At 45.4% G+C, this 72,089-nt stretch overlaps 1 protein-coding gene across 1 annotated transcript; it reads right to left on the bottom strand.

Annotated features, from left to right (window-relative positions):
* Nucleotides 1–62,285: 62,285 nt before the first annotated feature.
* LOC128842664 (protein FAM162B-like) lies at nucleotides 62,286–71,718 on the bottom strand. Its single transcript, XM_054038764.1, has 4 exons — nucleotides 71,379–71,718; nucleotides 67,959–68,064; nucleotides 65,126–65,234; nucleotides 62,286–64,071 (listed from the first exon to the last, which is right to left on the bottom strand). The coding sequence occupies exons 1-4, from the start codon at nucleotides 71,542–71,544 to the stop codon at nucleotides 63,964–63,966; spliced, it is 489 nt and encodes a 162-aa protein (XP_053894739.1). The 5' UTR covers nucleotides 71,545–71,718; the 3' UTR covers nucleotides 62,286–63,963.
* Nucleotides 71,719–72,089: the final 371 nt, after the last annotated feature.

Genomic DNA, 72,089 nt, shown 5'->3' with positions numbered 1-72,089 from the left:
GAGCATCAACCTCTCTTAAAAACCTGGCCATCAGGGTCACAGTGGGAACTGCTGGGAGCTGAGCTCTTTGGAGAATCTAGGCCTTATTTGGGTACTAAAAAGGCAGCTGACCTCCTTTGAAAATCTGGCTCAGTAAGGAGTGCAAAGCTCTTGGAAGTCTGGCCCCTTCATGACACCATCAGTATTAAGGAATAAAGGAAATCAAAATCTCCCCCCTGGGAATTTCATCCAGACCTAGTCTAGTGACTTAGAGTGAAATTATTTGATATTTATGCAGATCCTTGGATTTTCCTCCTGATCCCTGTGCATTGGTAATTTGCATTTCTATGAAGAGGGCACCCCAGGCAGGAAATGTGTCATGTACAACTCAAATAAAACCATCTTACACACTAAGTGCACTTAGCCTTTAATTAGCTACAGCAGAATACAAAGTTTTAAATTATGCATGTTAAACACATTGGTGGTAGGAGGAATGCAGATGTTCACTGGCATTATATGATCAGTGATTTAGAAGGTCAAATACCTTCTCATGCTTTATCAGCCATGACGCCTCTGGCCCAAATGCTGCCCACCTCCCCTCCCCCACCGTGTGATGGGAGAGACCCTAAATGCAGCACAATTGCTGTGGTTCTGCCATGAGGTAGGTGCTGCACATGGGGAGGCCGGGCAGGGAGACAGCAGACACTTCTGCGCTCCATGGGACTCTGTTTCATGTTGGGTCTCTCCACAGTGGCTTTGAGGGAGGTTTGGGGCATGACAAGAAGATGTTGGAGCAAAGGGACCTATAGGCTGCCGTAAGGGTTGCACAAGGAACCCAGGTGCCACTTCATTCCATGAGCTATTATAGTTTCAATGGATCAACTGCACAGATGCTCGGACCCAAGTCGGTACAAGGCGGATTGGCAAAGGGCGGTGGTGGGGGGGGGATAGAATTCCTGATCTTTTCCCTCTTGTGTATCTGCTGTGCATAGCTTGTTTCCCGGGGCTTTGCAAGGGGCGGCGGGGGGGGAGGGGCAGCCTTTGGCCTTTAATTTGCTTCATTTTCTTAATTAACTTTTCAGGAAAAATACCGAAAACAAACACGTTCAAATGCAATGAGCAAGGCATGTAAATGACAACAATCCTTGTTACTGAGAGCAGGACAAAGGGAGGCAAATCAGTCTTGCCCTAAGTCACTAACATACTGGAGGTAACACGTACAAAGGTTTTCCACAGTACACCAGCCAAAGATCTGCTCCTCTCCAATAGTCTGTGTGCTGGAGATTAATGAAATCTTCCAGTGAACAGCAAGAACGGGGTACTGCCTTGTGACCAAATGCACCCCTGTATTCACAACCTACACTCTGCGTACCAAATATGCCTTCTGAGGGATCATTTGGAAACTAATAACTCACTGGTCAATAATATCATGGTGAAATGTGTGTAGCAACATTCTATGTAAAGTAGGAACATAAGCTGAAATTATGACTGAAATGTGTTTATCAGACGTCCCCTGGGGAGGGGGAAAACCTGTTTCTCAAATACAAAAGACAAGCTAACGCCCCATGCCATGTGTCAAAGTTGATTGGCAATCAGCTGGTAAGTGGCCATTTTTGGCAACAAAGAGGGGCAGAAACAGATCAATTTGCATTTTAACACCCAACCACCTGGAACCTCTTTCACCTCGAGCCTCCATGTCTTTGTCCTCATAGTGGAAAGAAACTTTATCTAGGGGGAACCCTCAGGAAAATGCATTTCAAAAGGGACAGGGCTATAAAAACAAGCGGCAAAGGACACCCCAGGTATTCTGTCTTTCTATTTCTCCTTCTTTCTTTCACCTAAGAAAACAAAGGAACCAACCCTTTGACTTGGTGGGAGAGGGGAGGCATCTTGACCTGAGAATTTGGTCAGAAATGTAGCTAGGAATATATAAGGATTTGACCTTGAACCAAGTCTAGTTTAAGTTTTAGCTACTAGAAACCATGTTAACTTTATTTCTCGTGTAGCCATTTCTGACTTTAATGCCTTTTACTTGTACTCACTTAAAATCTCTTTGTAGTTAAATAAACTTGTTTTATTCTTTAATCAAAATTAATCCTGTGTTGTGTTTAAACTGAACTGTTTGGTAACTCCAATTAAAGCAGCAAACTATTGTGCACTGACCCCTGAGAGGGGCTACATACCTCTAAGATCTGGACTGTACAGGAGAGGGATGGATAGTGCAGAACATACATTTTGGGGGGAAATCCAGGACTGGGAGTGTGTTGGGGTCACCCTGTGAGTGATAACCAAGGCTGGTGGAAGCCAGAATGTGACTGGAGTGTGCTGGACCCGGGCTGCAACAATACAGGCTGTTTGCGAGGGGACCGGGGGTAGCTACAGCAGCAAAGCAGGGTGAGGCACCCAGGGTTGCAAGGCAGGTGGTGACAGAGCCTTGCACTAGTCTGGATTGTGCCCTGGAATGTGACACTTGTCTGTTAGTAGGAGAATGCATATTCCTGAGAAAATGGAGAGCCCGTTTATTCCGGATGGTTGAGAGCATTGTCAAATACAGCTTTGGTGGAGAAAATACCGGTCAGTGCATTCCGCAGCACAGGATGGGCACGAGCTCAGAGCTGGTGAGAATGGAAGCAGTGAATGGTTACCTCAATTGGCTCCCTTACACCAGGGCTGCATTTGGTCCACATCTCTGAAGGACCCTGTGCCTACCGGGATCCTTTTGCAGGATTTAGCCTTTAGAGAGTAAATGGCCTTGAGAAACCTGACATGAAATCCACATGAAATGTCACCCTAAAAATAAATCATTCACAGCTACCAACCAGCAGCAGCACCTGTAATAACACATGCCTCTTCATCAAGGATCCACATTCCTAAAACGCTTCAGAATAACGTTGTTCTTTGGCTGCGTATTTTCCGGGTCTATAATGTTGCATCATTTTGAAGACCATATATTATCTACAACCTCTTAGCCGTCAGCTGCCACTTGCAACACATATGCTAAAGCACAGCCACACGACACTGTTTCTTACTACAACAGAGAAAGAGGGAACTTTTTTTACGCATGACATTTTACAAATTTTTTTTAGAGCCATGAATAGACAGAGGCGGTTATTGTACTGACCATAAATCACCAAGCAAAGAACAGTCCATAGCACAAAATGAGGGCATCCCATTGGGAAGGAAGTGTCTGTGTGAAAGGTTTGTGTATGACAGCCTTACTCTGCCTTTGTGAGAGATTGTCCCTTACACCAAAATCACAACAACATTTAGGTTACTGCCAGTCCCAAAGGGCCAGTCACTTACCCCAGGTCAATTGAACCTCAGATCTCACACTAAAGAGAACGCGTGCAGCCAATCCTGTAATAAACTAACTAGAGATTTATTAACTAAGAAAAGAAATGAGAATTATGTACAGCGTAAAGCAGGCAAACATACCCACAAATGAGTTACAGTCTTGGGTTCCAGAAGGTAATAGAAGTTGCTGTGATCTGCAAGCTCTGTATGGCCTATAGGGCAAACCCAGGCCAAGCACCGGGGAACTCTTGCTTAGAAATCTTCACCCCCTCAGAGTTCAAGCAGCACAGAGAGAACTTCTTGACAAGGATTTTTATTCCCTTCCCCCCAGAGTTCAAGCTGATGGGACGGGTGCTTGTACACGTCTCCTTTTTGGGGGTGGGAGGGTGCGGGGGGTTGGGAACAATCAACAAAGTCTTTTGTCGACTGATGTTCCACAATGGTTGTCCAGTGTCTAGGGCCTTCTTTTGTTGGAAAGGAGATGACCCCTCTTGTGGTAAACTAGGATTTCTCACTTGGTAATGCTGCTCTCCTGACTGGGTTTCAGAGCAAATACTTTTATAATTCCTGAGCAAACACTTAAATATTACCGCATGACGTGGGATACAGATATCGTAAGTGAGATTAATGCAGGCAGCAACTCTCAAGCATTTCATAAAGTCTAATCACTAAACACATTTTTATAAATCAAATCCCTAGTTTAACAAATACTAACACACACTTGCATCTGAAGAAGTGAGGTTCTTACCCATGAAAGCTTATGCTCCCAATACTTCTGTTAGTCTCAAAGGTGCCACAGGACCCTCTGTTGCTTTTTACAGATTCAGACTAACACGGCTACCCCTCTGATACTTAACTAACACACAGGTGAACCAGACTGGTTTCTAGCCATGCATTTGTCAGTGTTCAGTGAGGCCTGGGGCCCCGGCCTGAGCTGGCACTTGTTCTGCCAGCATCACAATAAGTATAGATAAGTATAATAAATAAAGCAAAGAGAAATAGCCTGCTCCATATTGCAAAAGCAAGTTTCCTATTGCACTAATGGAATTCACTGCTACCACACGAAGCGTGAATTCATACTCACGGGGGATATTTGTATAGCTTGCTGAGTCAGAGAAAAACATCTCCCGGAGTTACGATGCAATGAACTCATCAATGCCCTGTAGCTGGCTGCTTTCTTAATCAGGGGGCCTTGTGTAGATATATTTCCCAACTCCAGTTCTGTTCCGATCACATTTTAATCCTCTTCGTCAAATGCTGAAAACATTTATGCCTGTTGTACTACATTATGAATTTATATTTCTACAAGGAAATGAGTTATGACATTACACCAGGCATGATAATTGAACCTAAGGGCCCATCCTGTTGTAGCTGCTACTCTAGTGTGCCATCGTACCAATACTTCTGTTAGTCTTAAAGGTGCCACAGGACCCTCTGTTGCTTTTTATTTTTTTGGGTTAGAGTAACCTCCAGATGGCATTAGAAATATTAAAAATAAAAAGGCATCTGAGTTTATAGATTGAGTACGCACCAAGGGAGACTTCTCATTCTGAATCCACTTTGCTTTACACTGCATTGTGTGTAATTATTTTAAATAAATGGATACCAAGAGCATTAGTGAGATAGAGGTTTCCTCTCCGCATCACTATAACAACTTTTTAATCGGTAGAATATCAGTGGGAGAACTCAGAGTGAGGTGCTACTCAATATGAGTAAGGATGGCAGAAATGGATTCTGCAGTTTTATTCTGGACCTTATTAGGCAAAATTTGCTTCTTTTATTTATTTGTTTGTTTGTGGAAATTTAAGCTATGTAAAACTTTCAATTTCTCACCAAAACTGTTAGCATTTAATCTGAAACGATCCTGTATTCAATGCTAAAACATGTATCGAAGGGTGGCTGCACTGACCTTCAAGCTTGAGAGAAAATCATTTCATTTTAGAACTTGTCAATAAGCAATAGGCGGAAGCCTGGCACTTTTAGTCGCATCTCTCAAACATTTTCCCTTAACAACTTATTGGCCTTCTTGCAAGAGGGCATTCAATGAAACACCAGCTCTGCTCACCACATTTAGCAGAAAAATAGAATTGCTGCTAACTCATTTCTGGAGCCAAAATATTATCTCAACTATCAACAACAGATTACAGAACATCAAATGATCTGTGTTCTCCTGCTTGATGAGATGAAAGGTGAAAACAAGGGTCTGACAACACTGTTTAAAGACACAGTATCCCAACCATGCTATGAAGCTGTAGTGCATGGTTTCTTCAAGAAAGAGTTAATACAAGCAGAGAGCAGCAACAGATAGTGATATTAGGAACCTGCAAATCTGCCTAACAGAAGATTAGATAACATTGATCAAGTCATTTGCAGTGAATATTTAATGCAGTCACTCACCACTTACAGTTGTGAAAGCAAGATAAGGACTAGAGCCCACTGAAGTAGAAATGGGCCCAATGAATTTCCTGAGAACATTTTACAGTAAAGCAATTTTCTAATAGCATATTGCCTCATGGATAAGGGAAATCCTGAAGTTACAACCACTTCAGTAATATAGACCTGGTGATTTCACAGTAGGAAAGTTACAAATTAAGACTTTTTGGGAGCTAGGTAATAAATTAAGAAAAAAAGCCTTCAAAGACAATCTAAAACGTTAAGGACATATCCCTAACATGAGCTAAGGAAGAAAATGAAATGATCATGTTTCAAGAATTGGGACAGTTAATTTAGCAGCTACAAAACTAACAGAAGGAAAACAATTGCAAATATGTTACCTCATTTTATTTAGTAACATGCACTCATTTTATGCTAGAATCATTATCTGAATTCTCACTAGTACTTGGCTTTGAAATATTTCAATCTTGTTAAATACTCTGAAGCTGCAGAGCTTGCAGATATCCCTGTCACAGGGAAGGAACTTGCAGATGGCCACAAACCCTGAACAGATGGTGTGCTGGATGGTTTCTGAATACTGACGGGCCTTGCAGAGTAAAAAGGAATTTTTATCAGCCCACCGACAAGTACTGCAGGCACAATTAATTTCCAGATATCAGCCCTCCAATGTACATATAGTGAAGTCCTTGTTAAAAAAAAAAACCCCGTGTCATAGTTTAGTACAGCTGGACAGTAGAGGGCTTTGGCCTCCATCCTATAAGAGAAACCAAAAAGTGAGGAACCTCCTTGCCTGGAATGGGACCTCTTACCGAGCTATTTCTCTCCGTTTGCTGTCCCTAGCCCAGCATGGTGGAGTCAGTCACATGAAGCCAGCTCTGTGAGGAAAATCACAGAATGGGAACTCCAGCACGATGGCTCCCAACCCATAGAGACCAGCTGAATGAGGAGAAGCGGCTCTGGGTCTGTGTGGCTTGGTGGGGCCTCGGCCTCCCTCCACACCAGCTGAAACGCCTCCTCAGGGGTGGGTCATTTCTCCTCAGTCACTAGATCCCAGCTGGCAGAAGAGTCTTCTCAGGTCAGAGGCCTATTGCAAGCAAGTCCAAGATTTCCCCCCAAATCCCTGGCCCCATCAACCTGCAAGGCAACAAGGGATTTTCTAGGGAGGGTCCCAGTGTCCTGTGGCCGGGAGGCTGGTATCCTGTCTGATTCCCACCCCTCCCAGGAGGAAAATTGGAGGTCCTTCAGGGAAGCTCCCCCCTTCCCCCCACAATGACCATGGAAGAAGCCTATCCACACCTAATGGACTTTCATGTGAACTTTTAAACTAGAGTACGGGCAATGGCCTCTGCTATGACTCATCAAAGCATGCATGGACATGTGACTTGCTCATGTGACTCCAAACTCCATCTTGTGCCTGTAATTTTCCACAAACTGAGACACTGAATTTCCCTCCACAGGGCAGAAGCTATAAAAGGCCACAGCCTTTTTCCTGCTCTAATCTCTGGACTATAAACTTATACTAATGGGAGCATTCTAACCAAGGGACTGAGGACCTTCTAATTATTTGGGAGCAACCAGAGACTTAACCAGTTAGCAGTTTACGCCATCACTGCTTTAAGCCTGATCCAAGAACCTTGCAATTATTGTATGTATTTGATTCCTTTAACCAACTCTAACTGTCTTTCTCTTTCTACCTTTAGATATTAGATACATTAGCGTGATTATTGTATAAGATTATTGGCCTGGGTATTTGGCTGGTCCTTTGGGATCAGAAGAACCCTTTGGTTGGTGAAATTGGTTTTAAATAACCACTCATCTTTAAGTCTAGTGTTTTTGGTGGTGATACGAGGACTGGGATACCTAAGGAGATTGCTTTTCTGACTTCTTGTTAGCCAGTGTAGTGAAACAGAAGTTTACTTTTGTTGCAGGTCTGGTATATCTTATGGGACAATAAGCACCAGTTTTGGGGTGTTTCTATCCTATTTCCCAATAGTTTGTCCTGAATTTGATATCCTCAGTTGTGACCCACTGAGGCACGGTAGCAGCCCCCCTCTAGGGAGAAAGATGGAGGGTCGGGCTCTACATTGCCTTACACCTGCTGGAGACATTCACAGTTGTGCAAAGTGCAACCCTTCTGAGGTGGCAGTGTTTGCCATCCACTTTGCACAAGGATTAGTAACTTATCTCCTTAGTGCCAATTCACTATTGCCCAGCAAGTAGCAGGCCAGTGGAGAACTGGCACTGAGCTTTTACCCTACAGTGAGGTCATTAACTCAGAAATAATTTTGTTTCTGGCCTGGGTATATTAAGGAGTGAATCAGCCAAATGATCATTTTATTTTAAGTGGCTATTAGAAAAGCCTTTGCATATGTTCATAAAGGTATCATTTCCTTACTTAATTCCCTCTTACGTATTCATAAGCTCTCCGAATGCTGAAGGTAGGAAATCTACAGCATTAATTCCTTCCCCAAAGTAGTACATTACAGATGGGGATTTATGGACATTGAAACTGTTTTTCATAACATCCCTCCCACGCCCCGCTTACTTTCAATAAAATAAAATAAATGCACTAGTATTCAAAAGTGCCTTTTCTTTTATATCAGTGGTATCATCAAGCAGCACATGTACCACACTAACATTAATTTGATTAGAGCTCCCGAAGAAACAAAGGTAAATTAGACTCATGAAATGTTAGTGAAGACATGATGTCCGGATACATAGAACAGTGGAAAGTACTTAGCATACTGTTAGCCATGGAAAGGAGATAGATTTTAACAGAATATACCATCTGGAAATCTGCTACATTTATTATCTTTCAGTAGAAGAAATAGATCTATTATTATGATGTTTTGCCATCCCAACTTTAAATGGCTATTTATTCTGTGCAAAGTCACATGTAATGCTCTGCCATTATATAACATGCACGTATTGCTTTTATCCAAATCACTGTGCTCCACATTATCTTGAGCAAATAAACCATTTTCTCATAGCACTAGGCATCATTGTGTCCTTTTGTGTTGCTGAAAATAGAATTACATTGAAAATCAAATCTTGATTTTTAAAAGGGAGACCATTTTTAAAAAAACAAGTCAAATTTTCTTCAACTTTGGAAAAGTTACCAAGTGGTAGATATACAAAATTTCATTTTTCCTTTTGCCACTCTGTTGCTTTTCCAAACCAAGAAGATTTAAAAAGTTAAAGTGGGGAAAGGAAAAAAGAGAAAGGAAAAAGCAGTGGTGGGAGTCCTACCTGTCATTCATTATAATATATTCAGGGGCAAAAAAGGAGGAGGAAAAAACAAAGAAATTAAAATTTCAATTGAAAATTAAATTAAAATGTTTGTTTCATTTCATACTGGAATTTTCCAATAAAAATAATTGAGAAACATCAGCAAAAATTAAATTTCATTTTCAAGAACACTCAATTTTTTCAGTAGAAAAAGTTTTCAGCCAAAAAAATCCAGCCAGCTGTGTTTATACGCCAATGTTGTAAAAAATATATTCTTTATTGATATTTCAGGACAAATACCAAAAACAAATTAACAAATGCGATGAGTAAGACATTTAAATGAATACAACAGTCACTATTTCGGAGATCAAGACAAAGGAATGCAAACAGACAACTGCTGCTTTGTGCTTTTAGCTTCTTTGTGGTTTGGTTTAAATTTTGACTGAGGAAAGAGCAAGCACAAAATCAACAGCCCAGTGTGTGCCAGCAATGAATGTCATCTGAAGATGCTGATTGAGTGATGACATCATGTCTGAGCACTCCCCTTCATTCAGGCTGTGGTGGTCTCCTTTACTCTCCCTGCCCTGCCTACAACGTTGATCAAAAACAAGGCAAAATGAATTCATGAGAAACATCAAAATCTCAAATGGTTCCATCTTGCAGTGTTCTGTATGAACCCATTTTCCATTTCCCCCAATTCTCGTATTGACGGTTCTAATCAAAATTCTATGCAAATCATATCAAAACTTTTCATTTAACCATAAAACCCTGTTTTCTTACTGAAAACCAGTCTTTTGTTAAATGAAAAGTTTCAGTAGTGATTTTGGAAACAAGTTTGATAAAATTTTATACAAATTTTGATTTTAAAAATTAGACAATTTGCAAAAAGAGAGGAGAATTATTGATCATATTGACAATTTTTCCTGGAAAGTTTCTTATTGAGAACAAAAAAGTTAACGATTTCAACCCACTCTACTTATTGGCTTTGACCTTGCCCTTGTCCACACTGCACTCCACATTTGCATGGTGGAAGCCTCTGAAGTGTATTATTTTTGCAAGTCTAGTCATATATCACTCCTTGTCTCAAAAATAATGTTGTGAGTGCCTTCAAGATCTCCTGTAAGAACATATACCTCAAACTAACCAGACCTTTGCAAAGAGAATCCCGAGTGTCTTCACAGACTGATTCAGCAAGAACACCCATCTCATCCTGCATTTCTTAACAACACACACCACAATGTGGGCACCGAACTGACTGGGTATTTTCTGAGCTAGGACAATACAGCCATAAAATAATGGCAGGTTGAGCCAAGTCCTCCTCTCCTTATGTGGGTGGGGGATGGAGGGGAGAGGGAGAGACAAACACCTGTTAAAATCAGTGGGAATTTCTTATGGTTAGAGCTTGTATTTTAAAAAGTAATAAAAGAAACCCCTAATCTAACCTCTGTACTGACTTCCTAACTCACATATCAAATACAGATATGAATGGAATCCTTTCAGGTTATATCTAATTGTATTGCTAAACCAACAGTGTGACAGCATTTAGATTGTTTTCCGGTATCTTGTATGGCTTTCTCCTCAAAACAATACAAAAAGAGACCCAGAACAACAGGCACACATCTCTCTGCCAGATGCTTCTCTATGCACATCTAATTAAGCTCATGAATATTAAAATATTCTGTACGACTGGTCAATATCTTAATTAGATAAATGAGCTCACAGTGGGGAGACAATCAGATCAAACAGGCTTCATGGTAAGTGATAAGTGATAGAACAAATAACTTACATTTCAATGCCTGTTTTAAGATTCCCTGATCACGTTAGCACTGTCTAATATTTTAGAGAACAACAGTGGCGTCTCCCACTGCATATGATGTGTTATCTAAACCCTTTGAACTGTTAAGAATTTCTCTCTAATACCTTTTCAGAGCAAACGCTTTTTGAAATTCTAAGTAACTAGAATTGGCTATTCCCATTCCAAAACAACTCAGCACTTGCAGATCAGAGAAGCTAAACAAACATTTCCTCTCTGTCTCAGCAAACGGTATGTGAAAATCTTTTTAGTAGCAATCTAATTCACCACATAACCACTGTTTGCTCATTACCTTTCAGCACTTTAGATTTTATTTTCATGAGGCAAGTGGCCATTCCTTGATATGGGGCTGGGATGATTTAGTTGGTGCTGGTCCTGCTTTGAGCAGGGGATTGGGACTAGATGATCTCCTGAGGTCTCTTCCAACTCCAATATCCTATGATACTATGACCCCAGTTTTATGGCTCGTTACAATAATTTGTCACACACCACACTGCCTCCTACCCTTTGCCCACTTCATTTCAAGTGACCGCCTCCAACATGTTACCCCTTCTACTGAACAATGTGTCCCAACTTGGATTTAGCTCAGACAGCCTGCTTCCTTCCCGAGCCCTGAAGAAGAGCTCTGTGTAGCTTGAAAGGTTGTACCTTCCACCAACAGAAACTGATCCAATAAAACATATTACCTCATCTACCCTGTCTCTCTCTTATCCTGGGACCAACACTGTAAACATGTTAGAACATGTGCTGAAATCAGACAAAGCCCTGTGGAACTATGGTGTTACACTACCAGCGTGTATTACCTTTTTTGCTAGTGAGATAACTCAGAATATCTTTATACTACCACCACTTACTACTACAACTATCTTGGCACCTCTACTGCTAAACTACCTTTATTTGCCTACACTAGGAATGGTTAGCTATGCTGGCAAACCTTCCGAGGGTAGATACAAAACTTATAGTGGCAAAGTAACTCTTTTGCTGGTATACCTTAGAGCAATTCTCCAAATGAAATAAAGCTATACCAGCAACACACTTTTTGCTGGTACAACGGTGTCTACACTGGGGTTTTTGTCAGCAGAGCTATGTCAGTCAGGGGTAAGATTTTTTTCACACTCCAAACAGACATAGCTATGCAGGCAAAATGCTAATGTATAGACCAGATCTAAAGTATCCTCAGAAAACAGTGGCCAAACCACCAGCTCAGTGCAGCTCTCAGGAAGTCCTGGACAGTTTTGCCAGTCTCTACACTGGGACCAGCCTGGGGCCCCATAGTTGTATATGAAAGTTCTTTTTATAGATTAATTCACCATAAGGTCCCAAGAATCAGGACTTACCAAACCGTGTAATTGACAAATGTACAATGGTACAAAAAGCAACCTCCCCCTCCTCCCATCCTATATTTTCTGATCTTTATTAGTCACCAGTTGATTTACAGCTGAAGTTTAAGGAGCATATTTTAACCTAGGTTAGCCATCAAGACACTCTGGGCTCAGCCTAACTTAGAGACCGCCTCCCATCTCATGTGGTGCCATGACTCCCCAACTCTGCCCCAGTCTTTCTTCTGCCTCGTTCCCTTTCATCCCCCACAAATAGACAAGATCTCCCTATCTGCTGGCCCTTCTGAACAGTTCTGGGTAGCCACACTCATCCATAACCGGGGAAGTGAATGCTGAAAAGCCAGCATCCCTGCCGGGGCGGAGTTCAGTTCTGTGATGCAATGTCAGTGCGGGGAGGGTGAGGGGTGGGGGCGAAGGGGCTATGCTGGGGGTGAGATGTGTCTCTCAGGGCAGAGGAGTAGAGGGTCTAATGTTAGATGGCTTCACTTTTCATTTCCTTGCTTTGGAGTTTGTTATTTTAGCATTTATATTGCGGTAGTGCCCACAGGCCAACCGCGTCAGAGCTCCATTGTGTTTTGGCTAGGGTATGTTATGTGTGCAGCAACTTCAAATGATACACAATGTAGCAATTTTACTTAATGAATAGCTGAAGGTGTAATTCCCTCCTCAAAATCAACTCAAGATTCCAGAGCTCTCTTCTCTAGCCTTTTTCTTATGGTTAAGGGCTTGGATTGCAACTCTGAGGTCTGGGATAGGTGTCTGCCTTGTATAAAGGATAGAGTGTATCTTCCCTAAATGTACAGGATTTTATCTGTGAGCAATGATCAAGCAACCTTCAGAAAATCTGTAGCAGAGACAAAGACACTGGATCGCTGCTTTAAATGAAAAAGCAAAGACAACCTTAACTATGGGGGAATGCAGGAAAAAAAAAAATCGAGCCTTGCTAAGGACATTAGAAAATCATACGGTTACTAGTAGCTGAAAGCCTGCCTGTCACATGGATGTAATTCATAAAGTCATGTGTGTATAAAAATGCTGAAAGGGGCTGAGAACTTAAAAATTGGGAGGTAAAAGACCTCAAAAAGTGATGATTGAACCTGGTGATATTCTGAACAAAAGAAGCTCTCAACCACGCTTGTAGCTGTTTCCATGACTTCACACTGACTTCAAAGGGACGTTTGGGTTATTGTGCGTGCTAATCGTGTTGATTTGTGTCTCCGAAGGGTTGTGCTGGGAGATTTGTGTTGATGTGTGCAAAGGTATATGCACCCGCAAGGGGCTAGGTGTGTTTGAGGTGTGTTTGTTTGAAGTTAGTGTGTGCTGGTTGTGGGGATGGTTTTGTAGACTTGTGAAAGCTTCCCTCATACAACCAATGAAACTGTTGAGTGGACATTAGCTGTGGAGTAAGGGTGGTGATTGACTGAGATCTCTCTGATCTCACATGGCATGGCCTAGAAACAAGCATTACCACGGCAGTACACTGCCTGGGTATAATCTGTAGATGCAAAAGGGGTGAGAACTTCAATTGGACTGCAGAACTCAGAGATGATTCAGCCTGGTGATATTCTGAACAAAAAGAGCTGTCAGCCATGCTGCTCACTGTTTCCATCACTTCACTCTGACTCAGACATTTTAGGTTTCAGAGTGTCACACAGAGAGACATTCTTGGAATCGTCTGATATAGATTGCCTGTGCTGTGTTTCTTGTTCTACCGACATTATGGTATGAGATCCCTGCACTCTTTCACTTCATCCTATTTCATTATTCTATAAAATCTGATGCAACTTCTGCTCTTTGAGCTGGTCCAATAATTTGTGCTATAAAAACGGTTAGTTTGATTTGTTGCTATTTCTGGGGGCATATCATCAGATGTTCTTGAGTATTCCAAGTGTACAAAGAAGTGGTCATGGATCTAAGATTCATGATTATTTACCTGAAAATTCATACTAGTTGTACATTAGGTATTTGCTATTCATTATTCATCATTTGTTATTTGTAAGTTCCCTGCTTAAAAAGTTTGCCATCCTAACTTCAAATGTATTTACTGAGATCTGAGTAGGTGAAAATTAAGTCCAGAAGAAAGTTCCATTTGGTCGGCGTCAGCAATTGTTGCAAAGCAGACTGAGTTCTCCATCTCTCACCATCACTACACATGGCTGGCTATTTCCTGAGGAGCCCAGAAGAATGAGATTCTCTTTTTCACCTAGTTACGCTAGCTTTGCACACTGCCTACCCTGCTTCTTCAGCAAGGCTTCAGAACCAGGAAATAACACGGTCTCATTATCATCTTCCACTCTTTCCTAGGATGGCATTCCACTCTGCCCCTTGCTCCATTGTAGCATTTCCTGGATTCGTACCGTGCTGTTTCAATAAAGTGTAAGTGTTATTTTCTTGATACAAATTCTATGCACACGCAGGCAACACACTTCCCTTGAATGGGAAAGCAGAATTAGAGCTGTTCGGACACTGGAAAAAGGTGGAACTACATTCAAGCTTTTATGAAACTCATTGTTGAGTTTGAATGACACTCACACTAATCATATGGCCAAATCCTGAAGGCCTAGTGCAGTTTGTACTTGGAGGCTTTCCTGGCAATACTCATTAGCATTAACAGCCCCTCCTGAGCAGGGCCGGCTCTAGACACCAGCAAAACAAGGTGGTGCTTGGGGCGGCACATTTTTAGGGGCGGCATTCTGGCGCCGGCCATGCCGCCCCTAAAAATGTGCCCCGGCCGCCCTAGCTCACCTCCGCTGCTGCCACTCGTGTGCCGCTGCTCGCCCTCCCTCCTAGGCTCTCAAACCTGGGAGGGAGGGGGAGATCCCGAGCGGCCACGGCGCGCAAAACAGCTGATTTGCGTGCCGCTGCTCCCCCTCCCTCCCAGGTTTGAGAGCCTGGGAGGGAGGAGGCAGGGCTGGGGATTTGGGGAAGGGGCAGAGTTGAGGCAGGGCCGGGGGTGGGGTAAGAAAAAAACGGGGGGGGGAGCAAAATTGTTTTTGCTTGGGGCGGCAAAAATCCTAGAGCCGGCCCTGCTCCTGAGCAAGCCAAGACAAACATAGTGCAAGGGATCCCCAGGGGTGACACTTGAGGCCAATAGATCCACGGGTCTTTCTTCTCCCCTGAATAGCCTCTCCCCTGTCCTGCAAACCCAGGTGCACGGGGTATAGGTCGAGCCCTCATGGATTTTGTCTCCACCACAGGCAAAAGACCCTGCACATGAAGTCACTAATATGCTCCTCCTCCACCAGGAAGCTGACCAAATGTCGACAGGGGAGGGGCACTCAAGGATGATAAGGACATTGCAGAGAAATTAAATGAATTCTTTGCATCGGTCTTCACGACTGAGGATGTGAGGGAGATTCCCAAACCTGAGCCATTCTTTTTAGGTGACAAATCTGAGGAACTGTCACAGATTGAGGAGTGCCATTAGAGGAGGTTTTGGAACAAATTGATAAACTGAACAGAAATAAGTCACCAGGACCGGATGGTATCACCCAAGAGTTCTGAAGGAACTCAAATGTGAAACTGCAGGACTACTAACTGTCGTCTGTAACCTATCATTTAAATCAGTTTCTGTACCAAATGACTGGAGGATAGCTAATGTAACGCCAATATTTAAAAAGGGCTCCAGAGGCGACCCCGGCAATTTCAAGCTGGTAAGCCTGACTTCAGTACTGGTCAAACTAGTTAAAACTATAATAAAGAACAAAATTGATGAACATACAGATGAACATAATTTGTTGGGGAAGAGACAACATGTTTTTTGTAAAGGGAAACCATTCCTCACCAATCTACTAGAACTCTTTGAGGGGTCAACAAGCATGTGGACAAGGGGGATCCAATCAATATAGTGTATTTAGATTTTCAGAAAGCCTTTGGCAAGCTCCCTCACCAAAGGCTCTTAAGCAAAGTAAGCTGTCATGGGATAAAAGGGAAGGTTCTCTAATGGATCAGTAACTGATTAAAAGACAGGAAACAAAGGGTAGGAAAAAATGGTCAGTTTTCAGAATGGAGAGAGGTAAACAGTGATGTCCCCCAGGGGCCTGTACTGGGCCAAATGCTGTTCAACATATTCATAAATGATCTGGAAAAGGGGGTAAACAGTGAGGTGGCAAAATTTGCAGATGATAGATAACAATGTAGTCTCCTGTGGGCAGTGCTACTTTGGTCTAATTTCAGTTGTTGGGTTTGGTGAGGTAGGTGGTGTGGGTGGCCTGTGGTGCACAGGAGGTCAGACTAAGGGATCTGGTGATCGGCACCGGCCTTAAACCCTGACAACTATTAGCCAGACAAAGAGGAAAGTGATCCTGTCCCCTGTCTCTGTGAATCACTCCTTGCTCTAACTAGTCTCAGTATTTGAAGGAGTTGGCTATGCCTGCTTGGTCTGCAATTACTGGCAGGCCGTGTCACCTCCTCCCACCAAGATGGGAGATTGCGTCTGATGCGATATAGCTCAGGTGATTCTTAGGAAGATTCCATAGTGTCTGCATTTTCTCTTTAGCATGTTTCTTACTGAAAATAGGATTTTCTAGTAGCTTAAGCCTCTGGCCGCAGCCTGTGGAGAGGAGTCTATTCCCTTGTCTGAGACTCTCCAAAATCGTGTGAAAAGTCAAAAGGACATGGTTGTGATACTGTAGTGTATTAATTTAAGGCAAGGTTAGCATGGTCTCTGAGGCATGGGGTGCTTGCTGTTACATGAAAGCATGTTCAGTATACCCTGGAATGACTTGAAAATCCAATCAAAAGATATATGTTCATGACCTTCTTAGTTAGTTTATGTGAGGGATAGGCAACTTTATGAGAAGGGCAGAGAGTGGTGAAATGAAGATGAAATCGATATCCAGACAATTCAGATAGTGCTCAGCTAGAAAACCAAGGAGGTATTGGGTATTACAGCTGCTAAGAGGCAAGTTGAGGACAATGGCTAGAAGTAGGGCTGAAAACTGTGCTTACGGATAAAAAAACCTCAGAACTGGGACTCAGGGAACAGGGCTCTGACTGCTTCAAATGCCCCAGGTGAGCTTGGGCAAATTCACCGATTTGGGGCCAAAAGAGACCACTATGCTCATCTAGTCTGACCTTCTGCAGAACATACACCCTGCAACTTCCCTGAATTCATTCGAGGTGGAATGAGCCCAGAACTTTGAGAAAAACCTCTGCTCTTGATTTTAAAATTGCCCCAGATGAAGAGTTCACCAGGACCCTTGGAAAGTTGTTCCAATTGTCCACTGTGCGGGGAAATCTGACAAAGCCTTGCAGAATTTACCCCAGATCCTGCAGGACCTGAGGGACGGTGGGGAATTATGTCAGCTCCTTGCAGAATGACCAGCAGGTGCATTGCTCCTAAGTCTGCAGATACCAGGAAAGCCACCAGAAGCAAGGTTCAGTCACATGGAGGACCTGTGTCTCTTCTCTGGCTCCATGGTAGGCAACGCTGCTAGATGCAGCCTTCTCAAGAATGACCCTCAGGGTGCAGTAGGTTTCCGTACATTGGAGGGAAGGGGGGTGAAGAGAGGAAGATAATGCTGACCCAGACCTGGCTAAGCATTCACTTAAGCAGAGATAAGGGCACTGAATGCAGCAGAGGGCAAACACTTCCCCAGCATCAATCTCTTCTCAGCTGCAGCTCCGCCAAGCTTTGAATTCTCTCTTCACAGCCCCTTCGGGACATGTGCGCTTCCTGTCAATGGAGTCTGTGATGCATGGTAATGAAAACAAAATCCACGTCCTACTTAGCCACTGTGCCTGCCCTAGGAAACAAATGGCAAAAAGAGATTTATCCTCTTCATTTTTCTGTTCAGCACACAGACTAACTCTGTAGAATGATGGGAGTTAGTCTGTTTAATAATGTTAGCGAATATTTATGGCTGGTCTCACCACACAATACTTTGATCTATATGTGATAACAAAATGTAAAGCATGTACACAAAGAATAGGCACTGATCACAGGAAGATGGGTTCCAGCAACCAAATAAATTCAATAACTTGTCTTTTTATCTGCTCCAACCCCACCTACATTCAGGGGCCATACCTACTAACTAATGCATTTTAGGACAGGGAGTCCTTTCTACAGCCCAGTAAATACATTTCAGTGTATTAGGAAGTGAGCAGACTGCATTAGCAAACCTGGTTTTGTTTATGAGCCGTCAGTAACATTGCATTCACTCCCAACACATGGTGCTCCTGGTGATGGGTTTTCTTGTCATGGGCTGAAGAGAAATGTTCAGTGCAGCAGAGGGTTTGCAATTAAAATGCCTTAGAGAGGACTCCACAGCTGCTAAGAATTGTAGAGGAGGATGTTGTCAAGAAAAAAACCCACTCTTCACCAGTGCAATTTCGAGAAACCTCCTTGATGTTTCCATCCAATAGAAATGCTGTAACAGTTGTCCCTGGCCATGCTGGCTGTGAAAGAAAGCTGACCCAGGAGAGCCCTTGTGTTTAAAGTCACATTTCCAAGCCACGTAGAGAGGGGGAACTAATCTGCAAGTCTCCTATGGCTCACTAGATAGTGCTGCAGTGAGTTACGGAGACACCAGAGTCACTCTGATTGCTTCTTGGGACAGAAAAATGTTTGGCAGTTGGTAAGAGGCCCAATTTTTGCACCACATAGGTCTGAGTCTACCCTTGCTGACGCTTATTTCACTCAGCCATAATTGCACTGACTTTAATGGAGTTACTTCTCTCACTGACGCTGGCGTAAATCAGGAGAACTGGGCCCCTATGTATTTGTGATTTGTACCAATAGGCCCAGGCTGCCAATAGTGGTTCTAGGTCTGAATTTGCACAAATTGAGTCGTTAAGATCCAAGGTTTAAAGACAACACATCAGAGAGAGAAGGCGGCCTGTCAAATTGCAGATTCACACCTAGGTCTGATGGTTCCCCGCAGTTCAGATACGTTTAGCTCAGTTATTTTGATTTGGGTCTTTCTTTCATAGTTTGCAATTATACATACAGTATTTGTGTAACATTTTCCTGCTACTTCACCTCATGTCAGGGTTCCCCCCCCCCCTGAACTCTGGGGTACAGATGTGGGGACCTGCATGAAAGACCTGCTAAGTTTATATTTTACCAGCTTAGGTTAAAACTCCTCTAAGGCACTAATTCCTTAGACTGATATTGCGGCCACCACTAAGTGATTTACACAAAATATTCAGGGAAGGGTCACTTGGAATCCCTATTCCCCCAAAATATTCCCCCCAAGTCCCTTCACTCTCTTTCCTGGGGGGGCTTGAGAATAAACTACCAACCAGTTGCCTTAGCAAAGTGAGCACAGAGCAGACCCTTTGTCTCCAGGACACTGAAATCAATCAGGTTCTTAAAAGAAGAACTTTATTTATAAAGGAAAAAGTAAAAGAATCACACCTGTAAAATCAGAATGGAAGGTAACTTTACAGGGTAATAAAAAAAATTTAAAACACAGAGGATTCCCCTCTCGGCTCAGCTTCACAGTTACAAAAATGGGAATAAAACTACCTCTTAGCATAGAGAATATTCACAAGCTAAAACAAAAGATAACCTAACGCATTTCCTTGCCTTACTTACAATTTTTGTAATCTTAGATGGATCATTTCAGGTATGTTTTCAGGAGATGTTGCACCTCCTTGGCTTCTTCCTCCATCCGGAGAGGGAACAACCCACAGAACAACAAACAAGTCCTTCCCCACGGATTTGAAAGTATCTTCTTTTCTCATTGGTCCTTCTGGTCAGGTGCCAACTAGGTTATTTGAACTGCCTAACCCCTTACAGGTAAGGCAATCTAGTACAGTTGCCAAGGATACATAAAGATTGCTACCCTTCCCCCTATTCATGACACCCCGGTATGGCAGTAAACTAGGTTCTGAAATCAGGAATCACAGACAGGGCCAGGGCCTTCGAAAGTTGGCAGAGACATCCTCTGTTTCATTCATCAACTTTAAAGGCCAGAAGGGACCTTTATGATTATGACCTGCCAGAGAGATGGGGCAGGCCTGTCCTAAGACCATGGGAATGGCATCTTGAAATGGTTTTAACCTGGAGCTACGGCCTGGAAAAGGTTAGTAACATTTTTATTATGGCAGCGCACTATTGCGATGCAGGCCCCGTTGTACATGGCTCTGTCCAAACACACCCAAAAAAAGGCAATTCTTGCCCTCCTTTGCATTGCCCCCTCGTACAAAGAGGTTATGGAGGTCCAGTCTCTTCAATTAACTTATTAATTTAACCAAGTATAGATTAATTAGACTTGTGTATGATTTTAGGGGTCATCTTGAACCACAAGACAACACGTTTGTTATCCTGAGGTAAGTAAGAAAGGTGTCAGGAATATATTTTACAGGGAAAAAAAGGAAGCCCAAGTTCAGAAATTCCTGCTGGCTTCCAAATCACCTGTGTCAATGATATCTCCAATTTTTTTAAGTACATTTCATGTTTGCACTCCGGTATTGTGCTGGCATCCTTGATTGTAGCTTAATAAATACTTCAAGGATGAGCAAACTGAGGTGAACTTTTAACACTAACTCTGGCACAGACTTCCAGAGCTTATAGCCACTGCAAAGTTTCTCATGCTAATCCTACTCATTCATATTAATACATGGAAGATCAGTGTTAGCCTGATGGAAATGTATGCTCAGTGTTGAGGGTTTTTCTTTAAAAGAAGGTTTATCATCAGAATGCAACATTACTAGAACATTAATTTTGTCAAGGCAACAGGGCTTACTAAAGAAATTCTGAGACTATGTAACCAGGCATGGGATAATATTATGCAGAATATGTCAGAAGTTAATCAACTATTTTGTGGGAATTATAGAAGAGGGAAGTTAGAAATCATACCAGTTACAGGGTATGAACTGATAATCAGATAAGGTTTTGAAAGAGCCTGGATTAGTTCTGAAGGGACAAAAATATGTTAAATGCACCAGTGAGAAGAAAGTTTCACAGAAGACATGTAGGATACAGTTTAGCTTTTCTTCCTGTCACTTTGAGAAAAATCCTACAAAGCTAGGCGGAGATGCTGTTAACAGCAGTCAGTTATGAAACAGAACCTAAGGGGGGAAAAAATCTGTTCTTTATCCAGAAGAGAAACAAAATACAGATTTTTTAAAGAAATAAGTGACAGAAAAAACTGGTGTTCTGAAAAAGGTGAAACAAGTAAGAACCAAAAGAGATACAACAGGCAAGGCTCACTAGGGTTTCCTTTTACCTAGTTACATAGGAGCAGAAGCAACCCGGAGTCCATACACAGCCGGAATGGTTCTTGTTCTTACTCTCAGGAGACACTCCTGTGTCTTGGAGGGGGGAGAGGGGGAATAAAAGACGGAGGAAGCCATGAAACCTAACTGAAAAAAAAATGATTTGTTCAATTTGCTTTTCATTTTGCTTTGTTCACTACGTTGATTATTTTAATGATTTGGACCAGAGAAACCATCTAGGGCAAATATCTTGTTTATCTAAGGGTGGGGGACTTGAAGACCAGCAAAAGACTTCCTCCCAGAAAGGGCAATTAGGCCTGAAATAATTGACACATTTCAGAGAGCCACTCCACACATTTGGTCTCTGGGCTTTCTGTAACATTTTCACTCCTTTTCTGCCTCTCTCAGCCCTTAGCTGGTTTTGACATAACTTTTTAAAATCCCTCTAGGAAAAATGCCATGTAAAAAGGGTATTTCAATTTCTCTTTCTGAGGCATCACATCTTTCTGTATCTTCATGGATCTCAGCCATCATCTCAATGGAGCATCACACCCATTATTTTGGCTCATTGCGGCAATGTTCTAAAGTAATGAGGCGCAAAGCAAGATCTGGCCCATGGCGTCGCTCCGGAGACCAAAAAGGCAGAATTAAATAATAGCAGAGACTGTGCTCCTGTCAAAGGCACTTTTCTGAACGGCTTTGAAGCACTCTTGTTAAAACTGTAACTTGTCGACCTATGTTTACAGGTTTCAGAGTAGCAGCCGTGTTAGTCTGTATCCGCAAAAAGAACAGGAGTACTTGTGGCACCTTAGAGATTAACAAATTTGTTAGTCTCTAAAGTGCCACAAGTACTCCTGTTCTTTTTATGTTTACAGAGGAGACCAGCTTGGGAGGCTGCGCGAAGCCGCCTATTCGCTTTAACAAAGATTTTGTTAATTCCTTAGGGTTGGGTGGTGACTTTAGGCACAGCACGGAGCAAGTTCTGGGTCAGCTGCACAGGGCGCCAGGAAGACCTTGTTCCCTCGTTCTGCCTTGTGTAAGTGCACGATCCAAGTCTCAATCTAGCTCTTAATTCTTTAAGAGCTAAATTGGGGCGGGGGAGGGCTGGGTCTCTCCCCCATGGCCATGAAGGGTGCAGAGACAATCCAGGCCCAGGGTTCATTTTGGGCCCTAGGGGCCTGATCCAAAGCCCACTGAAATCAGTGGGAAGATTCCCATCAGCTTCACTGGGCTTAAAGCAAGCCTTACGCTATTTTGGCTGGGCAGTGTTCCAAGTGGCATTCCTTGCTCCAAAGGGGACACAACCAGGCATGCTGGAGGACTGGCCAGGCCTGTCCCTGCTTGTGCGCCTGCAGCTGGGGCGAAGACACTCGCAGGTAGGGGACAGCATTCTCCCTGGTCTGCAGGAGGTGTAAGTCACACCGCTCAGCTTGCTTCCCAGAACCCCGTAGACGGCCCGCAGGTGGGCTTGACCCCGCAGAGCAGTGGAAGTGGCTGGCGAGAGGAGCAAGTTAAGCAGCTGCCAAGTGCAGTGCTTGACTATTTTGTTTTGTCTGCATATTGTGTCAGGACCTGGGGAATAGGTTTGGTGATCAGAGCTAGGCAAGGCATAGAGAGCTTTCCACTTGCATGAACTTGAATTTCACAGCAAATTCACTTCTGAGACATTTATGCCCCTTTCGCATTTGCCTTCTTTTCGTGTGACTGTATTTTACAAGCACAACATATTTGCAGAAGGTGAATTTTCAGAATGCATGCGTGAGTCAATGTGCTTCCCTGGAGCGCTCACGCATCAGAGTTTGCTTACAAGAGTAGCGTTCATCCAGCCAGTGACTGGAAAATACTGTATAACTTACCTACCCAATCACAGCTATGCAACACAGCCTGGATTTCAAATGAGCCATAACATTATACAAAAATCTGGAAAAAATATTCAGCAACTAATTGTCAGCAATGGATAAATTTTAAAAGAATCATGGAAGTTCCTGGCACAGGTGCTGGGATGTGGGAGGTACAGCTGCACCCACTGGCTTGAAGTGATTTCCATCATAGACAGCGTTTACAGTTGGTTTCAATAGTTCTCAGCACCCCCACTATGCAAATTATTCCAGCACCCCTGGTTCCTGGATATCCTTAAGAGGGAATTCATTGAATTATTCACTCAGCTATACTGGTGTCCTACTTCATAGAAGCCTAAACTTATTTGGCTGCATCCATCAAATAAATTTCTCATCTCTAACTCTCATTTCCCTTTGTAATCTTTTACTCCTGCATGTTAATCTGACTAATGAGTCTACAAATCTTTGCAAACCTGTAATGCACATCGGGGAGACTTCTTTGCACTTCGTTGCTCACAGCAGAAATTCACATGGCTGACTGCAGGGACAGCTAATGAGGGTTTTCCCTTCATCCTTTGGACTTCCTGGGTAACTTTCAAGATCATCCTTAGGTGCCTGCATCTGCTTCCATTTTGTGTTTAAGCAGCTGCTGTCTGGGTAAAAAAAATCAATTTACCAACAAACAAACAAACCAACTGAGATGTTTCAAATTATTTGTGTGTCTTATGTTTGCTTTACGTCGGACAACACAAAAGCAGTTTGCTCCGATGGGAATTGAAAGACAGGCCAATACTGTAGTCAATTACTCTGAGATATTACAACAGAACCTGTATTAGGCTAATCTAAAATAGTTAGCCACTTGCTTCCAGCAAGTGCTTTAAAGCTTTCCCTAGGTTTCCTGTATAATGATGGTGTCTCCGCTGTAAAGATCACCTCTACCAGGTGTCTCGTTTTTGCTGGTCCTTGCGATGCTTGCTTGTCACTGTATTTAAGCCAGTTTGCAGAACAGAAATACAGCTGCTGTGCAGCTTTCAGAAAAGGCAATTTTTACCTGATGCCAAGAGCATGGATCAGGGACGGGCAAGGGGAATGGATACAAATTTATAAACATTGAGGGGGGAAAAAATCATGTAATGATTAATGTAATATTGCAGTGTTTCCCAAACTAGGGCCGCCGTTTGTTCAGGGAAAGCCCCTGGTGGGCCGGGCCGGTTTGTTTACCTGCCACGTCTGCAGGTTTGGCCGATCGCGGCTCCCACTGGCCGCGGTTCACCGCTCCAGGCCAATGGGGGCTGCGGGAAGCGGCAGCCAGTACCTCCCTTGGCCCGCGCCGCTTCCTGCGGTGTCCCAAGTTTGGAAAACCCGGGTGTATTGGATTTTTATTGATTGATTTCCATTTTTAAAAGGATAGAAAGAATTGTTTCTTTATGCAGTTATATATTTAGCTTAATCTGTCCCATATATTCTTTTCATGCCAACCTACCAGTGGAAGGGGAATACAGTAGCAATAGGTTTTTAAAAGTTTTCACTTATTTCTGGTAAGCAGGATGTCATGTCATGTCTTGCTTAGCCAGTGGGAAACAGGAACACTCCTTAATTTGCTTTTAATTAAGTTGGGGTGGTTGTGCAAAGCAATGGATTGATTTCTTTAGCCCCAAACGCCACCTTCTGGGCCCTCCAAAATCTGCCTTCAGCCTACATTGTAACATCAAAATGACTCTGCACCTAAATAGAAATAACTAATTTTCAGAGGTGCCAACTGTCTGCCACTCCCACTGAAGATGAGAATACTCAACATCAATAAAAAAAAAACACGTCAGGTCATTATAGGTGACAATACATGTACTCTCTCCAGCTGGAGGACAGATTAGATTAGGTCTTTTCCTTCTTTGCTTCTCTGATGTACAGTCAATGGATGTTTGAGTTGACTATTGATGACTTTTAAGTTAATAGCACCACAGGATTCTCAGAACTACGGAATAAGGGGCAGTGCAACCAGAAGAAATGTTCTGGGTGCTGGCTGTGCTGCTCATAGGACACATGATGCTGTTCACACCGCGGCTTAGTATCTGCCAATATATGTGGAAATCGCTGTCGACAAGTGTCAGAAGCATTTACAGTCCCTTTATATATGCACAGTGACAGCAGTAAGGCTGACAGGGCTTGAATACTCAGAATTTAAGAAACCAGACACACTATTTCTTCACCTTATCAGCTGTATGGTAAGTGAGTCATTTTCTATTCAATGTTAAGGTCCTACAAGCCCAGCCCAGATCCTGCTATTGTTCCCAGAGCTCAGACAATTGCATGGCTGTAAAGCGGCTCAAAGAGCATTCTGGGTAACATGCAAATAAGCATTGCAAGTGTGATGTGGGCATTGATGGGGCGGGGATATTTCTGTCTGCAGTGGAAGCTGTGGATGTGGAAGGCTGTCACTTTTACCCTCTGCATCTTCAGTTACATCTTGCACTATACTGAGCCAGGCTCTAGTCCCACAGACAATATTCAGTGGTGAACAACAGCAGAGACATTATTGTTTTGGTTTGTTTGATGGGGCAAAGGGACGTTCTTTCAGCTCACCGGGTGGTAAATCTCACAAGAAGAATCTTACAATTGGAGCTGTTTGAAAAACATTTTTCCCTTTCATAGAAGCCACAATTTCTGATGAGTCAGTTCCTGCTAACTATGGAATTCAGCATCCTAGCATGTTAAATACCAAATATGCGACCCTACTTATACGAAGGTAGGACTGATGAGGAAAACAAGCCATCATTTTTACATTTTATTCTCTTTTGTAGATTAACTCTGCAAAAGTACATATTCCAACTCCTGAAACTAGAAGGGAATCCATAATTAAAGAGAGGAGACATTCACTTACAATGGATCCCTCCTTTGACTCCCACAGAACATATTCCTTGCCTAGGACGCTGCCATCACAAGTGGTGAAGTTCTCTGCACAACAATCTATGGGCAGGTTCCCAGACCCTCAGCAGGTTTTCAGTATTGTTGTTTCACTATATTTAATTGTATTTCTTTCCAAGTCTTGTCCAGCATCCAATACAGATGGAGGTAGGATGGGGTGGGCCATTGAATTCCTGGGACAGACACCCTGGTATTAAGCACTTTTATAAACATAGCCTTGAGTGGAGAAGACAAACTCTTAAGCTCTTAAGTTTAAAGAGTTAGTTTTTAAAGCAATAGCAGCTAAGAAAGATGCTTTCACAAGAGCTTCAGGCAAGTTACACAATAAAGTTTTATCTGGACTGAAGTGAAGCATAAAGCTTAATGAATCCTTCCAATTCCTATTGTTTGGCTCTCACTTCAATTCCAGACAGCCTCTACCAAGAAGAAAGACCAAGCAGCTCCAGTATCTTCTAATTAGAGGACATTTATCTTTGTGGTGACACATTTAAAGGTATCTTTAATATTATAATTTAGGAGTGATGACATTGCACTGAATAAACTATTTGTGCAGCTACAGAACGCAAAAGGAGATCAGAACCAAAGAAAAAATTAAGAAACTGCAAGCAAGTGTGGTGTTATTGATGAGCAGTTGCATAATTAGGGTCATAAATTTTCACTATATAAATAAAAACTCCCTTATGTAAAAAATAAATCACAACTACTGAAACTTATTTCAGCAAACACAGCACTTTTGTAGGGAGCAACTCAAAAGGCATCTGTCTAGCTAATAAAATGGCTGCTTATTACACGGATAGATTGGGGTCATTACAGCTAATGTAAAGTCCTGATATAGTTATGACAGACTGGTTAATTACATACTTCCTATTCAATAACCAAAAAGAACCCACTCAGCTTCCATTTTTAGTGTCAGGGAAGAGAAAAAAAAAAAGAGTTGGGTATGAAATTAATAGGCAGCAGGTTTAAAACAAACAAAAGGAAGTATTTCTTCACAGAACACACAGTCAACCTAGGAAACTCTTTGCCAGAGGATGTTGTGAAGGCCAAGACTATAACAGGGTTCAAAAAAGAACTAGATAAGTTCATGGAGGATAGGTCCATCAATGGCTATTAGCCAGGATGGGCAGGGACGGTGTCCCTAACCTCTGTTTGCCAGAAGCTGGGAATGGGCGACAGGGGATGGGTCACTTGATGATTCCCTGTTCTGTTCATTCCCTCTGGGGCACCTGGCATTGGCCACTGTCAGAAGACAGGATACTGGGCTAGATGGACATTTGGTCTGACCTAGTATGGCCGTTCTTATGTTCTAGATAAGGAACACAAGTTTACTAAAAATAATCAAGGGCTTGCCAGCCACCCTACTGGTATCAACAGAAGTGATGAGGTTTCATGCTAATGGGAAGAACAGTAATAATTTATTTTAAACAGTCAACACTTGAGTCACTCCATGTGGGCAGTTACCTGTCTCTGCAGACCGTCCACTGTGCAAATGTTACAATCTCCTCCTACATGCAGCCAGATGGTCATAATCCAGAATCTGCCCCTTGGGCAGTGAGCTGGGCACATGCCGAGCTCTGCAGACATGTTACCATGCCGGCGCTTTGTTCACTGTGAAAGAGGCACTGCACCTTATGGGGTGTGCGTGTGTGCGTGCACGGAGGAGGGGTTGCTCATTTGAATAATCTTGTCTAGTCAGTGTGTCCCCCTGTAGTTGGGCACTACTATCTCACAGCAAGTAGTAGCATTCCAGAAATTACATGCTAGCTAGTCATCTTGGGCCAATCCTCAGAGTCTGATGTTGTCACCACAAATACGGATTTCTAGGCATGGTACTCGTAGGAAGGACAAAAGCACCCAAATTTGGCATCATACCAAATAAGCAGGACATTTGCAGGATTTTCTTTTTCAATCTATTTCTAATAGACAGCCAGAAGGAGAGAGCCACAAGGACAGGAGGAAGTACAGAGAATGGGCCCTGAGTTGGAGGAAAAAATGCGCCCGTTGATTCCCCTTTTCCTGGTCCCTCGAGGTTTCTAATTAACAAGGAGCTAGGGCAAGCTGGCTTGGGACAGAGAATGTACATGTTCGACAGGGAGTGCAGCAATCTACCTCGCCTCTCTCTGGGAACTCGCTACCTGTCTGAAATCGCTCTGTGACCTCCAATGCAGATGCTGCAGAACAGTCCAGCTGCATAAATGAGGGGGAAATTAATTGCTTCTAAAGAATTTGTCCTGGTCAATCAGGGATAGAAGCTGCCGTAAAAGCAAGTGGCAGGATTCGGGAAAGGGATGATGAGGACATGAACAAATTGACAGGCTGATTTTAAAATGACGGATCATCTTCAAGAGATTCTTCCCATTTCCCTCCGCTGCAATGCAGTGTTGACATGTCACTTCCTGTCAACAGACAATGCTCCCAATGTTCTGAAGATGTCAGAGTAACTGTCAGCAGAGAACATTCGAGGGGAAAACCAGGAGGGTTCACTTTTGGGTGACCTATCAAAAGCTGTGTCTTAATCTGACTTCAAGAGAAAATGAAGCTTAGTGGCATATCCAGGCCAAAACCACCCTGAGCTTCCAGCTGGAACACGGGGATAACTTTATCCTCCCTGAGTCATGGGCAGGAGAGAGATGGCTCCAGCTCCCAAGATGCAGGAACATTTTCAGCAGCCTGCACCTCTTCCAGACACCCCGGGCCAGTCTCAGCAGTGGGAAGTGTGCCGAGAGTGGTGGCAACGGGACCCTCTCTTCCTCTGGCCACCCAAGGCCACTATGACCCATTGACTTCCAGGTGAGAGCAGCCCCCCCTCCTTCTCCCCACCTCCCTAATGGAGGTGACAACGCAGATAGCCAGGACAACCTGGGTTTGGAAGCTGTCAGGAAAGCCCCAGCAACTCCAAGCAGGATGGAGCTGCAGACTCCCAGTGGGGAAGGCAAACCAGGAAACGAAGGTGACCACTTTGTGCTGGTCACCCCTCAGCACAGCAGGTCCGTAGAGTTGTGTATTATGCCAGGATTTGCAGATGCTTAAAGCTCAGCTCCTAAATCCAGGTTTAGGGGAAGAGTTTTGAAAGCGTCTGAAGGAATTAGGAGCATCACTCACTAAAAGCCAGCTGGATTCGTTCTCCTAACCCCCACCAGAGCTTTAGAAAATCTGCCCTTCTTCCCCAGGCCCCCGCAGCAGCTAACTGGGAAGCTTGCTTGTCAGAAGTGCTGATCACCGCAGAGCTGGCCCACAAATACCTTTGTATTGCTCAGAAAAGATTCCAACCTCAAGAGAAACCATGTTTCTTTCCTACTTTTAGAGCTGGATGATGTGTTCACAGTGAAACCCCAGACCACATGAAACTAACCTGGAGAGGAGTTTCATCACAGATCTGAGAGTCAGATGGGAACACATCTGGCAGCACTTAATATTTTAGCTTTCTTTGCTGGCAGGCAGAAATGCTCTCACCTAGAAAGTTTCTGTCAGAGACTAAACTTCAGTTCTGATGTGCTCAGCTTCAGAGAAGAGCTGTATCACAACCCACATTTCTCCAAGATCCAGCTGCCTGGACACCTAGTTAAAAAACAGAGCTTTGAAGGACATCTGTGATAGCACCTGATGGCGCCCAGAAATGACACAGACTAAGTGTCCTAAGTCTGGTTAATATCTGAGCAAATCTGGGCCCAGTTTATATTATTTTGTCTGTATGAAAGTAGCATTTCGATGCCCCCGCTGGTATCTGAGCCCCTCTGACCTAGGCACTGTATAAAACATTGGTCAGACTGTCCCCGTCCCGAAGAACTAAAGATCATTTCACCTAGAGGGAACAGACACACCGAGATTAAGTGATTTGCCCAAGTGACCGAGTCTGTGGCAGACTGGGATCTGAACCCAGATCTCAAGTCACAGTCTAGCACTAATCATAAGGTCATCCTCATTCTTGATGGTTTTGCACGAAGGCAGAGCAGGCAGTTTCTCTTCTTCTGACAAAGACTCAGGTGAAATTCAGTGCCCTTGACAGAGCTTGGCTTTGAGTTCTTTGAAAGAGAAACCTATGGCGTGTGAAGCCATGTGGCTCAAACCTATATAAAATGTTTGTGAGCTTCTGAAGTGAAGCTACTAGGTGTTAGTGCAGAAACAAGCAAAGCTGCTTCTAAGTAGAATTCCTTTGGCCTGTGTGCTTGAATTGTACTTGACAAATACAGACTCCAAAACCAGGAAAAACCCAGATCATCTGAGAATTAAACAAGGCAAGAAACTGTGCGTGTGAGCGGTAATAGTGGATATGCAAAGTACTGTTTGGAATTTGAACATCAAGACAACGGTCCAGGGCAGAGCTTTGTGCAGACTGTATTGGCAACAGTTCCTTTGGAGAAGCCTTTACCCATATTGAGTAAGGAATGGTGTCCCTAGCCTCTGTTTGTCAGAGGATGGAGATGGATGGCAGGAGAGAGATCACTTGATCATTGCCTGTTAGGTTCACTCCCTCTCGGGCACCTGGCATTGGCTACTGTCAGTAGACAGGATACTGGGCTAGATGGACCTTTGGTCTGAAATGAAATGAATGGAGATATCCCATCTCCTAGAACTGGAAGGGACCTTGAAAGGTCATTGAGTCCAGCCCCCTGCCTTCACTAGCAGGACCAAGTACTGATTTTGCCCCAGATCCCCAAGTGGCCCCCTCAAGGATTGAACTCACAACCCTGGGTTTAGCAGGCCAAATGCTCAAACCACTGAGCTATCCCTCCTCCCCAAGTACGGCCTGACCCAGTACGGCCGTTCTTCTGTTCTTATTTTAACATAATTGAAGAGTTGTCCAGCAATCCAATGAGAAATGAATCTCTATATTAGACGTGTAAAGATCATGAAGTGAACTAGCCAAAATGGTATTAATCTGATGATCCAAAATGTCGTAAGCTATATTAGGGTACAGGTGGTGTGTGAAGGATCTTAATTTGCATAGCCTACATGTAATATAGGCACACATCTAGCATTACGTAATATATTCAAACATAAAAGGGACATGAACGTCAGGCTCAGAAGAGAAACCCAAGGACGGTTTCTAGGGCAGTTCCGATGCTTTGCATGGTTTTGCCAACTTCCTTACACCTTCCCCACCTGCTGAGTGAATTGAAGTTATTTTGCAATAGTTACTGTGACAAAGTTCCTCCTCTATCTTGGTGGGTCCTGCGCTTTTTGGCGGATTTTCTTGCCTCAGAGATTCACCATGTGGGTTGGGGAACAGCCCAGAGACCTTCCCCTCTGGAAGAACCCACAGTCCAGGTCAATTGGGAAGTTTGGGGGGAACCTGGGCCTGCCCTCTACCCCGGGTTCCAGCCCAGGGCCCTGTGGACTGCAGCTGTCTATAGTGCCTCCTGTAACAGCTGCATGACAGCAACAACTCTCTGGGCTACATCCCCATGGCCTCCTCCAAACACCTTCCTTATTCTCACCACAGGACCTTCCTCCTGGTGTCTGATAATGCTTGTGCTCCTCAGTCCTCCAGCAGCACACCCTCTCACTCTCAGCTCCTTGCACCTCTTGCTCCCAGCTCCTCACACTCGCACCACAAACTGAAGTGAGCTCCTTTTAAAACTCAGGTGCCCTGATTAGTCTGCCTTAATTGATTCTAGCAGCTTCTTCTTCATTGGCTCCAGGTGTCCTAGTTAGCCTGCCTGCCTTAACTGGTTCTAGCAGGTTCCTGATTACTCTAGTGCAGCCCCTGCTCTGGTCACTCAGGGAACAGAAAACTACTCATCCAGTGACCAGTATATTTGCCCTCTACCAGACTCCTGTACCCCACTGGTCTGGGTCTGTCACAATACGCATGTAACTTAATGTTTCACATTGCAGTATTTCCACTCTGAACCCTGCTCTGCTAGATTTACAGGGTTTTTGCTGATGCCCATCAAATATGACTAGACCAGTTTGAAGTTTACAGCACACATCCTAAATACTAAAGGCCAGATCCTCAGCTGATGGAGAGCAAAGATCCAGCAAACCAAACCATAGGAGGTCCCAGACTTTCCTGGTTCTCGTTTAATCCTATATCATGTATTCTAGTTCGAATACACATGCTGTACAGAGGGACTATGCAGGTTCTAAGGTACCATCAGTCACAGACCACTTGCAGCTACCAGACCTACCCCACCTATCCCATTAGTATGATTCATCTGTAATTCTCCAGGATCAATATGGAGGAGTCACTTCACTTCAGGAGTCAGCAGTCAGGGATGAGGCCTCACTCTGTCCCTGCCCCAGAGACACAGCAGGGATTCACCAGACACAGCAAGAACAAGCCAGCAGTGAGAGCGTTAACCAGCTGCCCAGCCCCCAACCCAACTGCCTATTACATTGGAGCTGGCGGGGAAAAAAAAAAACAAACCTCTCTAGCACAGCTGTTGCTGGGGAAAGTTGGTTTTCCAAGAAGCGTGAAAGAAACGTTCCCAGGGAATGTTTCAGCCTTTCACAAAAACGGAAAGGAAAAACCGAAAGAGCTTCTGTTTGGAAAGGATGCGCAGTGCCTCATGAGGGCTGTGTACAAAATACATACCCCAAGCATGAGGGAAGGTGCAGCAACCCCATTTCACTCATCGCCAGCAAACCAGGCTACTGGAAAACTCAGTGACCCTCCCCCTCCATCACTTCTCCTCCACCTGAACGTTGATTGCTTGGGGCTGTGCGTGTGTGGAGCTCTGCAGCATGCCCAGAAGGTTTACATTAAACATGGACATGCCACTTGAATTCTTTTTATGTTATATGGCATACACAAGTCCCTAGAGCGAGGAGGGAAACCGGCAGATTGTGATACATTATTTCGATGAGCAGCCTTTCAGAGAAAAAGGGTCGAGGAGCAGAGTGGCAAGAAGGGTGTGAAACAAGCAGGGTAAGCCCATTTCATAGGCTGTTAACGCAACCCTGGTTTTAAACAATTGTAAAGCTCTTTCCCTCCCGCAGAGTTCTGGAGCTCCAGGTTTGCCAACTTAAGGCCTGAGTTTGCAGACACTTAGCACCTGGTTTAGATCCTACATTGTGACTCACTAATTCAGAGCCCCATGTCTGCATGAAATCCCATTGCCTTTAATAAGGCACTGCATGGGCTCATGGGGCCATATTAGTGGATCTCTCAGTGCAAGATTAGGCCCTTTCAGTTGGCTAACATAGAGCAGTCATATTTTCATTAGGCCTATTGACTGCGTGGAGAGAGATTGCCCTGTATCTAGCAGGGAAAGTTAGAGAACAAAATGATATTTCAGTACAAGGCCAGTAGAACTTGCATGTCATGCACTAATGGCCACTGTAAAATAAATCCATAGCCATATGAAATGCCATCTATATCACTCACTTACTGTAGAAGCATTAGCGGGTACATTTAATAGAGCCATAGCAACATTCCCAAGAGAATTTTTGATTGTATGCCTCGTTGGAAAGTGGATCAATCAGCAACAGAAGGATGGCTCAGGAATAATTTATGTTTTATCAGTTCTTAAGAGCAGGAGAGAGGGGCCATCTCAGGGCACATTGATCATTTGTTCAGTTCCATTCCACATGGAATTGAAAATAATCCGTCATTCCATGGCTGGCACAGAATCAGCTTTATTATAAAAGAATCCAAAAAAAGCGTATGAATAAAACTAAAAATGGTATCTACTAAACCAAAATCGACAAAGACGGACACCAGACAGTGCATCGATTGGACAGGGAAGATTGGACTGGCCAGAAAACAAAAATTCTGTTCCTTGTAACCTGATATTTGGGGAATTTGTTTTCATTTCTATGAAAACCAAAAAAACAAGACCTTTCATCAAAGACTTGTGAAAAAATGAGCTCATGACCTGGCTAGCATAGCCAGTAGCCCAGTGGTTAGGAATTAGGTTTGGGATATGGAAGACCCAGATTCAAGCACCTGCTCCAAGTTAGACAGAACATACAAATGGCGAGACTGAGTCAGACCAATGGTCCCTCTAGCTCAGTATCCTGTCTTCTAGCAGTGGCTGGTGCCAGATGCTTCAGAGGGAATGGACAGAACAGGACAACTACCGAGTGATCCATCCCCTGTTGTCCACTCCAAGCTTCTGGCAGTCAAAGATTTAGGGACACCCAGAGCATGGGGTTACATCTCTGACCATCTTGACTAATAGCCATGGATGGACCGGTCTTCCAGGAACTTATCAAATTCTTTTTTTGAATCCATTTGTACTTTTGGACCTTCACAACATCCCCTGGCAATGAGTTCCACAGGCTGACTGTGCATTGTGTGCAGAAATACTTCCTTATATTAGTTTTAAACCTGCTGCCTATTAATTTAATTGAGTGGCTCCTGGTTCTTGTGTTACGTGAAGGTGTAACTAACACACTCCCCTATTCACTTTCTTCACCCCATTCATGATTTTATAGACCTCTGTCATCTCTCTCTCCCACCCCCATCCCTTTTCCAAGCTGAAAAGTCCCAGTATTTTTAATCTCTCTTCATACGGAGACTGTTCCATTCCCCTAATCATTTTTGTTGCCCTTCTCTGTACTTTTTCCATTTCTAAGGGATCTATTTTGAGATGGGGCAACAAGAACAGCATGCAGTGTTCAAGGTGTTGGTTTATCACAGATACCTAACCACTGGGCTATTGGCTATTCCATGGTGTCTCTCTCTCTCAGTTCCATCCTGGAGCTAAGAAACCTTCCTGACAGATCATCATTTTCTGACAAAACGTTTTGTTGACGATATCCTGACTAGCCCTAGTGAATATACACTTTCTGTGGGATCAACATTTTTTTAAAAAAAAAGCTGGTACAACTGATACAAGCAATGGAATAAAACAGCAACAAAATGAATGTCGTTACAGAGAGTCTGAACATGAATGGGAGTTAGAGCCATACAGATTAGCAGAACAGGTTCTTACAGGACCGCCACAAAGTTTGCTTTAACACTGCACAGGAGAGGTCAAACAGAGCAATTCTGGAGACAGCAGAATGCCTGGTGTCTCTGCTTTCCAACCAATGCGAAGACAAAGATCAGAAGGTGTCCAATATAGAACAAGAGCACTGTTCCCCTCTGTGAATGGAGTTCACAACGTGTTCCTGCACACTCAGCACAAGCCAGGCTCTGCTCTGGAATAAAGAACCCGTGGTAACCTGCATGGCAGCTGGCCCTCCAAGAATGAGAAAGGAAGCCAAATGGGACTGTACCCACACAAGGACTGTAGCATGTCAAACACTGCAAAGTGAAACAGGACACAGATGGAAAATGCAGAAACATGGCCACCAGGGAGCATTAAATCCTGGGGGAGAACAAAGGGACACAGATGTGCAGCCTTTTAACACTGGTCCATGCCCCACTACAAGACAGAGGAGGATGAGTCAGCCACCTTATTGACCATGAGCCAGTCACAGAGAAACAGAGACAGACATGAGAAACAAACAAAGCAGCATCAGGGAATCCTGATCAGCAATGCCACAGTGAGGAACTTGGACTGGGAGATCTGTGGCCCAGATAAATGGTGCAATGGTAAATCTCTTATTCGTGGGAATGCTGGGAGATTCTCACCAATGGTAGTCCCCACTGGGACAGAAATAAAAGGAGAACGATTCAAGATTATCAAGAACCTTATCAGAGAGGTCTTGAGTTAGTTTCTAGAGAGTCTACGGTGCTCCTGGAAGGTCCCAGGGTACAACCCTGGAGAAAGAAATCCTTTATTTACTCTATAGAACAGGCCATGCTGACCCGGAAGCCATCTCTAAAGGTGAGAAGTTCATTCAATCCCTGACCTCTGTGTTGAAATTGCCAGCAAGCATGTGTCAGTTACTATGGGGGAAGTTTGTGCAATACACTGAACACTGGACTAAGGCCACCAGCTGTATTTACGTAGTAAAAAACCCAACCTTGCTGTTGCTCCAAGATCCTCATGGGGAAGGAAGATTTAAAGTGCAGAGTGCTTTGTGAGCAACAGTTCATCCCTGGGGAAGCAGACAGGGAGAGATTTGCTCAAAGTCACTGGCAGATCAGTGGGAGAGTCAGGAATAGGAGAAGTAGGTTCTCTTAACACCTAATCCTTTACTCTAACCACGAGATGCACTGGCTCTCAGTAGTGCAGCTTGGGAAGCAGTGTGGACTTTGACACATATTAAACTGGTCAAGATGAAGTTTAGGCTCACGCCTAGGTCTGAGCATGACTAGTTTACCATATCTTAAAGCATACATCACTTTGTCCACAGAAGATAGTTAGAAGGTATTCATTAGAACACCTTTTATCCTGGTCAAGACAAACCCAAAGAGAGTCCAGGAGACCAGCACAATTCAGTTTTCCCTGGTTTTGCTCTCTTTACCCCTCTACTCGCCTTTCCATACTTGTGGGTTTCTCATGTCTCCTGGCACCAGCCGTTCCCACGTGGGAGGTAGGTGATGAGGGTTGTAAATCCTCACTCAGATTTGGGTGCAGAATTTGTGCAATGGACTAATGCTGCTGACGTGGGTAATTTTCATGTTTGTTATCTTCTTTTAACCTTCTCGATGCTGCTAAAGTGATCGCCTTCCAGCAGCAGCAAGTTAGCTAGATCACCTTGGCGACATGAGAGGGTGATACTGTTGCTAAGTAACCACTGCAGGAAAAACTTGATAGGAACCTTTGTAGTCATTCTGAGAGAGGATGCATTTACCAAGCGTAGTAATTCTGTTGTGATAGGAGAGACAGTGAAGTGAACCTGCCCCCCACACAGTAGCTGAAGCTAATCAAGGAGAAACCACTTCCAAGAAGACAAGTCAATATCTGGAGCAATCAGATAAACAATGAGACACCGAGTGTAAATACCAAGCAAAATAGAAGACAGGAGAGACCTTTTAATCATGTTCAGCTCTTGGAAAAGAACAAAAATCAGAGCCAATGTCCGCCTAAGCAAAACAAGACAGATAGTTTCAATTAGCTCTTCACATCCAGGACTACCCTAATGTAGCTAAAAGTATGAAGTAAAAGCTTAGCATCTATAAAAACTAATTTCCCTTTACCAGGAACCTTCCCTGAAGCACCAGCTGGATAGCTATCCCCATCACAGTCTAGCCAGTTTAGCCAAAATAATTAGTTTGCTGAGCAAAATGTTACTCTTGGATGAAGGAAACCCCTCTGAAAAGAAAGAACACTGCAGTCCCTTGGAGGGAGTGACACACTGCTTTGCACCCCGTGTGGCTCCAGTCAAGTCATGAAGATGAGGGGAGTCAGAGCAGGCAGCATTCAGCCTGGAATGGTTCTGTGTTTTTATAAGAGCAGGGGAAAAAGATGCTCGGAATTGGACTGGCTTCTTGCTGCATCAGAATGGATCCCAGAAGAATTATTTAAGAAGGAAAGGAGTCTTTAAAAAACTAAATCAAAAGTGTTTCCACGGACTACGGAGACTAGGATAGCAATGTCCCATTGTCGAGTGCTAATGTTTCAGAAGGCTTTCTTCCTCTTCCCAGACACAATGTACACCATTTGCGTGGTACATATGGAAAAGAAAAAAACCCCAAGAACTAAATACACCAATTGGAAACTTAATGAAAGGTTTCATGTTCATTCATTCACACACACAGAAATTTGATTCCTTTCATTAAAATGGGAAATTTTGCTGCTGTTAGACATGACCACCAAGCCTCCTCTTCCACTTTCATTAGCTTGCTGGTTATGATTTTGCTAATCAGTTTTAACGGGACATTGGGTAATTCCACCCTGGAGTACAGCTTAATTCTGGTGATTTCTGGTTACACCTGGAGTAGATTTGGCCCATTGTTTCTATTGGGGCTCAGGCTTCAACAGCCAACAAATCTCAATGAACAGAGTCTGAGCTGACCCTGACTAGAGTTTAGGGACCTTACTTTGGCTTGACAGGAAAAACGTCCAGAGATGGCAGCTCCAAACAGATGTGACTCTCTGAAGAGAAAGTCCTACGCTGTCAGCTGAGTTTGTGATCCTAAGACAGAGTTTCCTTAAAGCGTAAGAGAGAAAACTTGGCTTATATTACAGTCTTTGCAAAGTGATACATTTTAAAGGACTGAAAGATGCATTTAAATATTATAAGTAATCACACCCAGATATCAAAAGGTATCTGAATCTGACTGGAGTAAGGAGCATCATGGAAACTGACGAAGGCATTCTAAGCAGGAAGAAAGAAAGGTACTTTGAGCTGGTGCACAACGGGAACCTGTCACTGACTGACAGGTCAGCAAGCTTCTAGGAGGAGAAATTCATGCTTAAAAAGGATTCCGTCCAAGTTGCCTCACAGAAGACTGATCCGTGTTTAAATACATACATGTATGAAATGGCTAACAAAATACTCCAAAGACCATAAACGGAATTAGAACAAAAATTGGAGCAATCCTGACATTTCTAGTAGCCACGAAGAGAATAATAATGGTATGTCCCTGGGTGATAAAAAGGATGTAGAAGCCAAATACAAAGTTTTACCAAATATCAGCACTCTGGAGTACCAGAAGTTTTCAGTAAGGTCACAGCACCACTGCTGGACCTTTTCCCATCTTGTTGTCATTAAAATTCTGAAGAAGTCCTTATTGATTTCCCTCAGCTAAGTAACAGGACCCAAAGAAACCTTGCAAGTCCCCTTTGATCTTAGTTACTCTTTATAGTGTGCACACCCCCTTTCGAGGTTGGTATTAACAGCCTCTGCCTACGCTTCACCCCCAGGGGTTTCCTTGCAGAGACAGCACCCTCCAAGACTGCCTGAAAAGCCAGTCCACTGCCCTGACATCACGCACGGGGTTAATGAGACAATAGCCAGCAAGTCACCAAGAGGCGGATGGTATCTCCTTGCAGGGTTCCGCACTAGCTAACAGGGTGGAACAAGAGAACGACCCCCTTCCCCTTAAAAGGTCTGTTTCTATTTGCCTTATCATTGCACTTACAAGAACTGCCATGTATCAAAATAACCCTAAGGCGCACTTACTGCTGTGGGTAGGAAAGTGAATGGCAGATGGCCAGAGGGGAAATTGTTGCGTGAGCTAAAAGGCGAGGAAATTCTAACATCACAATCCAATGGAAAAACGACCTACGAGAAGCAGCTCAGAAGGGATGGAAGAGAAGTACCGACAAAGTAGGTTCCAACGAGCAACAGACAGAGCACCTGACAGATGAAGAGCTCCTGCAGTGAAGGTCAAGAAAGGTGCAACAGCTGGCTGGACTGTGTTCTGCACCTGTTAAGGATTTATGATCGTTTCCCCCTCTGTGTTCCTGCTGCAAAAAGTGCCTGATCTCGCTAGTTCAATAAAATCTGTACAAGAGGCCACGCATATTGGGATTCCTTCTCAAAGTATCTCCGAGGACATTAAGTATAATTTTGCTCCACCAGTCCTTGAAGTCCACCTCTATTAAGCAACCAGCCATGGTTTGTCAGTCCCTCTGGTGTTCACTTAAGAAGCATTTCGCCGGGTATCCAATCAACCAAGAGAATGTGATTTACAACTCACTCATCAATTGTCCATTTTCTCAAATGCAGAGTCAATCTGGACACCTCTTGGGCATTATGGGTCACTGATTGATGTCTGGGTTGATGTGGATGGCTGACAGTTTCCCAGAATTCTTCATGTCCCTGAGGTTAGGAGATCATAAGCACCGGACTAAGATTGTGTTTTCATATTGTGCTCATTACTTTATTCCAGACTTGGAACCAATTTAGTTTTAGCCCTGACATACAATAAATGCTTCCTGTTTCTCCTCTCATGTGCCATCCTTAATCCTAAGGAGCTCTTTACAAGTCCATCAAGGGGCACTTGTTTAAAGATTCTGTATCCAGATGTGTTCATAGAAGCACAGGGACAATGTAATTGTTTCAGTTTGGGAGGCTGCCCTTTTGATTCAGGGGGGAAAATGGTTGACAACATTCTGGCGTGTTATTCTTTGGAAGTTCTAGTTTAATCAATGTCATACACATTCTCCCCAATGGACTCTAATGGGATGTGCCAGGCCCTTGTCAGAATACTACCTGCTGCCTTATAGTGATCGTTTCCGCAAGTCTAGACCTCTACCTACCAGTAAATTGGGCATGATATCTCTTCCCCTGTGGAAGTCACACATGCCTTGTAATGAGAAGTAATGTTTTTTCCAGCACCAGTGCTGAATTGGCTAGAACACACGTTTGCATTTGGATTAATTCTTAGTAATTTCACAGTGTTTGTAAACACTGAGCAAATTCCTAGTTCATTTACTAGTTATTTCAGGCCCTGTCCTGCAGCCTTTACTCAGGTAAAACTCCCATTGATGGAGTGGATTTTTTGAGATCCCTGTTCTCAATTCCTTGTGCTCTCTATGGATTTATTCTGCATTGGGACTTGTGATCATGCCGATTTAAGAAAGTGTAAATGGAGACAGTTATCAGTTGTTGCAACACAAGTCAGTCAATGGATGTTTTGGCCAAGTGAAAAGACTGATTTGTCCTTTAATAGTTGTGGCTAAAACAAAAGGGAAAACTAAAGTCAAAAGAGTGCTGCATGCAAAATGGTTGGCGTTATCAGATGCAGCACGAAGAACAGTTGCTAAATTACAAGATAACGAATATTCCTCTGCTTATTATTTCAACCATAGGCATCTTTTAAGAAAGAACTTGATTAATCAAGGCTTGCCCACTGTGGAAGTGTTTCCTCTAGAGAGATACAACAGCTTGCTTTGTTGAGGCCATCACTCCAGAAAGTGGCAGCACAAAATTGGCAGATGCGTCTTTGCCTTCTTTGCAAAATGGGATATTTATTTTTGCAGCTAGCTGCAATCTCTTGCTAAGTTCAAGCGCGGTTTTATGGAGTAATAAATAATGGAAGTATCGCAGCTCTTCTGGAATAGATACCAGCACTACAAGCAGTGTGCCCAGTTCCAAACTGCAGCCCCCGCTGTGAGCCTTAAATGTTTCATTCAAAAGGAGTTCAAAGTAAGCAAACACAGTCAGAGAAAGCTGAGTGTTCCTTTCTTTTCAAAACACGGTGACATCAGCGATCCAATTTCTGTGCATGAGGTGACTTCCAGATGAGAAGAGCTTCACTGTAGCTTTCCCTCCATTCACTTAGCAGAAATGCCTTCTGCGGCTAGGACATGGGTCAATTGGTGGTGGCTGTGATGGTGTTCATCCAGTGAAGAGGAGACGTAAATGGAGGATTTCAGAGTAGCAGCCGTGTTAGTCTGTATCCGCAAAAAGAACAGGAGTACTTGTGGCACCTTAGAGACTAACAAATTTATTAGAGCATAAGCTTTCGTGGGCTACTGCCCACTTCTTCGGATGCAGATCCAGAGACCAGCTGTGCATATATATATTAGACAGCCCACACCTGAGCAAGAAACATCCGGTCTGGACCAAGAGAAAGGGTCAGAACTTCCTGTGATGGGCATGGAGGTTGTTCATCCATCTCCCCCCACCAGTCACAAGGATGCACACTCACTGCAGCCCCCGTTCGGAACACCCGACTAAAGTTTTACTTCTGTGGGCTAGCCATGAAACAGAGAACCAAGCAGTCAAACAGGCCATGGAGCTGTGTGATAGGCACCACGACCATTATGTTTTGAGCTGTCTGGAGTATGGACACTAGTTTATAAAAAAAAAGGTTACATGATTTTTAACCAAACAAAAACATTCCCATCTGCCACCGGTAAAAACTCCATTGAGTTATTTCCATTACTCTACAAAACCTCGACTGATCTCCACAGCGAAGCATTTTCTCTCTTTGCATGCCCGCTCTGACAGCAGTTCTTAGCCCACTCCCTACATCTTAACTGGAGCCAAGAGACTCCTTGAGCTTTGCAAGTTACAGTAATGGGTTATTAGGTTTGAGTATTGCCTTAGAACAAAAATCTGTTTTAAAAGGGAAACTTCATCTTAACTGAACTACGAAACTATGTTTTCAGCAAGTGATACTTCCAGAGAAAGCCAGCTAGAGAAACAGACATGCAAATCAAATGTAACAAGCCTTACCATTATCTACAAAGATAAAGGGATCTGCTTCAAAGCCCATAGAAGTCAATTGCAGTCTTATAGTAAGATATATATCCCCTACGTTTTATAGTTGATTGTCTTTCAGCTGCTCCTCTAGAAAGTAGCTGGTAGATAGATCGCTAACCTGTTTTCATTTTGTTTTTACTGGGTATGTGATAAAGTTTTTATATTTTTTAAATGAATGAGAAGTTAAGCATTGAATGGCAGACATAATGATGTTATGATGACAGTAACAAAAATTATGTTGTTGCTAGGAATTATAGCTTTTCTCTCTCTCAACAAAATATGCACGCAAATAATCTAAGTTTATTTATAGAGCAACATCAAATTAAACTGTTTGTATAATGACTTCAAACTGGTTATCACTATGCTGCATAATATCTGTTTAACCACACCATTGGTAGCAAGCTTTCCAAATCAAAGGAGAAGACAAAAAACCCCACAATGTCACAAGGCTGTCTTCTGCGCCCAATATTACGGCCATGCCACTGTGCGGCACAAAGATTTTTTTACCAGCAGATGGAAGAGAAACTTCACAAACATTTCTGCACAGCTATTTTGAGTGTTCCACGGCCAAACTCTCAGATCTAGGAGATGAGCTGGTCTTTTTTGGGGGGTGGGGGGGAAAAGCAACATTAAAAAAAAAAAAAAGCCGGGATACAAATGTCTTCTACACTAAATTGACTGATGTTTTATGTCCAGATGGGCCTGGATCCACCATTCTTTTCTGGGTGTTTGGATTTTGTACTCAGTTTTGTTCATAGCCTCTGTAGGAGCCTGATCCCACTGACGTCTCTGAAATAGCAGTGGATGAGGACTTAAGTGCCTTTGTATCAGGTGGGGGTGTTCAGAGACCTTCAGTTGCAGAGATGACTCAAGAGACAGAACTTTCATTTATTACTTGTATTACTGCAGCACGGGGAGCTCCTGCGGGGGACCAGGATTCGGTTCTGCTAGGCACTGTACAGACGCAGTCTGAGGTCCAGATCTGATCATCCCCAGGTTTGTGGCTGTGGGGGTCCAGTTGAGGCCCATCTCTAATGGCAGGACTTGGCACCAAGGCATGTGCTATTGTAGGGTTACCATACGTCCAGATTTCCCCGGACACGTCCGGCTTTTTGGTGCTCAAATCCCCGTCTGGGGGGAATTGCCAAAAAAACAGACATGTCCGGGGAAATAGGGAGGCAGCATAAGTCAGGGTCCGCCCGGCCCTAGCAGGACCCACCGGGTTCGCAGCGCAGCCCAGCCGCCCGGCTACACTGTAGCGAGCTCGGGCGGGGGAAGGAGGGGGCGCAGCCACAGAAGGCGGCGGAGGGGCTGCTGCTGCCCCCCGGGAGGGGCCGCTGCTGCCCCCGCTGCTGCCCCAAGCCCGCAGGACCACGGGGAGGCCGGGCCCAGCCAGTGGCTCAGGCTTCCCTCACAGACCGGGACTCCCCGGCCACTGGGGGACCCTTCCTGCGGCCCCGTCACCCCACGTGGCAGGAAGAAGGCTGCGGCGCGGGGCAGGAGTGCGGCGTGTGCCGGGGCTGCAGGGACCTGCACTGCCCCGGTCGCTGCTGAGCATCCGAAGCCCCTGCCAGGCAGAGGCTGCCGGGGGAGCGGGGGAGCAGGGCAGGCGGGGGGGTGCAGAGGCTGCAGGGTGAGGAGGAGCAGGGCAGGCAGGGGCATAGAGGCTGCAGAGGTAGGGGGGCACAGGGGCAGGGCAGGCGGGGGGTGCAGAGGCTGCAGGGACAGGGGGGTGCAGGGCGAGTGGGGAGCAGGGAAGCACTTAGCAACCCCCAACCAAGATCAAAGTGGGAGGGAGGAGGGGGAATGTGGGGCAGAGTTGGGGAAGGGGTTGGAATGGGGGTGGGAAAGGGGCGGGGAAGGGGTAGAGTTGGGGTGGGGCCGGGGGGGGGGGGCAGGGCCCCGTGGAGTGTCCTCTTTTTTAAATGTTTGAATAGGTAACCCTAGCTATAGGTGCTTTTGTGGAGGTGCATGAAACAAATCTGAGAGCAGGAGAGGGACCTACATAGTTTAAGGGTCTAACGTTTGATACTAAAGTAGACCAGGACTAAGCAACACTATTTCCAAACACCAGATCAATGGGCACTTGCTAACACCATCAGCCTGGATAACCAGCCCCCCACTTACCCACCCCCCAAAACTATCAGTTGTAAGGAATGGGGACGAGAGCAAATGCAACCCCAGAAGTTACATAAACTACTTTCCATAAACTTTGATCTGAGGCAAGCAAGTCTTGTCTCCAGTCACCTCTCCCCCGGTTCACTTTCCCTGTTCTTGGTTTTGAAGAAGGCGGAGTTTTGTCTGCTGAAACAGCCCCATTGCAGTTTACGATGGTCTCCGTGACCCCTATGAAACGCCGGCTGCACGAGAGGCTCTGTGAGCCGCTCCTGGAGCTGGGCTGCAGCCCAGCATGCCTGCAGGAGTCTCTGGTACATCTTCCTTTGCCTGCATGCTTTGGAGGAGCGCCCAGGCAGTGCTGTGCTGGTGAAGCAGTGCTCGTTAATCCAACAGGGCAAACCTGCCCAGTACTTAGGGGTGACCGCTGTTCATTCTGGCTGTCTCGATTAACGTCTCCTCCTCTGACATATGGCACACAGGCAGTTACCAGTTTTCCAAGAAGCCGTTTAGAACATCGATCCCTCGGGTTGCTGAGAGTTGCATTCTCCTGGCTATTGGCTTTTATCCACCCCCGCCCTGGGAGCAGTCTGCAAGCACAAGGCCTCCCGGCCCTGCTGACATGCCCAGGGGAGCACGCTGGTGCTACATCCCTTCCAGGGAGCCAGCACCCACTCCCCTCATGGCTGTGGCCAGCCCTGACATGGGGGAGGAAAGGAAGTGGAAGGTCCTTGCACCCTCCCTGCTCATGTCCCCATGCAGGGGAGAGCCACAAACAAGCCCTAGGCAGATCTGTACTTTACCTACCTGCAAGGCAGTGACGTGCTTTCACTACTGTAACAAAGTGCCCCCTAAGCCTTGGAGAGACACTGTCCCGGGGTGCACAGGCTGCAGAGAGGAGAGACGTGTGTTCCCCATAACCCCTAGCCTGCTTGGCAGACGAGCGATCCTGCTGCACCCACTAGCCACAAGGACACCATGTCCCTGAAGATGCTGAATATACTGAGTGTTGAGTTCCTAGCACATGATGGGGGGCTGGGAAGAGACCTATGTGGGGGTATAATCTCTCCAAAACACCTGGGGCAACCATGTGCCTTCCTTGCCACTAGGCAAGCAAGTGTTGGCTCCTAGCTACCCAGGAGCCCTGGGGACGAGCTGTCTCTAGCAGCTTAACAGTAGTCACAGGAAGGGCATGAGCTCTGTGTCAGGAACCCAGCCCTGCAGGCCGGTGGGGGTGTTCTAACAAGGGACGGGGAACTGTGGGGAGCCCTTCCAGCACACTGCCCTTGCCAGGGCTTTTTGGGCCAGCCGAGGCGAGCCTGACAAGCTGAGCTCGCTATTCTCCGGCTGAGGCTAATAAACTTGATACTTCATTGCTCGCTTTGTCAGTCTACATGCATAATGGATTTCTCTCTTCAGGCTAGACTGCTAATGAGGTGGGGAGAGTTTAAAAGTCTCCTAACACCCAGAGAGCTTTGCTGCAGCAACGGCAATTATTCATTAGTTTGTTTTTCGTACAGACGAGCAGGATTCTATTCTCCTTAGCATCAATGGCACGCATGAAAGAATCACTCAGTGTTCGGTCAGCTCCCCCACCCAGTTTAACACAGCAGCACACACATCCAGGTGTCTGAGCACCTCGGTGCACAGCCTGGAGGATATGCAAGCGGCAGAGCGGGGGAGGCGGAGGAGATGCCTGCTGCCCGGTGTGCTTGCCATGTTGGGGTGTCTCCACAGTACGGGATTTGCCCATTGTTTTTCCTTTGTGTCACGGCTTATTCCTTCCTGCTGGGTGCGAGAACCTTCGGTTCCCATTCGAGACAAGAGGAACTCAAGTCACTTTGCAAGAGATTCGGCTGGAGGCAATAGGAGGAATATGAGGGAGAGGTGCCCCCAGGAATGCCAGCACTTCAGGGGGCCAGGCCCTACCCCCTTCCGGAGATTGCCATTCTGCTGATGGGTCTGGGATGAACCCGGCATGCTCCAGCTGTGACACGCTCCAAGTGCGTGGAGCCTCACGCTGCGCTCCTTTGCTGGGCCTCACTCCCGGCGTGGCCCTGCAAGGAGGGCCGGTGGGTTCCAGACAGCGTCTGTGCGAGTCTGCAGGGACCAGAGCTCTCTGAGGGTGGCTCAAGTCTCTAGGAGCTGGCAGTGCCCCAGCTCTGCGTGGCACGTCTCAGGCTGCACGGCACAGGAGACGGCGTCCACAGGGTGGACAGGGTCAAAGGTGGCTGCATGCTGGAATTTGGGGTCCAGCCAAGAGCATGCCTGGCCCCTAATGCAACTGAGAGCAACCCTAGAGGCTGTTTGATAGTGCCTTTCATTGGCCTCCTACGTGGTACTCTGCCACCCAAGAGTGGCAAGAACCCTCCCCCCTGTGCCCCTCCCACTCTGGCACATCCCCATGGCAGGGATGGAGAGGCCATTCTGCTGGCCCTCCTACCTGAGGAAATGCCCTGAACCAGCAGAAGCCCGTGGGAGTGAGTTTGGGATTCTCTGCAGCACCATTCCAGCAACGGAGATGCCATGAAGGTGCCACAGTGTCTGCCAACCAGGCTGGAAGCATTTAAAGGGAGAGACTGTTGAAAAAGGCGATTCCCACCACATTGCCTGCCAGGAGTGGTGGGAAGCCCCAAGGAGGGGTTTTAGAAGAGAGCTGTCACTGCTGCTTAGCCTAGTACAAATTCTGTACTTTGAGCATCCCATTCGAGCAGACCTAGTGCACGTGAAACAATGCGCCAAGAGACAGCGTAAGGAAGATAAGCTCGGAGGCCAGCGAAGTACATACTCCAGCACATACTGCACAAATGGCATACAAGGAATGCCAGCTGTTAACAAGACATTGATTAGTGATCACAGAGCAGATATCACCTCACTACCGAAGCATGCGAGACTGACAAGAAATAAATTGGACCTTCAGTCAGCCATTTGAAAGTTGTGAAATGCTCACCTCTCTTCTTTACCAAGTTAAGTGACCTACTGCTGGGGGATTGCCCCTCTCCCTGCTCTATTTCTTCTCTTCGGACCGCTCCTGGGGTTAAGGAGTAGCTAATATTGCAGGAACGAATGATTTGACTCAGCTTTCCCCACACTGGGAAGAAACATTCCAACCATATAAACAAACATTTGCTTAACTGTTTAAAGAATCTGGGTTCGATGCTCCGAGGTTTACTTGTGGTGGGGAAAGAGGGAAGATGCAAATTCTATTTTGTTTTATTTCTCTTGTTGATTGTATCCCCATATTTGTTCCATGCTACTCTTCCCACCTCCACCTACTGCAGGGTCCTTGAACCTTCCTCTCAAGGATCTGGTGGCGGCCACCGCCAGACACGGGATACTGGACGGCTAAAAACTGAGATCCAGTCGGGCAGTTCCTGGGTCCCCATCTGGACGGAGGGCGCAGTAGACAAATGGGAGTCACACAGAAGTGAGCAGCCTTTCTCCAAGTCTTTGGGTAGATGGTTGCTTCCCTTGTGCTTAACAGCCTACTTCCATTAGACATTTTTCAGTGTTAACAAACACCCACTCATTCCTGGTATAGAAATTTTAATGCAGAATTTGGGTATTGGGACATAACATAAGAACGGCCAAGTTCCAGACCCAAGAAAATGGAGCTTTAGAGGACAAAATGAACTCACCTTTCATCTGAACATTTCACAGATGGGGCCAGATTTTGATCTCACTGCACAAGTTTTACAGTGGAGGAACTTGTCACTGTTCACGGCAACTGCACCTGTATCCCCCTGTTTCAAATAGCCTCACTTCCCAGGATTCACACTGGTCATGTCTCCCGCTAGCGAGGTTACCTACCCTCCTACAATAAAATAAACACTCGCATGTTATACAATGAACTCTTAAGACACTTGATTCAATAAGGTTTGTCCAGGATGTTGCTGGAAATCGCCATGTGTGTTACAGAACTCCGTTGGGCCCACTCCCCAGCTCATGTACAGCAGGCAACACAGGAGTGAGGGTGGAGCTGTGTTGGTACGAATGAGGAGAGAATAAAAATCCATGAAGCTTCGACTTCATTTAACGTTTTCCTAGGGGTCAATTTTGGGCAGGGAAGTTGGTATCCTCCATGCTCCACCCACAAGAGCTACCAAAACCACACTGTTCACCACAGATTGTGCAGTTACTCAAAATACAGCAGTACTGCTGCACGACTGCCCTTTGGTGCGGTTTCAATACGCCCAGGGACAGCCAGGCTCCTTGGCCTTGGCTGTTTCTTGTCTGGGAAATCTCCCAAATGCCACCTACTTGTGGCACTGAGATGAGCCCTGGCTCACAGTGACTGGCGCAGGTGATGACCCTTCCTCTGTCACATGAGGAATGAAATTGTTAACAATATTGTCATCGCTGGTCATTGGAGTTAACCCCTCACTGAGGTGAATAAGGCAATTCACACATCTCGGAGCTCCTGCTCCAAGCGCTCTGCCGACTCACCTAGCCATCTCTGCGTTGGCAATTCTCTGTTCTCATGTGTGAAGTACTCTTCGTAACCATAACAACTAGAGATTTACTTTCGTAAAATGCTGGGATTCTGGTGATGGAAATAGCTGCTTCTGAGAGGGACCAAGGTGCAGTTCTGCCAGGGACTGCCTCAATCCAAAGCATGAGCTTGGATTTGTCCAGCTGCTTAACGAAAGTTCTTCTTAATGCCCCTCAGGAAGGCCAAGTGGGCAATACATTTGGGCAGGTTTCTGCTGTTACAGGCCAGATCCTTGACCCAGCTCCAGGCAAGACCAAAGAGTGATGCTAGAAAGGAGAAACACTTCCAAGAGTTGGCCAAGACATTGTCTCTGCCTTCCATCAAAGGCATGCATTGCAGCTGCCGTTCATCAGAGTTATGTGAAGCATTGGGGTCCTGTTTGACACATCGCTCAGCGAGCAGGTAGCATCGGTTTCTGCTTTCTTTCCCGCTCCAGCTCGCTAGGAAACTTTGTCCCTTCCTCTTGGGCAAGGACCAGATTAAGGTCTTGGTTCTAATGGTCAAAGCAATTGGAGGGGTCACGCCCCAGCTACAGCAATGCTGAAATTTTGGCCTCTGACCCACCGCAATAGCGGCGCTTCTCTGGGACAATGCAGATCACAATGCCCTGGGTGAAACCTGTGAGCACTGACACAAACCATTCCCTGTCCAGGAGACCCTGCTGTGGAACATTCTTCCAAAGGAAAGCGGGCCAGCCCAGAGCCTGACGGCCTTTAGGAAACATTGGGGGAGGGGGAGAAACCAAACAAACCAACCCCAAAACACATTCTATTGCAAGTCACTTATAGTGGAAATGCTTTCTCAAAAAAGAAACACCCCCTTCTAATCCCAGGCCCCTTCCACTTTGCCAAAAACCCAGCCCCTCCCTCAAGCAGAATTCGGATTCCGAAAAGGGAAAGTGCTAGAAACGCCGTGAAACCCGCTGGAGCGTCCCTCTTGCTCTGTTATGCGGAAAGCGCTCAGATGCTGAGGTAATGGGCAGCAGCACAAACCCTAGGACAGATCGCGCCTTTGCTCTGCGGGGGGCACAAGGAGGCAGTTAAACAGCTTACGCTGCCCCGGAGGACTTTCCTGAATGTGGAAATCTTTAGGTGGTAGAGAGCAGCAGTAGCAGCTCTTCCATCCCTCCCCACCCCATGTTCTGGGGAAGAGGGCATGTCTAGGGCACCCCCTATGGCTGCTGGGATGGCCCCGTGGGCTGGGGGGGCTGCCCGTATGTTACAGCAGCCAGGGGTCCACGCCAGCAAAGATCAGCACCAGAATCTGGTGGCCAGGGGCACAGGAGCAATGTGTACCGTGCGGGTGCTGAGAGCCATTGAACCAAAAAACTGTAAACCCTGCATATGAGGGAAACCACTTCAAGCCAGGGGGTGCGGCAGCTCCCCCTCCAGCACCTACACCGGTGGCTACAAAACTTGTGAGGAATCGCCACCCTCTCCTCATCCGGCCGTCTCACACCAGCCATAGCTATTCCCCCTCCCACCCCCACTGGATTAGAGTTTGGGAGCTACTGGACCGTGGTGTCACTAGTGACTCACAGGAGAAACAAGATTAGTCAGGAGTGGGGGTAAATCTAAGCAAGAAGAGGGATTGTTATTTCCTACACAATATTAGGAGAGGTATAAACAGAGCCAAATGGCTGGATCCTGAACGAGCAGATCGAGTAGGCTGCCCTGTCTCCCCATTTTCTGCCTCCCCAGCTGACAGCTCTCACAGTTTTACTGAAGCAGTATATAAACAATATACTGTGCGGCCTGCTCTCCCTTTCAGGGGCTTTTCACGGATATGTTGATGTGAAATTTCTTATTCTTTTTTATTATGCAACCAGAGCGCAGCATCAGGAGTTTTCCTGCATTTAGAGCTGACAGGTTCGAGTTTTCCCTCATCACAGCCACGGCCTTAATAAAAGCTAGGAAACTAGTGTTCATGAAGTTAAATCTACATTTAAAGGCTTTTTGGCAGATAGGAAAAAATAGAATCCAGTATTCCTGAATGATTTAAACCTTAAGAAACAAGTATCGTGGTGAGGCAAAGGAAGGGAAGAAAGTTGACAAGACCCTAATTTCAAGCTCTCACTAAAATATGCCCTGGTCTCAATACAAGAGCTTTAGAAATATGCTTTTTAGCTCTGCTGAAATGTCTGGAGGGAGCTTTTTCTGCAGTAGGCAATGGTTGTAGGACCTGCAAATTACCCTTTGAAAAACCACTGAATTTCTCCATTGTTACAAGTACTTTAATATAAAATCTAGCATGAATAAATTTTCCTATTCGGGTTGCAATGTAGGAGGTGTTTTAGCTTTTATATCAATCATTATGCAAACCTGCCTTTAGCATCACCCTGGGTTAAAATCATCCTGCAGTCTGTTAAAGTTATTATAGACACTGAGGTAATGTTTGGACTAAGTTAACTTTCCAGAGATTGCGTCATCCTGCCAGTGAGTTAGCAATATAGAAAGCGAGAAATAGAGAGGAGGAGCCTAGTTCTTCTCTCACAGCTGAGGGAATCAAAGGTCAGTAGAATGAGGCTGGTGCAGGAGAAAGCAGAATCCGATCTTTTGTAAGAGACTAGCGTGCGTTTGCCACCAAATACCGTGAGTGTTGCAGACGTAAGTTGAGACTCTAAGGGATCAAGCTTCTAGAAAGCTTTGGAATACAAGGGTGATATGTAGGGCTGTTTACTCACTTCTTCTGCAAGGAGGCTACCCAGCCCAGCGTGAGATCCTCTGCAGGTACAAAGTAGCATTATTGTTCCATGGAAGTCGGTGTAGCTATGTGGATTGATGCCAGCTGGTCTCTGTCCATGGGGGTGATTTACATCTGTGGGGTACACAGCGTGAACAGCTCCTGTGCTTCCCGAATGGAGGTATTGCAGATATTCCCATCCCTTGTGCAAGTCAGCTAGACTCCTCACATGTCCGTGCGGGCACACAAGCACCCCCTGCACACTTCCATGAGGAGCGGTGACATGCACCCCAGAGTGAGCTGGTACCAGAGCAGCTTTGGGATGAGAAGGCAGTTGGGCTTTTCTGTCTAACATCAGCAGGAGTCCCACAATGCTCTTCCCGTTTCTAAGGCCTGCTCTACACTACAGAACGAGATCGGTTTAGCTACGTCGGTCAGGGGTGTGACAAATCCGCACCCCTGAGCAGCACCATTAAGCTGACCTAAGACCCCATGTAGACAGAGCTAGGTCAACGGAACAATCCTTCCATCAGCCTAGCTGCCACCTCTCGGGGAGGTGGGTTACCCACCCCAATGGGAGGACCCGTCCATCAGTAGTGTTGCTACTGATGCATTACAGTGGTGCAGCTGTAGTATTTTGAGTATAAACAAGCCCTGAGATGCTCGCAACTACTCACTTGTTAGAGTGAGCTCAGGACACGTAAAACCCATCAACTGGTGCTGAGAGCCAATATGGGTCACAAGTAAACTTGCTTTTCTCAATAGCTTGTCTCCCAGAGGAGGCTTTTATCTACTGTCTCCACCTCCTGCCCGAAACCCGTATTTTTCTACGGGACAACTGCAGTAAAACTGCTTTATGTTCTATGAAGCCAGATTTTAAAAAACAGCCATGCAGTGGTTTTAATAAAATACCATTTTATATTAGCCAGGCAGGTTTCCCTGTAGCAATTGTGCTCTATGAGACGGAACACAAATAGGTCAGTAAAACGTACAAGTATGGTGGTTAGCAGAGACCTGAGACTACTCTATGTGATTGACAATCTGCAGATTAGTTATACGATACCATCACTTCTGCACCACACTTTTGGATGTGCCCTTTATCTCCATGAAACTGCAAAGAGAAACAACCAAACCAGCACATACCACACACAGCAGAAACAAAGGACCCAGCAAACAGAGCAAAAAAAAATCTTACAAATGTCCAGTCCAGTACGGAAAAGTGTTGAGCACCGTCAATGTCCATTGAGGTTATCGAGGGGACTCATGAGCTCGGGGGACTAGGCCAGCTTTTTGTACATGAGTCCTCTGTGTGGTCTCCTACCGCACATAAAGGCTGATTAAGACCCTGATTCAACTAAGCAATTTCAAGTGCCAGCATTCCTGTTGAAGTCAAGGAGGCTACTCATGCTTAACATTAAGCGTTTGTTATGTTCCACGGTGTACACTGAAGCATATTAAAAGCAAAAAGAAAAAAATACCAGTGGAGTATTATGGTTGTCAAATAAAAACACAACAGCCCAGAACAAGAGGGAGGATATGCAAAGACTGAACTTGGAAAAGCAAGGTCAGCTCAGCTTGGGTGCATGTAAGTCAGCTTTTGTACGCCTGTTGTTCTGGTTACATATGTAGTTTAATTACTGTTTATATAATGAGTATCCAGGGGCGCTTGAACAATTTGTATAGTGGGGTGCTGAGAGCCATTGAACTAAACTGTAAACCCTACACATGATAGAAACCACTTCACGCCAGGGGGTGCAGCAGCCCCCCCAAACACCAGTCCCAGCACCTATGTGAGTATACCTTTGACTATGCAGAACATGAAGTGTTTTACCCTCACGATCAGCTGTCCTCCTATTTACACGTAGATGGGCTTTGTAAGGACGGGGTATGGAAACTTATTTCCCCCCCAGCTCACATTCTTTGCTTGATTTGCAGAAACGTTCCCAAGTGGTGTTGGTCTTGGTGAGGCAGAGCGGACAGAATGAAAGAGAAGAGAAATCAGGGGGAAGAGCTGAGCCTTTATCTCTGTCTTACCTCCTTTCACTCTCTTGTTCCTCACCTTCCTTTGCCTTTGCTCTAATTTTCCCCCATGCTGGGCTCCGGCACATACCAGAATCATAGAATACCAGGGTTGGAAGGGACCTCAGGAGGTATCTAGTCCAACCCCCTGCTCAAAGCAGGACCAATCCCCAGACAGATTTTTACCCCAGTTCCCTAAATGGCCCCCTCAAGGATTGAACTCACAACCCTGGGTTTAGCAGGCCAATGCTCAAACCACTGAGCTATCCCTGCTCAGTATTTAAGTTAAAATGATAATATCATTAGTAACTGTCAATAAGCTTTCTGATCTCAATATGTTCCCATGTCAGACTCATAGCAAAGAGAGTTACCTACTCACAAAGGCTGGTGACAGCTGAATCAGTGGGGCTTGCTTCTCCACCAGGGACTGCAGCCACCACCTCAGTTTCCCTTTATTTGGTTCAGTAATTTAGCCTCTGGTCAATCCCAACTCTCTTCTACTTCCAGTGTAAAACCCCAGTCAAACAATGGCTCCAGCAAGCCATTCTACATTCCTTTCCCTCCAGGGTCTGGACCATCTTCCATTTTGATGTAGGAGAGATGAAAGGGGTTTCCCCGCCCAACCTCTCTCAGAAGAGGTCCCAGCCACCAGCCCCCAACCAGGAAGCTAGCACTCAGTTCATGCCCCAAACCCTCTGTTCTTTCTTTGCCTAAGGCCTCTGCATTCCCTCTGTTAGCTACTTAACTTCCCTCTCCCAGGAGAAGTCTGTGGCTGACTCTCTAGCCTAACACCCCAGATAATCCAACACCCTCTTGTTGCTAAAATTCAGAATGTGTCTTACTTTTCTCTCCATCCACCTCTGAGGACTCCTTCCAGCTCTTATCACCGCCACAAAGAGACACCACAATACACTTCACCTCTTCCTTGTTCTCTCTTGTACTAGGAAAAATGGAGCTCTTTATATTGCTGCCCATTTTCCCAGCATGCATTCCTGCCAAGCCTACAACTCCCATTAGTCCTAGGAACTACAACTCCCAGAATCCCTCTGTTCTGGGTGGAAAGCAGGACCATGGCAAAAATGAACGGGGAGAATTTTTTTTCAGAGAGCCATCCCTGCCTGTGACAAAAAGCAGTAACAATCTCCATCAATAAGGGACAAAAAACATCAGAACCGGCTTTTGCCAGCTATGAGGAGAATGGCTCCATCTCGCAGGTCATAGCCTGCAGCTCCTGCCCCATCCAGAACCTGGGTAAAAGCCACTGAGTGATGCGCCACCAGAGAGGATGATGCATTTATCTCATCTTGCCCCTTACAATAAGTCAGTCTGTGGCCAGGTAAACTACTGATCCCACCATTCAGAGCACAGGAAGGGGAGCGGCCTCCACAGAGCCATGATGTCACCCTCTGCGTAGCCGGGTATTGGGGAGAGGGGAATGGGCAAAGGCACCTCTGTGCTCCAGCAGCATACCTGCACCAGCATGACAGTAGAGGCAATGCAGATCACTCCCTCTCCTGAGCCGCAGGAAACAGAGAGGGAGATAATTAGGGGTTCCCTGATTTGCAGTCTCCTTCCCAGGCTCTTCCGAGGGTACCACAACAAGATGTTGCCCCTTATCCCAGGCAGCTTGAGGCAGGCTAGTCTAGTGGGTAAAGCCCTGAACCAGGAGACTTAGGTTCTAGGCCTCGCTCTGCTCTTGAGTGATTTTGGGCAAGTTACTTCCCCTCTCTGTGCCTTGGAAAGGGCTTTGAAAAGTGCTATGTAAGCACACAGTGTTATGTTATTCATATTGTGTTATTGTAGGGTTGTAGGGGGAGGGATAGCTCAGTGGTTTGAGCATTGGCCTGCTAAACCCAGGATTGTGAGTTCAATCCTTGAGGGGGCCACTTAGGGATCTGGGGCAAAATCAGTACTTGGTCCTGCTAGTGAAGGCAGGGGGCTGGACTCGATGACCTTTCAGGGTCCCTTCCAGCTCTATGAGATAGGATATCTCCATATATTACTCACACAAAATCAAACACCCTTGCTCAGGCCCTGCCCCGTCCCACCCCTGCTTGCTCCATTTCTCCCCCTCTCCCCCCCATCTGTGCATTGCAGGGAAGAATCCTGCTCCTGCCACAGTCACAGGGGGCCTGAAAGGCAATAAAACCACTGCAGTTTCCCAGTGCAGAGAGAAACCCATGCAGCGGGTTTGGAGCTCTCCACCCTGCCTCGCCCAGGGCTGTGCTCCACTCACAGTAGGATGGTCCAGTATCGGGTGGGTGGGCAAAAGGCCTGTCGCTCCACAATTAAGGAGGCTTTACCAGGCCCGGGGTGGGTGAGGCACAGTTATTATTGCACTGCTGATGGCTGCAACTTTGGGGATGATGGGGGATGATTCCATCTGCACCCTAGGCCAAGCCTGTTTACTCAGGGCTGGGGATTTGGCCCTGACTAAGAAGAGTCGACGGCGGATCTCCCAAAGCCCATTTGTACATAGCAGGTCTCTCCAAGTTGGGGAGCTCCATTTGTCACCTGCGTTCTTTTGGGTTTATTTTTATATTTCCTTTCGGTGATTGCAAAGCCCTGCGCAATGATGGTGGCTGTATTCCTCGCCCAGCACGGGTTAATGACGAGAGGGCTGCAGTGCTCTCTGGTCCAGAGTCTGACATAACTCACCCTGCTGTAAATCCCGAGGAACTCCACTGACAGCACTTTAGATAAGATCAGAATTTCACACAGACACTCAGAAAAAGGCAAGAAGAGGTAAGTAAATGTCTCGTTTTTAATAAAGAGCCTCATCACTAAGCACTGCCGGCGAGAAAGGAGCTGTTCGAGTGATAACTAATACTGACTTACATCTTCTTGCACAATATACACCGTAGTAGTTTCACTGGGCAACTCTAAACCTTCTAAGCGTTTCTTGATTTCAGGTTAGCAACCTCTCCACAACCATAAGAAAGAGAATTGCTAACCAGTAACTTCAAATTACATTTAGGAATCGGACTTAAGCCATTCTTACCTCAGCCTGTTTTGCTTTGTTATTAAGGTTCATTTGACGTAAAATTACCTACTGACTGGGGACTCCTGCACACAGAGTGAGCTGCAGTACTATCCAGAGACCCTGAATTTCCTGGCTTTGAAGGTTTGTACTAGTGCCTTAATGTAATTTTAAATAGTATTCTATGGTTTCACTTCCTTTGCAACCACACTGAGTTAATGACCACTTGACAGGCCTCAGAATCACTGCTATAGGATTTGCTGCAGGACAATTATTAGACAATGATAAAATAGCCAACAGTTATGAGTTATGGATAACGATTAGTGCAATTCACAGCACACCAGGTGAGACATGTTTGTGTAACATGGAGTGTGGAACTAGCAATATGCACTTCTGGAAATGATTGTATTTAGTATGTGACTAATTCATAGGGCCATTTCTGCCTTCATCCGGTTATATATAACGTCTCAGAATTACTCCTAGTCTATATGAGTGAGCCATATACCACAGCCGTGGCTATAAATCCTGTACTTCTATTCCTATCAGGCTGGGCCAGATTCTGTACTTACGCTGACTAGAACGTCACTCCATGCGTGAGACCTTTTATTATTATTTCTATTGCCCTGCAGACCAGGTCATTGTCCAGGACCCCCTTCTACTAGGCATTGTACAAGCAATGACCAGGGAGGTGAAACCAGTGGGAGTTACTCACCTACCAATCTGTGAGGATCTGGGCCTTAGAATCCAGGTCAAAGTGACAGTTCACTGAGTGAGGTGCTACTCAACATGTGAGGCGAGTTAGAATTTGGCCCTACGATGTCCCTTTAGGCCTTTGTCTTTACGTGAGGAGATGGGCTTCTTTCTGAGGGCTTGTCTAGACAAACACTTAGTTCATGGCTAACGGGGGTGTCAATCTCCCTTGCACTAGCCTGCTGTGTGCTAATGGTTTGTGGGGGCCCTATTGCCGCACATATATGTTTCACAGTGTGCTTGCTCTACCTGCTTTGAACAGGAGTAGATCAAAGCATGCTGGGGAACTGTCAGTGGGCAGTAGCAGGGTCCACACAGACAGACAATGTCTGGCAGGCTCGTGTGAGGTAGATTTACAGCCCCGCTTGCTGCATGCTAATTGTTCATGTTGACAAGCCGTGAGAGGGCCCAGAGGTGGAGTTGGCCAAACCAACTAAACTTCAGGTGTTGGGTGTTCAGGTCCCACAAAGCACAAGCAAACAAAACATTTTAGCCTGGCCTTGAGCCCCTTTCACAGTGTATATCCCCACTCACAAGCTGGGCATGGCCTAACCCTGATCTGACACCCATTGAATCAGACCACACCGAGAGTCAATGGGCATTAGACTATTTTATCAAATGAAATCGCAGTAAAGTTACGTCAGTTCATTGAATGAGTGTGTGATGCTGGCAGGCCAGGTGCCACCTCTTGCCAAGGCTTTAGGCTTCAGCTGAGCACTGACAAATTCATTGCTGGAAACCAGTCTTTCACTTGTGTGAGAGTATGGTTAGAATGGGGGTTGGACATATAACAATGTGTTTAGACTTTATGAAAGGCTTGTAAATTGCTGCATGCATTAATCTCACTTATAATATCTCTACCAAATGCTATAAGCTAATAGTTATGGTTTTGCTTTGTAACCATAACAAATATTTGCTCTGAAACTGTGAACCCAGTCAGGAGGGATCCTCTCCTGCCCATCAAGAAGGCCTATCAAAACTAAATGGGCCATTGTGGGACATCACAATACGAAGACTTTGTTAATTGCCCCCTTAGATCCCCGAAGAGGCTACATGCAAAAGGGCTCATCCCATCAGCTTGAATTCTGGAAGAAGGAAAAAAATAGCAGAATAGAAATTTTTTCATCTTTGCTGTTTAGGGTCTCACAGAGCCAGAGCTATGAAACAGAAGCAGAGATCCCAGGGTTAACCTGGGTTAGCCCTAAAAAGACAGATTGCTACAGCTCTGTTACCTTTTGGAACCACAGACTAACTCATCCGTGTATATATACCTGCCGGCTTTAACCTTGTAATAACTCTCTCATTTCTTTCTTAGTTAATAAATCCTTAGGTAGTTTACTGTAGGATTGGTTACAAGCGATGTCTTTGGTGTGAAATCTAAGGTACAAATTGATCGGGGGTAAGTGACTGGGCCTTTGGGACTGGGAGTAACCTGAATGTTGTTGTGATCTTTGGTCTAAGTGACCGTCTATCACTAAGTCCAGCTTGCCTGGGTGGGAGATAGACTGGAATGCCCAAAGTGACTGTCCGTGACTCCATGATAAGGCTGGGTGTAGTGCTGTAGGAATTCACTTTTGTGACTGGGTTGGTGAAATCTAATTATAGCACACACCGCCGGTATGGGGTCTCTGCAATGCTTCTGGACAGTCTGGTCTGGGGTTGGCACTCGCAGAGGTGCACTACTCCAGACAGTATGACAGAGTGTTCCTTAATTAATTTCCGTATCTTGGATCTGTAGCAGGATGGAATGACTTTGGGCCAGATTTACAAAGGGATTTAGGTGCTTAAGGTTGCCTAAAAGCACCTAAGCCTTTCTCGACTACCTTTTTCTCTTCCCCCCCTAAAGGGACAGTTATTGCCATCTTTAAAACCATCTAGAGCCTGTCAAAGCGGGGGGGGGGGGGGATTTCTTCTCCAAGTTCCTATTTTCCTTCTTTTTCTTTATAAAGAATTTTAGTGATAGTTGTTGCCATGGAACTAAGCAAACGGATGTGTCTGTATTCAAAACCCTGCCCCATGTTTAACAGTGGCCACGGCAGGTTAAGGCCTTTGGCTCTGGGGCCTCCTTATTCCTTTAAAATTAACCCAGCACTAGGATTTCCAAAAGTGCTTGTTCTTGGCCTAATCTGCTCACTCTGGTGTCAATGGGAATTATACTATTGACGTCAGTGGGAATAGAATTAGCCCAATGCCAAGCACTTTTGAAAATCCTCCTCAATATTTATCGCTATATTTTGCATATCCACTGTGCTTTCCACTCCAGGATCTCCAAACATTTATAAATAGGAGTGCATTAAGCCTCAAAACCCCACAAGGCAGGGAGTATTCTTAGCTCTCTTGTATAGAGGGGTAAACAAAGGTACAGCAAAGTTAAGGGACTTGCCCACAGAATGCCTGTAACAAAACCAAGATCTCTAGAGTCCTCTGCTTTAGCTACAAGACCAGCCTTCTCCTCCTCTTCTCCACTGGGAGAGACTGGTGATACAGATGGTAAATGCTTAAAAACATAATAATAACTCCTCTCTAATAACAACTCCTACACCACCTTTAAAAATGACTAGGGGTTTAGAGGATAATGTTTAAACAATATAGACAGAAAAACCTGAAATGTGATGAAGTTTGCTTGTTATACGTGCAGGATACTGCATTAATTAGAGACTTTTCATCAGGGGATTTCAAAGAACTTGACAAACGCAGAAAGAAACCAATTTAAATATGTAGAGTTTCCATCCTAGATTATCTGATCAGTCAGCACTATACCATCCTCTAGTGGCATCTGTAATTACTACACTACAATGACCTACAAAGGACACTGCATTATACTGGGCCAACAATTTCTTGTTCAGGGTAGAGGTCAAGTCAGACATTGGTTAGCATGATTGTTTGCAGAATGTTTTACATTAAAAATTAATCCTCCTGTAAACAGGCCTTGTAGATGACTATGCACATGTATATTTCATTATAATTAGAGCTATGCGAATAACTGACTTTTTGGATTTTACTAGCAATTCCAAAAAAAAATGAAAACACAATTGGTTTTGAGTCAAACGAAAAATTAATTTTTTAAAATTTTTCAGTGAATTGGAAGTTGAAGAAAAAAATAATTTCAGATAGAACAAAGCTTGATTTTTTTAAAAAATGAAATTGAAGGAAGTTTCTAATTGAAAAGTCATTTTGAACCCAAACAAGTGACAATTTCTGTTTGAAAATGTCAGAACAAAAGCTTTTGACTTTTTCTGAATTGTTGTTTTTGTTTTGCTTTTTTGACGTGAACAGATTTGGCCAATCCGGCATGAAGTCACAATATGTGTGTTACTGAATCTGCATCAGAGGGGTAGCCGTGTTAGTCTGAATCTGTAAAAAGCAACAGAGGGTCCTGTGGCACCTTTAAGACTAACAGAAGTATTGGGAGCATAAGCTTTCGTGGGTAAGAACCTCACTTCTTCAGATGCAAGATGAATCTGCATGTGTCACGAAAAAGAAAATTGGTCTGAAAAATTTCACCCAGCTCTGTTTATAATCGACCAGTACCCAAAAGCAACCAGGTCTGAATATTCAGAATTCTATTATTAAAAATGGGTGCGAGGAATTGGAATCCAGACTGCTTTGTCTCTTCTTTACTGACACTTGTAATGCAGGAGCTTCATGTATTAGCCAACAGAGCCCTCATCTATTTAGGAGAATTTAAGATTCTCTCTTACCCAAGAACCCCCCGGCTATTTTGCTTCTCAGGTAGAGAGATGAGGAGCTGTTGGTGGGTGGAGTAATTGATTCATTTGCTGGTTCTTATAGGTATATTTAAGACTGCCTCTGTTTTTCTCTTAGGAGTCGTAACAGTTAAAAAATAGGCACCAGGAAAGTTATAGTTCTGATAAATGTTAGTGTTTGAACTGCCAACTAGTGCTCTTGGCCCATGGGGTAGAAGTCTGAGCATGCTGAACACCTTGTTTCAACAGAGGATTTGCCAATTATCTGGCCATCAGTAGAAAGACAGCATGTTCCGCCTCCTGTGAATTTATTAAGCAGAATTCAAGCCTTCAGCTTACACACAAAGAATCAGCTTCACATAGCAAACCAGCCCATCTGTGAGGATAGACGGAGATACACAAATGTCCCTGTCTGTGGCCAAATGTACGAGGGCCAAATCCGCTTAGGCCAGCGCCAGTTACCATTCCCAAGAGAAAGCCTGAAGGGAACTCAGCCTGGTTCCCTTCACCGAAGCTCTGACGCTAATCCTGTAACGAGGCGGGTACGTCTGCACGGGATAAAAGCCCCGCAACATGGCCATGGCTGGCCGGGGTCAGCAGACTCCGGCTCGAGGCGCTCAGACCGCAGGGCTAACAATGGTTGTGTCGACCTTCAGGCTCCAGACAGAGGCTGAGCTCCGGGACCCTCCCCCCTCAAGCTCCGAGATCCCTATGGGGCCAGAACCACCCACTCCACTGCTCTATGCCACAGTACTGGCTCTGATACCCCTTCCCAGCCCCGTCCCTGGCTTCTGCACAGCCCAGCTCCATTGGCTCTGCACTGCCATGTGCATCTGTCACTTGCTGCCCATGGTGTTGGTTCCACAGGGAAGGAGGAGACACAGGGAAAAGCTGATGCAGCTTCAGGCAGATTCCCTACAGGGCTGGGCGTTACCAAACCCCAGTGGCTCTGGGTGGTCCTGGCCCCCACCACCCACCACCCCACTCCACACCATGGGGACCATGTGAGTTTGGTAGGACCCCATTCTAGGGCCTGGATCTCTTAACAGGTGCTGTCTGGCTCGTGAACTCCTGTTATGTGTCTGCCGTGGCTGGCACAACAAGGCCCTGAGGTTTGACTGGGAGCCTCTAGATAAAACTCAAATACAAAGAATTCAATATGAGTAATAAGCTTAACTATAGTGGGGAGTCCAACTCATCCCTGGGGTACCCCCATTGACATTGATGATGTTACATTAGGCATGAGTTTAGTACCGTGCATTCACTATGTTATACACGGTTGCATTTTTTATGAATAAGACAGATGTATATTTTTCCCGCCAATAGCCTTGTTCACCTCACGCAATGTACAAGTCTCTTGACGCCCAAAAGATCATGAATAATGCAGGGTGTTTGAGGTCATTACCCCACACGTCCAAACTGGTGCATTTTCATGTCTGAAAGTTGAATCACTTCTGTGGAAATGTAACTTTCAATATTTCATTAGCACCGTCTCCCAGCTGTTAGACATCAGCCAAGAGGCTTTGGTGACACTTTTTCAGTGCAGCTGTGAGAAGATGCATTTATTTTAGGTGGAATTGGACAGCTGTTTTATTACAAATTAATGAACTATGGTGACCAGAAAATCCAAGTTTAGCAAATCATTTATTAACAATTAATTCTGACTACAATCAAAACTAAATAAGCGGTTAGGAACGGTCATGTGAGGCTATGGCCAGAATCACGGTGCAATGCAACAAGGCAAAACGCATTGCCATGGTGGTGTGTCTCTGCCTAAGGGCAGGTATCCTGAGATAAAGCTCATTGCGCAGGGACCCAGTCACCAAGGTCACCAGCAGACCTGCTTGATAGTGAATGCATCTTCTCTGGCCCCAGCACCTTTGAGCTGATATTTCCCTGAGATTACATCCACTGGCCATGGTCCAGCTGCTCTCATGGACCAACCCAGCCCAGGCTTGGTGCTACACCACATTCTCCCTCATGAAGAACAGGTCCACAGGGAGCATGGACACCTCCCTGCTTGGCTGTTCCACAATTTGCCTGCTCCCCACCCCGCTGCTAAGGAAGTACACACATTCTACTGCCAATCAAAGCTGAGCATGCCCACAGAGAGGAGACGTTGGGGCTTTTTAGGGATGGGGGTGAAGACAGGATTTGTGCATAAGTGATTTTTAAAATTCAGCTCAGCCGTTATCCCCCCCAGCAGATAGGCTTTTACCGAGCTTTCCACCACCCCCTTAAAGCAAGTTGCTAGAATATGGTACGTTTGGGTTGCTCTGATTTAGCACTACCTGCTTTTGTCCTTGCAAAGACTGAGAGCCTGGCTTGGTATTTAGAAGGGTGGTACCAGAAACGCCAGAACATTTTCTAAGAAATGTATATGGCCCCCACTAGTGTAGTTAGACCTGGTCAGGAATTTTTCACTGAACTATTTTAGTGCTAAAACATGGTTGATGTTTACGAATCTCCCAACTCAAAAGCTTTTTGGAAGGAAGAGCTGAAACTGTCAGACTGTCCCATTTTGGCATCTTCCATCCAGAACGTTTTGGGAGTTCTGAGTCACAGTGACTTTTCATTTCAAAATCTTAGTAAATTTAGACTGAAAAAAAGGTTTCTAAAACAGGGGGGAAAGGTCAAAATTGAAATAAAAAATATTTAGATTGACCCCCAAATATTGTGGTTTTGTTTGTTTTTGTTTGCAAAACCTTTTGAGATTTCAACTTTTCATCCTGATCTGGGATAGGAAAATTTTTTTGAAACCTCAAAAATTCTCGCAGGGTAGGAAAACTGCTTCTGTCCTCACCCTAGCCACAGTATTTGAGCACCTCACAATCTTTGATGTGTTTATCCTCACAACACCCCTGTGGGCAGTCAAATGCCATTTCCCCCATTTCACTAAGGCATAAAGAGAGTCAGGAACTGATCGAGGTCACGCAAGGAGGCAGTGGTAAAGCAAGGAGCTGATGCGGGTCTCCAGAGTCCCAGGTTCACACCCAATCCTCTGAACCACCCTGGTCCTCTTTTTCAGTTAATTCCAAGCTGGCCAACGTCGGCTTGGAAAAAAGCCGATTTACTGATTTCTGACCCTCCAACTGAGGCCTATGCAAAAGCTCAGAGATCAGTAGAAGGCTTCTAAGTGAGTCTGTTGGAATTTCCACTAGGGTTTCAAAATTCGTAAGTAAACAGTTTTCTATGGGAAATCTTTGCCGTGACAAGAAGCTCCAAAGTGTTAGCGGAACAGAGGTGCATAGGCCACATGTATAAATCACTTATCGCCTGCTGCTAAAATAAATGCCGTCTTGATCACTGAGCTTTCATTGCAGCTGCCTCCAGGTCCGTCTCTGCTTCAGCCCTCCACATGGCCTTCTTTTCGGTATTCATCCTCAGCAGCGTGTCCTCTCTTCTAGCAGCCTTTGAATATAAACGGTGAAACTCATTTGCACAATAAAATTTCCCCAACAATAAATATCCCACTTGTTTGCTTCTCTGGCTTTGGCACCCCAGTGTTCTTTTGATTTTTTACATTGAAAGAAGTTATTGAAGCTAGATTTCCTTGCTTCACCTAATTGCCGGCATTTGCAGCCTCTGATTAGCAGAGAAAGCATATTGCCTTTGCTCCAAAGGCATGCGAACAGCTAGGACAAACCGGGGGGGGCTTTCATCACTGAAAGACCCAGAAGCAGAGACCCTCTGGAGTTGTTTTTGTTTGGTTCCAGTACCCATCCATCCATCCCTGTTTGTTTAATTTATTTCACTCACAGGCTTCAGGCCACCAATTTCCACATCTAGGTTTCCCATCCCTGCCGGGAGACCACCTGTTCCCACCTACGCTGAGCTGACATTTTTGGAGGCAGTGTTTTTTCCTTGCTGTCCCTCACCAGGAGGGTCACACCAGCCCAGCAAGGAACAGTCACTGCACACAGCTGATGCGTGTGTAATTAGACCGAGGTGCTGGATGGCCTGCCTCATAACCAGCAGGGCAGCGGCTACATCAAGCAGCGGCTGAGTGATGCCGCAGCAAATGACAGTTCCTCCGGGGCAAGCTGAGCTTGTGTGGTCTGGTCAGTGGGGCGTGAGAGCCCACAGCACTGGGAAAAGACGGGGCTGAGTGGCCTGAAATGGATACAGTGTCTCACTTAGGGCCTGAGCCAAAGCCCATTGAAGTCAGTAGGAGTTGTCCATTCTCCTTGGAGACGGCCCATACTGAGCCACAGAGAAATAACTGGGTTTAAAGTTGCATTGCGATGGGTTATTGCAAAGTCAATCAGAAAGAATCATTGTCCAATGAGTCACATGACCAAGACCATATTAGAGTCAGGAACACGTGGTAAGTAACTCATCATCCCTAATATATTGTTTAATGTGTATTTGCTCAAAACACCTTTGTATTTATTAAGAGAAATGCGTACCTGCCTGCACCATTCAAACAGGGCGCTTGCTGACCCGTCAGTACAAACACACTTACTTGCTTGCCTGAGATGATCATGACCAAGCAGCCTAGCAGAGTCAGTGCCATTGTGATGTAGCAAATTTTGATCCTCACTCGGCTCGTAGCAGCTTTGATGACCTCAGCTCTGCAGAAGGACAGAGCAGATTTCTGGTCAGATGACAACAACATGACATAAAACAAGAGGGTTTGGGGGGGAAGGGGTGGGAGTTGTTTAAAGAATTGCACAATTCTTGCCAGTGGCCGTTTATTTTTGCTCAGAGGTTTTCTGTTTTCTTTATATTGCTTGATTGTTAAACAGGAAGTTAACAGTAAACTAGCTGCTGCTTGAGGGATTTAGCCAAATGTGGCCTAAAGCAAACATCTGAGGGAGGCCCATCAGGGAATGAATGCAGCTCCTCTGCCTTTTCCTGACCCACTCAAGAGTGAAGAGCAGACAAGTGGCAGAGCTTGGAGTGCAACTTAATCCTTTCAATGATTGAAATCCAGGGGGCCACATCCTCAGCTGATTGTGCTGCTTTAACCTAGCTGGGGGTCCGACCCCCATTGGTACGTACGAATGATGGCACTGCCGGCTAATGCTACCTTTGGTGGGGTGACGTGGTGCTCTGGCCTGGGCCAGGAATGCACATCTTGGCTATGATTAATGGAAGCTTTTCACATTGCAGCTGCTTCTCACGGCGACTCCCCCTTTGGCCTGTTATTATCATCCCATAACATTCCAAGAAAAGCTCCCGCACGAGGCGCGTCTCGAGTCTGGCTTTTCAACGTCGAAAAGTCAGCCAAAGCAAAGCAAGCCGCCCCCCAGCTGCAATGAGGATGGAAGCGAGCGGGCAGCTGCGGAAGGCTTAAAGCACAGGGCAGTAGCACACCAGCGGAGAGGATTTTATGAAGCCCAGCGCATCTGCAACTGTGACCATCAAGTTACACAAGTTATTAATAGATTCTCAGCAGGACTAAGTGAACATAGTTCGCCAGTGCAGATCACCTGCATCACGGGAGCCAGTGTGGGGAGAGAAGCCACTTCTTGCACAGGTGGGTGGGCAGAGGAAAAGTCAGGAAGCAAATTGTGATTCTTAGAGCCACTGTCTGATTCCTGCCCTGCTCCTGGGACCATGAGTACGCTCTGCCCTTGACTTGATCTGGGCCGTGTCCTTATAATCCATGTTTTATAGCGGGCATCAGTAGTGACTGATCGTCAGCACCTCCGGGGCCATCCTGCAAACACCTGCAGACCTTTCCCGGTCCCGTGGGTCTCAGGGAGACTCCCTATCACCGCACGGTTGAGCACATTTGTGCTTGCTTGCAGGATTAGGGTCTTGAATGGAAAACAAATCTCAAAAGGGAACGGATCTGAGCCACAGGAAGAGGCAGATTCCTGCACTAACCCCACCCCCAAATCAAATTCACCTTCGAGTCAATCCACCTGTTGAAACCCCCACGTGTTTCCCCACTGACTCTGTCCCCTCCCTCAGCGGAGAGCCCAGGGGAATCCTCTATGCTAGAACACCCACTCTGAAGACATCTTTGTTTAATGTTTCTTTTCCTGGTGTTCAGTTGTGTTAAGTGCCCACAACGGTCACTATCATGAGGCATTAGGAGCGAATGAGTCACTTCCCAGAGCTGCAAAATCTCACAGCAGTTCAAACATGATCTTAGGCAACAATTAACTGTATTGCAGATCCTTCCACACATCATGAGGGGAAAAACATACCACCGGTGCTGCAGTTCTGGGCACGAAGAAAGATGTGTGCTTGTGCAGGCCAGAGCCCTGGGCAGGTGGCAAACAAGCAGTTTGTAAGTGCTGTGGTTTCTTGCTGTAGGCATTAGCATTCTTGTGCAAACCCTTACCCATGTTAAAATTATTGGGACTATTGCTTGATCCCAGCAGCGCTGTTACTTACGGTCCCCGGCTAAGTGAGGTGTCCTTGTAGCTCAGAGACATCACAGCCCCGCACCTTGGCAGTTTTCCCAAACACCTTCCTACTGACGCCAGGGAAATGCATGAAATGGCCAAAGCTACGTTCAGCCCTTGAGGCTGTAGATGGTAGATGCAGGTTTCCCAGAGACAGGTTGATGCTCATAGTCATTGCGGAGCTGTTTCTACTGGGTTCTGCAGATGACTTAGGGCACTTCTTTGACCGTTATTTCTTGCAATAGACATTTTAGCATGACAGCTTAAGCCAATCACTCATGAAACTGTAGAAAAGAGTGGCTTTAATTACATCTGTATGGGGAAAGCATGTGTTGAGGACCAAGTAAAGAACCCCACCACCGCCACATAAACACACCAACATTAAAAACCAGGAGGCATTAATGTCTCTACTCGTTGAACTGATGTTCTTTTTTAAAAAAAGATCTAAATAGGGAAATGAAAGTATAAACGGGCATGATGGAAACTCACTTCAGATGTTTTTTGCTAAAGCTATGGATGTTCCCATGTGCCTTTCTTAATCACTTTAATTCATATAAGTGGTTAAAGCACATAACCTGAAATGGACACTAGGCAGCACAGTGATTTGTGAGCTACAAAGCAATGTGTGTTAAAAATGGTTTCTGTCCTCTTCTGAAATTCCTAATCTCCAAAGCAATTTAACCCAGTTCACTTTACAGAGTTGGCAAAAAAAGCTACTGCTTCAAGATGGGTTTGTATTATTTTTGGACCGAGATAGCAGCGCGCCCACACAATTCATTCACAGTCACATAGTCCTGTAGTAATATTAGAAAAAAGAACACTCACTATATAAGCGTAGTGTTGGTGACTGACCACGTAAGGGAAGGTTTGAACTGGCAGTTTTACATATATCCAGTGGTGGAGATTTTGACAACATAAGAAAACAGGTTTACTTACGATAATAGAGCTGGAATATCCTCCTCTTTTTTAAACCGTCCTGCCCATAATAAAATCTTTTTATCAAATGCTGTAGGTCTTCTGTCATTTCTGAATGTGCTACGGCCTTTAAAAGATATTACCAAAGAAAGTCATCAGCTAAGTTAAGAGTGGAAGTAAAAAGCTGCATTTAAAGAAAAAAAGTCTCAGACTGAAAGTTTAAAGAAGGGCTTCACGTTCTCTAGGAAACCTGTCGTTAAGGGCAAAATCCACCTTCAATTAAAATCTGTGAGATTTAGCCACTCACCTCAAGGGCCTTGTCTAGACATTTTGTTTTGTAGTTGTTCCCCATTGCAATTCAGATGGTGCTAGCAATGATGAAAGGGGTTTTTTAGTCATTGTGTAGTCTAGCCATTGCCAACAATGGTTAAAATACCAGTGGCCAGTCTACATTCTGGATGCACGCTCTGCCAGGCAATGCAACGGTGCATTGTTCACAACAACACTACACAAAGTTAGAAAATTTCATTTAATGAATTTTATGGAATTTTCCAATTTGGGGGCAAAACTTGGATACATGGGATGAAACCCTGGCCTCACTGAAGTCAATGGCAAGATTCCTATTGATTGCAATGGGCCAAGATGACACCCCAAGATTTTTAAGGCAGCAGGGACGTTAAGATCATTCCAGCATCAAGCCTGTAAATGAACTGAAAAATCTTTCATTTAAAAAATGTTGGAAAGAAATTCACTTTTTCTTTGGTGGGAGGGAATTTTCATTTCATTTATGAGCCTTTGCCGTAAAAAAAACGTTTCAAAGAAATAATTTTGAGATGTTCTAATAAAAATGGTGCTGCCGTGGTGGGGGGTGGGGGGAGGGGTGGACACAGCCAAGGACTGGCTCCAAGTGCCCTGTTGTTAACTGCAGCCTGGCTGACGTGGGCTGATTTTGCTCGCAGCAATCCGCTGAGTGGCGAGGTAACGAAGGCTCTTTCTCTCTTTGAGGGCAGTATCCCAGAAAACATATCACAAGGTCAGAGTGACATTCTCCCCACCGCGGTGAACAACTTGATCTGTACTTTGATCCCAGATGTCAGTGGCAAGTGTCTCGCCCACCCCAGTAATTCCCTTCACTGAAATCAACAACACACACGGCTCCCAGGAAAAGCTTTGCAGCGAAAACAGACTGTACATTTTTTATGTTTGTAGAAAGAAAACCCCCAAATAAATGGCTGGTCTGAAACTATATCCATTTTTCAGCATTACCGCACACAGGTCAAGCAAGAGATTTACAAGGAGATGTTCCCCCCCCACCCCTCCAGTTTGGTGTTCAGAAGTCAAAAACCCGGCTCAATTCCTCCTCCCCATGTCTCTGTATCTGGTTGTAACCGTGTTAGCTGCAGCATTCAGTACAGCAATGTGCAGTTGGTATCAAGCAGGAACCGAACGCACTTCCGGCCGACCCTGCGCTGACACAGTCGCACTCCTCCATCGCCAGGCACGGCCACTGCTGCAGCTTCCCCTCTTTGCTGGTGTGATTAGATCAGTTTTGCCCTTGGGCCAAACCAGCAAAAAATTCTCCCTTTCCCAGGTTAACAAACACCAAACAAAAAGTCCACAAAACGTGCCTGTCTGCCCATTCTTCCTCTGTGGCGGGGTATACTCGCACCGCCTCAGTGCACCGCCCTGCTGCCACGGAAGGGTGTGCTTTTCCATTGCCACGTCCCTGAACCAGCTGCCCCAAACCCAACCCTCCCTGTTTTCCTTTTGCCCCAGGGCCACTGCCAACATTGGCCTCCTCCCCAACCCTTTCCCAGGATTCTCCAGTCCAGCACCTCCATGCTCCTTCTTCTGCCCCCCCCTCACCTGGGACTGGGACCACCACGGGGCACACCCACGCACTGCAGAGTCTCCCCTGCTCTCCCCAATATCTCTTTGCACTGAGCACAAGGGCTTTCTCAGATCTCTGCCCCCTTTCCCCACATGCTTTGCTTCCAGCCTATGGTTCCCGCTGAATCTCTCTGCTCTGGGCCAGAACTTGAGAATGTCCTGGACCCTCGCCTGCATTCCTCAAAGGCCTTATCTATTTTCCTTTCCCACCCCTCTCCCCAAGGCAGAAGCTCTGGCTCTGAGAGAGAAGAGGGATGTTTTGCTGAAGAGAGTCTTGTTGACCAAGGACCGTGTCTCCTGTTTCGTCTTGTTTTTAAATGCTCAAAATAGTGAGGTTTAGCAAACTGTCCGCCGTGTTAATTCCTTGACAATGTTGCCGTTCCACAAGGAGAATGAGGAGTGAGGTTGTGTTAAGATACTATCCACTGGGAGACTAACACATTCTCATGAGAGCTAGCTACAGGCACCACCATCCATTCTAATGCATTGCACCACACGAGATTATCCAAGGGAGCCCATTGGTAGTCTCTCACAACATGTGTCACTACAAAATCAGTCCTGTGCCCCAGCCTGGAACTGCGTTCCCAACGTTGGGCCTGAAGTGAGGCCAGCTGAAGTAAGCCGGCTGTGAAAGGATAACAAGAAATGGCCAGCCGGAAGCCTGCCAAGGCAGAGAACCAGGCCAGGCTGCTGAAAGCTGGCAGTGCAGGTTAGTAAAGGAGACCTAGGCAGCCAGGGGTGACACTGGTAGGGGTGGAGGTGGCTGAGCACCTGCTGCAAGGTACCAGGTATCGTGACTGCTGGGGGAGCCACTCGGCAGGGCTCATCGGGAGCGCCAAGCAGCTACCCCACCTCCAAGCCACCTCGCCCCATGGGAAGACTGTGCCAGCACTAATTGCCCTCTCTCAGGATAAATCCCCACTCAGGGTCTCTCTAGCCCAGGGGAGTGTAATTCAGTCCGCTTCCTGCCTAGCCAACTTGCTGTGCCCACTGCCTGAGAACATTACCTTCACCTGGTGCCCGGCAGGAGCCTTCGGGGACACAGAACCTCGCCGCTGCCTGACCCCAACCCTTCCTGCACAGATATCACGGGTCTCCCAATTTCTAACACTCCCACTGCGGGGACAGACCCCGCTGGGAGACTTACCTGGATGCTACAGGATGAACCCTGGGTATCCCAGAGCTGCTATCAGGGCATATTTGTAAACTTAAGATGACAATTTACTTTGCAAGGCTTGAGTCTAATAGCAGCTCCATCAGCCCTGGCCGACTGCCTACCGTAATATGAATAGCTTCTCTTCTAGGACTTCATTCCTAGGGCATGAATAGATACATCTATTTCCTGGCTGGTTTGTTTTTAATATAACTAGTTTACTTTCCATGAACTGGGAACATTTGCTTTGATGGAAGCAGGACTATTTTAAAATGGAAATTAAGAAATTGTCCATGTACCCTGTAAAGAACATACAGAATCTCCTCAGCTTAGCCAGGGGATAGAGAAACGGGTCAGTCACGAGCTATTTTACTGCAGAACAAAACATTTCTACCCACCTGGAATAGCTGTTTGAGAAATAACCTTCTTTGTGGCCTCTGCTTTGTGACAAAGAGTTCTTCTTGTCAATATCTGAGCGTGCTTGGTACATGGACACCTCCAGAAATCGGTTGTTCTCAAAATACTTGTGACAAGAGGCTCACTTTTCAATAGCCGCCCCAGCATTGTGTGCTTCTACCTCTTGTGCTTCAGTGAATAAACAACTCAGTAGTAGTCATTTACTCCTATAGACCTGATGTGCCAGCCAGCACACAGCAAATCAAACGAAATGTGCCAGGTGTTCGAAGGTTAAACTGCTGTATGTCTGCTGATGGTATCATATATTTACACCACTTACCACCTTCACTGAGTCACAGTGACTCGAGCACTAGATCTACTGCTCGTGTTTGCTCAAAGACACACCTTTAAAATCACAAGGGCAATAACCCTAACTGCTCCTGCCTTTGTACAGTGGGCCTAACCCCATTCCCACAGAACTGTATGTCTCAGGCTCTGTAGCTCCAAGGAGTTGCCAGTAATAGTAAAGATTTTGCATTTCTCTTATTCTTCGCTCTGTAACCCCCATGACCAGCAACAACAAATTCTGTAATGACTGTAGCGATCGAGACCTGAAGTCTCAGTTGGTGTTAATAGAAAGAGTGCTGGAAAAGATGCTTTTCCCAAAGGGAAGTTCTGTAGCTGTTAACTGTCATTTCGGGTTAAGCCTATAA

This window comes from Malaclemys terrapin, chromosome 9 (genome assembly GCF_027887155.1).
Source record: "Malaclemys terrapin pileata isolate rMalTer1 chromosome 9, rMalTer1.hap1, whole genome shotgun sequence".
Taxonomy (NCBI): Eukaryota; Metazoa; Chordata; order Testudines; family Emydidae; genus Malaclemys; species Malaclemys terrapin.
Note: the sequence above shows the minus strand (reverse complement) of the source record. Positions and strands in the feature narration are given on the sequence as shown.

Bases quoted from the DNA above. Each gene is read 5' to 3' on its own strand.
- LOC128842664 (XM_054038764.1), bottom strand. From the start codon at position 71,544: ATGCTGGGGCGGCTATTGAAAAGTGAGCCTCTTGTCACAAGTATTTTG. The intron at 68,065-71,378 runs GTGGGTAGAAAT...TATCTTTTAAAG, and splicing joins TTCTCAAACAGCTATTCCAG to GCCGTAGCACATTCAGAAAT. The intron at 64,072-65,125 runs GTAAGTGTGTTT...TTATATTCAAAG, and splicing joins TGATCATCTCAGGCAAGCAA to GCTGCTAGAAGAGAGGACAC.